Source organism: Tasmannia lanceolata, unplaced genomic scaffold (genome assembly GCF_043159265.1).
Source record: "Tasmannia lanceolata isolate RefF3 unplaced genomic scaffold, GAP_Taslan_0.1 ptg000037l, whole genome shotgun sequence".
Lineage (NCBI taxonomy): Eukaryota > Viridiplantae > Streptophyta > Magnoliopsida > Canellales > Winteraceae > Tasmannia > Tasmannia lanceolata.
Genome location: NW_027518714.1, coordinates 722,270 through 792,721, shown reverse-complemented (window position 1 = coordinate 792,721; position 70,452 = coordinate 722,270). Strand labels below are relative to the sequence as shown.

General features: G+C 38.7%; 5 protein-coding genes across 6 annotated transcripts; 2 read left to right on the top strand and 3 right to left on the bottom strand.

Moving 5' to 3' along the window:
* Positions 1-10,218: 10,218 nt before the first annotated feature.
* LOC143861164 (reticulon-like protein B17) lies at positions 10,219-13,909 on the top strand. Its single transcript, XM_077372092.1, has 8 exons — positions 10,219-10,800; positions 10,918-11,041; positions 11,214-11,288; positions 11,378-11,519; positions 11,713-11,782; positions 11,878-11,943; positions 12,079-12,201; positions 13,394-13,909. Exons 1-8 carry the CDS (start codon positions 10,296-10,298, stop codon positions 13,561-13,563), a joined length of 1,275 nt encoding a protein of 424 aa, XP_077228207.1. The 5' UTR covers positions 10,219-10,295; the 3' UTR covers positions 13,564-13,909.
* A 1,499-nt stretch (positions 13,910-15,408) lies between these two features.
* LOC143861823 (protein DEHYDRATION-INDUCED 19-like) lies at positions 15,409-24,785 on the bottom strand. The gene is made up of 5 exons (XM_077372759.1): positions 24,494-24,785; positions 24,208-24,347; positions 20,966-21,043; positions 20,527-20,810; positions 15,409-15,842 (listed from the first exon to the last, which is right to left on the bottom strand). Exons 1-5 carry the CDS (start codon positions 24,573-24,575, stop codon positions 15,734-15,736), a joined length of 693 nt encoding a protein of 230 aa, XP_077228874.1. The 5' UTR covers positions 24,576-24,785; the 3' UTR covers positions 15,409-15,733.
* Positions 24,786-32,818: 8,033 nt separating this feature from the next.
* Positions 32,819-39,765, bottom strand: LOC143862458 (protein NUCLEAR FUSION DEFECTIVE 6, mitochondrial). 2 transcript variants are annotated; one of them, XM_077373510.1, is made up of 4 exons: positions 39,533-39,765; positions 39,324-39,445; positions 37,760-37,795; positions 32,819-33,283 (listed from the first exon to the last, which is right to left on the bottom strand). In XM_077373510.1, the coding sequence occupies exons 1-3, from the start codon at positions 39,670-39,672 to the stop codon at positions 37,776-37,778; spliced, it is 282 nt and encodes a 93-aa protein (XP_077229625.1). In that variant the 5' UTR covers positions 39,673-39,765; the 3' UTR covers positions 32,819-33,283; positions 37,760-37,775. The 2 variants fall into 2 exon arrangements, with proteins under 2 accessions (XP_077229625.1, XP_077229626.1); XM_077373511.1 differs by lacking the exon at positions 32,819-33,283 and adding an exon at positions 34,557-34,856.
* Positions 39,766-41,157: 1,392 nt separating this feature from the next.
* On the top strand, positions 41,158-52,699 carry LOC143861753 (nuclear cap-binding protein subunit 2-like). Its single transcript, XM_077372650.1, has 9 exons — positions 41,158-41,320; positions 41,417-41,483; positions 45,224-45,447; positions 49,334-49,472; positions 49,557-49,590; positions 50,439-50,549; positions 51,839-51,892; positions 52,128-52,234; positions 52,326-52,699. The coding sequence occupies exons 2-9, from the start codon at positions 41,466-41,468 to the stop codon at positions 52,395-52,397; spliced, it is 759 nt and encodes a 252-aa protein (XP_077228765.1). The 5' UTR covers positions 41,158-41,320; positions 41,417-41,465; the 3' UTR covers positions 52,398-52,699.
* Positions 52,700-55,099: 2,400 nt separating this feature from the next.
* On the bottom strand, positions 55,100-68,674 carry LOC143861162 (uncharacterized). Its single transcript, XM_077372090.1, has 4 exons — positions 68,570-68,674; positions 68,445-68,490; positions 55,755-55,907; positions 55,100-55,667 (listed from the first exon to the last, which is right to left on the bottom strand). Exons 1-4 carry the CDS (start codon positions 68,614-68,616, stop codon positions 55,368-55,370), a joined length of 546 nt encoding a protein of 181 aa, XP_077228205.1. The 5' UTR covers positions 68,617-68,674; the 3' UTR covers positions 55,100-55,367.
* Between the last annotated feature and the right edge of the window lie 1,778 nt (positions 68,675-70,452).

Below are 70,452 nucleotides of genomic sequence, written 5' to 3'. Positions count from 1 at the left end.
TTGTGAACCTGTGGCTAGAAATTTTCAATCAGACTGATTTTCATGTGGACGTAGGGATCAAGACAATGCTAACATTATGTGGATGGGCAAAGGAAAGCTGCCTGATCTGAACCATTGATTTGTTGCCCCTGCATAAGATGATCCTAATCCGCCGATGTGTTGGTGTAAAATGGATGGCTAAGGTATTTAAAAACAATAATGGAATAGAAACCTCCACAAATTGAAGGGTTACGATAAAGGTTAAGGGATTAAGAACGTAGATCTAGATATTTGAATTTCGAAACTAGGATGACGGGTTTTAGATCTAAAGAAAGGTGTGGAACCTAGGCCTAGGGTTTTGAATCTAAAGGATATGAGACTTTGATCTAGGGTGATGATGCCAAAAATCTGACTGCACGAACTAGCTTCGCAGAATCTGTAATCCTGTGCTCACAGAGAAAGCGTCAGTGGGCCCGGAGTTGTGGCTCCGGACGGCCATTTCGACACTCAAGTCAGAGATGGGCAATCACAGATGATGTACGGGGAATGGGAGAGAGTTTATGTCAAGTTATCAGACCAAAGGAGAAAAGGGAGAATGTAATGCCCTTTGCTTGAGTGTGTAGCCCCTCTTTTTATAGGGGAGGAGATCCACGATCTTGGAGATATCAATCGTATCTTTGATTTAGCCCACGTGGAGCGTGATGGCTGGGGAATAAGATCGTGGAGATATCAATCATACCTTTGATTTACCCCATGTAGACCGTGATGGCTGGAGAATAAAATCGTGGAGATATGACTTCCGATGATCGTGGGTGGAGATCGGGGATGGTAATTTGGGCGGGACGTTTTGAATTCAAAAGCTTCGCGATTGTGTTTGATTTTCCTGGTAGCTCGGTACCGGTCAAAAGAGAAGTATCAAGAAGGCCCAATCAATGTTCGTTACTGAGTGTTGCTGCGGGGGTTGCATTGATCCAGTTGAATAATGGAGAAGGTATTTGAGGGTCGGTGAATGCTGATTTTTACCACAACATAGGGTTTATGGATTCCAATATAGGGTTTTGGGTTGGCAAAAGGGGAGATAACTGAAATTGCAGGAAATGAGAGAAGAAAAAAGAATAAATGAAGAATAGATCTTTATCAATCCGATTACCTCTAAGGACTAAGGTTTTGCATTAAACCTCTAGTCCCAACAACACAGTTGGTACAGAAACGTAAGGCCAGCTCGTTTTAGACTGTGACAACCGATTGTGGGTCCCAAACTAATTATTGGAATGGTTTTTTGGGCCCACAATCAGTTGCAACAATACGAAAGGGCCATGGACAACCTAAAACCGACAGCAATGTTTTTTTTGTCTTTTCCAGCTTCTGTAGAAACCAGAAGGGATGGGTGACGAAGTACCAAAAAGTGGGCTGAAAATTTAGAAAACGAGAGAGGTGATGAAACTGTAGTGTGATGCTGAAATCATATGTACGGTGGAGGAGTGTGATTGTGTCTTTGTCACAGCCTGGCGTTTCCTGATTGGCTGTCGCTTTTTGCTACACTTACTGACGCGTCTTTGTCTTGTCCAATCCAAGTCACGTCCCTTACCTTCCCATCACATGGAATTTCTCCCGTTTTGTCTTTTCCTCTAGACATTTCGAGGAAGGGGCGTTGGAATTTACACTCCACTGGTTTGATATCGGACACCCATATCACCCATTTAGATTTTAGTCCCTTCGTTGCCTTTGCCTCACCAAATTTGGTTCTGCCCACTAAGGTTTCTAAAATGAAGAAAGGGTTGAAAAATATGGCCGCCCTACTTTTCTGTAGAATAATAATGATAGGCAAAGTACGTTATGGCCCGGTTTGTTCTGGATTTCTAAAATCGATTGCGAGTCCAAAACTGATAATTGGACAAAAAATTTAAACTAGCGGTGCAACTTAGTTTACCCGACCCGAAAATAGCATGGGTCGGGTTTAGAAATCACGAGTCTAGGGTGGGGTTGGGTTTTAGCTCAAAAACCTGGCTCAATCTTCGGTAAGGTCGGGTTTAAAGAAAAAAAATTCGAAATCCGACCCGACTTATGTAGGTGTACTTAGTGGTGTAAACGGATCGAATTCGGAGCGGATATGGCTATATCCGAATTCGATTACAGTATACACTATCCGAATTCGGATTCGACAGATATTTAATATCTATTACCGAATTCGTATCCGCCGGATATTGTTCGAATTCAGATATTATCCGTATCCGTTTATTCGGTAAATTAGAACATTTTATTGCGGCACTTTATCTTTTTTCTTCTTCTTGCTCGAATGAATTTTTCAAACCCTAAAACTAGACATCTACATTCTCTTCACAAAATTAACTCTCAAACCCTAAAATATATGAGATCATCTTCTTCCTTTTAAAACAAAAGCAGAGAGAGAGAGGGAGGCGGTGGGGATGGATGATGGTGTTGGTATTGGTTTTTGGGTTTTTTTTTTTTTGTATATGATGGAATGGGTTTGGGCTATTTTGATGGAATGGGTTTGGGCCATTTTTGTTTTTGTTTTTTTTTTTTTCTAAAAAGAAAATTCACTTTTCTTTTAGAAAGAAAAGATAGTGTGTCATTACTAAAAATAAATATTAATGATATTATTAATAATAAATAAAAAGTATTTACTTCTCGGATTCGGATGTTAAACGGATCGGATATACCATTTACCAGATTCGCATCCGCTAAGAGCCGGATATCTCATAAAAGGATTCAGATAATATCCGCTTGAGACGGATTCAGATAATATTCGCTTTAAACGGATTCGGATGCGGACGGTAATCGAATTTCCGAATATCCATTTACACCCATAGGTGTACTATTTGCATTTTAATTATCTCTTGAATAGCATGGCAAATTATTTTTCAATATATTGATATAATTGTTTTCATTAAGATGATCATGTTTATGATGTGGAAATATAGTTCCCTGCATAAATTTATACACTTGATTACATAAATTTAGAGATTTTTGGTGTGAAGACTTGTTTTTTTTTCTACAACGCGTCAACGTGAAAAAACCCGACCTGACTCGACCCGACCCGACCTGAGAATTATCATGGGTAGGGCCAGATTTGAGAATCGTAGGTTTTCCGGAAAAAAAACCCAACCCGACCTTACCCGAGATATCTCTCGGGTAGGGTAGGGTTCTTCAAAACCCGACCCACCCGACCTGAGTTGCACCCCTAATTTAAACGTTAATTATGAGTCCAATAATCCATTTTAGACTCGTAATCGGTTCTCAAAATCCAAGACAAGCAGGGACTAAGGATTACATGAAGAATGACGTTGCCCTATTGGTTTTTTATTTCAAGTCCAAAACTGAATATTGGATTCAAAATTAACGTTTAAGTTTTAATCGGTTCTCAAAATGAAGAAACCTGAACATGAGCCCAAAGCAGTAACCAAATTATACTATCGTGGGTGTTCCCGGCATAAAGCTCTGTCCATGCCATGATGTCCAAAGCTATCTGTCACCAGAAATAAATTTTTCGCACGCCCAGTAGGATTATGCGGCCCCCTCTTAACGTGATTTGACGTCACACTATTTTGTCCAAAATGTGTTTCATTTACAATTGCGAGCTAAACAGAAATGTGACTTTAAAAAAATGGGCTGATGTTATCATTTTCGTTAGAATATCTCATTGAGCTTTTCCTTTTGTAGTTAGGCTGATGTTATCATTTTCATTAGAGTATCTCATTGAGCTTTTCCTTTTGTAGTTATGGTCATGCTTGGGATGCAGATTTGAACCGGACTAGGTGTTTGTGCCTGTGGAATAACTTGAATGTTGTTCACTATAGATCTTATATGGAAATCTATTTTTTATTTTTATTTTTTACAAATCGGATGGTGAGATTGTTACATGCCTAATCGGCCGTAACGGAAATAAACAAAAAGAAAAAAGAAATGAGGGGGAAAGAGGTTGATTCGAGGCAACCGGACCTCCTAATGGCTCAAATTGAGAGGAACCATGACTCTCCTACAAAGTTTCCTTTGCTGTAGAATTCTTTTCTTCTCCTCCTTTCATTCACTTACAACTAAATAAATACAAGTAAAAGAGAATACCACATCACAAGTCCATTTACCCACTTACAAGACACATCACCAATAACTAACCCAAAAACTCTAAAACACATAGCTACTACATAATAACTAGATAATAACTAACCCCATAAACAAGATTAACTTGCACCTATCATTCCACCCCGATTACAAACAACCTTATCCTCAAGGTTGAATTGTTGAGAAAATACTTATAATCCATCAGGGTCCCAAATCATAATGGCCGCCATCATTTGAATACCTCCTTCAAAATCCATTGCCAATAAAGTTGGAAAGAAATGCAATTTTTCGTGGAGGCACATCGAAACGACAGATTGATCGAAAAACTTAGCATGGTGTTCAACTAAAGTATATTCGTCCCCATCAATTCTCACTTTTTCTCCATTTGAAAATCAACATTTTCAAGATTCTGTTTTTCTTCGTCGTTGCGCATTTCCTTTTTCACCATTATGCTGATTTTTTTCAAACCTTCCACAAATCTTCATTGTCCTTCGATCATTTTCAAAACCAATGATTTAATTTCCTGTAGATCTTCAAGTACGGATTCCCAAAACTCCAACGACGCAGCCATGGCGCAAGATCGACGGCTTTGATACCACTTGTTACGTGCCTAATCGGCCGTAACGAAAATAAACAAAAAGAAAATAGAAATGAGGAGGAAAGAGGTTGATTCGAGGCAACCGGACCACCTAATGGCTCAAATTGAGAGGAACAATGACTCTCCTACAAAGTTTCCTTTGCTGTAGAATTCTTTTCTTCTTCTCCTTTCATTCACTTACAACTAAATAAATACAAGTAAAAGAGAATACCACATCACAAGTCCATTTACCCACTTACAAGACACATCACCAATAACTAACCCCAAAACTCTAAAACACATAGCTACTACATAATAACTAGATGACAACAAACCCCATAAACAAGATTAACTTGCACTTATCATTCCACCCCTATTGCAAACAACCTTGTCCTCAAGGTTGAATTGTTGAGAAAATACTTGTAATCCACCAGGGTCTTAAATCATAATGGCCGCCATCATTTGAATACCTCATTCAAAATCCATTGCGAATGAAGTTGGAAAGAAATGCAATTTTTCGTGGAGGCACATTGAAACGACAGATTGATCGAAAAACTTGGCATGGTGTTCAACTAAAGTATATTCGTCCCCATCAATTCACACTTTTTCTCCATTTGAAAATCAACATTTTCAAGATTATGTTTTTCTTCGTCGTTGAGCATTTCCTCTTTCACCATTATGCTGATTTTTTTCAAACCTTCCACAAATCTTCATTGTCCTTCGATCATTTTCAAAACCAATGCTTTAATTTCCTGTAGATCTTCACGTACGGATTCCCAAAACTCCAACGACGCAGCCATGGCGCAAGATCGACGGCTTTGATACCACTTGTTACGTGCCTAATCGGCCGTAACGGAAATAAACAAAAAGAAAATAGAAATGAGGGGGAAAGAGGTTGATTCGAGACAACCAGACCTCCTAATGGCTCAAATTGAGAGGAACCATGACTCTCCTACAAAGTTTCATTTGCTGTAGAATTCTTTTCTTCTTCTCCTTTCATTCAATTACAACTAAATAAATACAAGTAAAAGAGAATGCCACATCACAAGTCCATTTACCCACTTACAAGACACATCACCAATAACTAACCTCATAACTCTAAAACACATAGCTACTACATAATAACTAGATAATAACTAACCCCATAAACAAGATTAACTTGCACATATCAGAGACTGTGAGTGAAACTAAAATGTTTAGAAGAATTTCATTGAAATAAGATCTATGAGATTGAGAGGATTGGAGTACGTGGAGGATAGTGATTTTTGAAGTTGATCCAAGGGGTTGTGTAGAAGTAGTTTGAAAAGTGATGAGTTGTTTTGAATATGGATGTTGGAAGGGAGAGTGAAGGTGATTTGGTTCAATCCGAATGTTGGCAATGCATTGTAAAATTATGAATAGAATGCTATCCATATGCATATGCAGTCGAGGGTTGGCTTTGAGCTCGTGTAAGTGCAAGTGGAGTTTCATCGTTGACAGGTTATTTTTAGTGATTAAATCTTGAACAAATTATTCGAAAGCAACACAATTGCTTAGTAGCCATGTGTTGTATGAAAGTGACAGATTATATATCTACATCAAGGTTCTATGTTTAGGTACATTAGGCTTGATTTTTGTTGTTGGATCATATTTTAGGCCATAAAACTATGGAAGAGGTCTGAGTAATCCAGGTCAGTGTAATTAACAACATAGGCCATGCATGAAGGTGTTGGCCTATGTTGTTAATTGCATGTGATTGAGAATGCATTTTAGCGAGATGGTCAAGGATCACTGGTTTGAGGATGGTTAGGTGGTGAATTTATTTTTTACTTTTGAGAAAAGTTTTGAGTGGGGGGGTTATGTTTGAAGATATATTATGGTTTTAATGTGATGGTGGGTCAGATGCAATTAATTTAATTTGGATGTGTGGTTCAAGGATCTTAGCTGTGACTGTAAGGGCCTTAAGTTTTTTCCTCAAGAGCGGGGTCATCCTTGTTAAAGAGGTTGTCTATTAGGATGTGTGAAGTATCATTAGTGCTTATGATGTACGGGTTTGGTGTTATGAGTTGTCATGACATATTAACATTGTTAATGATTTAAATAAATGTGTTTTTTAACATTGTTAATGATTTAATGTGTTGATTTAAATAAATGCGTTTTTTTACCAATGGATGTTGGTGAAAATAGTTGCGTTGTTATTTAGTTGTATTACAATGAATAAGAGAATAATGTATACTAAGATAATGTGTGACTGTATGTACGAAAAAGGATAGTATATCCGCCTTGCCTTAAGAACCAGACAGGCGAAAACCACCACCTACGCAAACCGGAAGCTGCTATGGCAAGCCAGAGATGAGCGGAAGGTCTTGGTAAGCAAGAGATGCACCGACTCACTTGAATTGTTGTTATGGTTTAAGCATCATGAGTTCTGTAATCCAAAAGGTTCGAATCTTAAGCGAATGCATGTACCGACTGACTTGAATTGTTGTTATGGTTTAATCATCATGAGTTCTGTATCCAGAAAGTTAGCATCTTAGGCGAAGATCGGTTTTCAATTCCCACATTCAACTTTGTAAACCATTCTCGTGCAATTGGCAGGAGATCACATGGCAAGAAAGGCTAGCTGAGATGGAGATTTCTGCATCCTATGCAGTGGTTATTGTGTTGTAGGTCCAGCCCCATGTAGGCCCTAAACCCTAATATGAACCAGAAAGCGAGACCCATGGGTGTGTGGAGATAAAATGTGAAAACGTTAAAAGAGAAACAGTGAATTGAAGAAAAAAAAAAGGGAAAGAAGAGAGAAGAAGAAAAGTAAGGGTTTTTTTTTTTTTTTTTTCTTGTGGGCTCTTTTGGGGGTTTTGATTGGGATCAAACCTAGGTTTTGGAGCGTTCTACTTGGAGATTTTCACCGCGCCGTTGAATCCACTTGTTGCACGGAGATTTCGCGAGGATTTGGGTTTTTGCGACTTCAAGATCAAAGTGCATATTCGTCGGATTCGCTCCGTGGTTTTTCCCTCTTTGTTGGAGGGTTTTCCACATAAATCTTTTGTGTTCTTTTGTACGATTGCTCTCTTGATTGTTTGATTTCTTTGAGGGAAGTGATATATCTACCCCTTTTTTATCGCCGGGAACACCCCTTGTAGTGTTTGTGGCAATGAGGGGCATTGGATTCTTCTGACATAAGTACAACAACCCCTCTTTAGTCATTGACACACTAACAGGGGGTGTCCCTGGTGATCAAAAGGGGCGGATATATCATTTCCCTTTCTTTAATCCACATATTTATTTGCTTCGTAATTTGAGTGGATTTTCTTGGGCGAAAAAACCAACACATTGACCGTACCTATGAAATCTCCTCAATTTTGCTACAAGGAAGAATGTAAACTATCTCCCAAACGTTCTCTCTAAAATGGAAGGAGAAGAAAAGGGTTCATTCAATCTATCTGGATATATTGCAGAGGGTCAAAATTTTGATGTCTCATTTATAAGCCAGAAAAAGGAGCTGCTGTTATTACTTGTTTGATAAAATGCTCAGTGGATGGTACCAAGAGCGGGGTATTTTAAAAAGTGTGAACACTAGTGATATAACAGTAAAGCAAACAAAAGTTGCAATGAGATGATGAACAACCTGTTGGAGATGGTAACTTTCTCTCGGCTCTGCATTTTGTTTTATTTTATACAATTTATCATGGTCATTTCGTCTTGTTATATGTATTCTGACCATAGTTTCAGAGTACTGTTTCAGGAATAGGCAAATTTTTTGGAAAAAACTTGAAATGTTTGGAGAGTTTTGAGAAAAAGTTTGGGGGAAAAAACTCATGTGGCCTTCTCTTACGTGAACTTGATTTTCTGAATGAGACACCACAAAAAGAATGAATGCATGTGTTTGCTATATTAGAATTTGAGTTCAGATTTCACTACAATGTCTTTTTCATAAAAAAAAACTTAGCTAATCTCCATGGACCAACGCTCGATCCATGAACCCAAATAATGACATTTGAAGAATCCCTCTCTTTCGCCTATATCCCTAGGAGTGCCAACGATCTGGATCGGTTGGCTAAATCTGGGGCATTAAGGGAGACGGAACGGGGCCTGTCTCACCGTTGATGTGAATTTGTAATCTTTTTATGCTCTAAATGTAGTTATCTCTCTTCGAAAGCTACAATGTCTTTTTCAATGAATTGACAAATAACATGTGAGAAATTGATGAATTATTCTTCAAATTTATGTTTAATTCAAAAATTTTGGTTATTGCAAAAATGAGAGGACTTTGAAGTAATTCGGGATCTTTTAAAGTTCAAAACAGAACAAAAAATACCACAATTCCATAAGAACTTCTCAATAATTTAAAGATAAATGTAATCATGCATAATCCTCGATCTGTTTGGTTGCCAGTAAAATTTAAAACCTAGGAAGTTTTTAGTAAAATTTTCGTCCCATCCTATTTTTGGTTTCTCCCTCAAGACAACCGGAAAAGAAAGAAAGAGGCAAGGCAACAATAGAGGAGGTTGGGAGCTTATTCCCACTCTTCCTGTTAGTCCCATCCGACCCATCCACCCATACCCCAAGAAAAGAACCCGTGCCTTGGCCTTGGTAAACCTGAACAAACCCTCGCCTCTTCTCGCCGTTCTTTATATTGATTGGTCAAGAATCTGACTTGGGTGTCGAAGTGGTCGTCCGGGACCCACCCCGGACCCCCCTGATCCCTCTTTTTCTCTCTCTTCCCTCTCTCTCCTTCCTTCCCATATTTGGTAATGACACTCCTAAATTTTAGCGGGAATTCTAGGAATTGTAGGAAAAAAAAAAACCTAACAAATCCCATTGACTTCACTATTGGGATTAAAAAGCTCCTAGGATAAAAATTTTACTGGCAACCAAACGGAGCCTCGGTTCACATGTATACATGTGGAATAGCTAATCCTAGGGGCACGTTTGGCTGGCAGGAAACTTTTTTCATGATAAATCGGTGACTCCAAAGTGGTGAGATAGGAGCAAATTTTAAAATTTCGGTTTCGGACCCTGAAATTTTGAAATTTCGGTCAAAATTCGGTTCGAAATTTCAGTGAAATATTAAATTAATATTAAAAAAAACAGATTTTTGGGGTCAAATTTCAGAAAAACTGAAATTTCGGCCGAAATAAATGACCGTTTCGGTTTTTGGTGGTTTCGGTGTTGGTCTCCACCGAAATCCGAAATTTCGGATTTGGGTCGAAATTTAAAGCCATGGATAGGAGTACGGTGGGTGAAGTGGCTAAAATTCTGGGATAAAAAATTTGGAAGCTAGTGTGGAAGTGGCTAAAAACGAGGATCATCCAACGGATTAGATATCCGAGCAATAGTGCATCCACACTAGGCCCATCAGATAACCACTTCCAATCACCGTACACGTGTCATGAATGGCCAGGATTGAGATAAGCAGCGACACAAACGTAACTCTACTCGCAATCCATGGTGTCAAAAATCGTCAAACAAGTGGACCCCATCGAGTCCATTTTCGATTTTTACCGTTGGAATTCACGGGCCCACTAGCCCAAAGCCACTAATGTAGTAATGTCCAAAATTCAAAAAAGAACTCCCAACTTTATAACGGCTACTTATGCAACTCTCCTCTCAAGAAAAATATTACTTCCTTTCTTATACAGCAAGATCTCCTCTCGAATCTCACAAGACACCCTCCACCATGGATTCAACTCCTCCTTCTCGCCGATCTGAAGCCCGTCTCAGATTAATCAAATCCGTTTCTCGAGCAGATTATTTGGGAGAAAATCTTTCTCCCAATCTCACTCCTTCACCTAAAAAATCCCCATACCATCTCACTCCTTCACATAATTCCAACCATGCCCTTCCCCTTCAAGAACTCCTCATTCTCTCTCCTTCTCCTCTCCATAGATCCAGACATCGAACCCCAGATAGGATTGATAATATAGAAGAACCAATGGATCTTGTAAATTCTCGGAGAAAATGCAAGAGCAGAACTATTTCCTCAAATCTAATGGGTTGTTCATCTCCAAGAATCACTCGACGGGCTCGGCGACGGTCAGAACAAGAGAACAGAGAAGAGAGAGATTTGGGTTTGGGAGAAGAGAATGTGAGGCCAAGAAAGAGAAAGCAGAGTCGGACGGCCGTTGCTCGTAGAGAGAAACTGAGTTTGGTTCTTTCGGTTCCTTCTACAAACTCGTCGTCAAGTATGTTGATTTTTCTTCTTATATTCCAACCTTTTGTTTTGTTCTTAGTTTGAATTTAAGCTAATCTATATGGGTTTTTGGAACTTTGAAATGGTGTTGATGATTTGAGTGCCCTAGATTCTGTTAGGGAGCTGATTTCAGAGCTGATAATGTGGAAGGATGTTGCGAAATCCAGCCTATGGTTTGGATTTGGGTCTCTATGTTTCTCATCTTCTTGTTTTGCAACAGGGTTTAGCTTTAGGTATGACTGTATGAGTATTATCTACTTAAAAATTTAGATTAATTTTAATACTTATAATATCACAAGCAAAGTTTTAATTATGATACGCTTATGTTTCAATATTTTTTTTTTTGAAATAGAACGCTTATGTTTCAATATTGGGGTTTTAAAATTTTAATTTTCTGTCTTGCAGCATTGTCTCTACTGTTTCTCAGTTGGGTCTGCTGTTTCTGGGCATATCATTCTTTTATAATTCATTTTCTCAAAGGTAAAGTGGCATTTGCTTTTATCTTGCTTTCTTTGTATTATATTTTTTTCTTCTCTTTAAGGAGTTGCAGAGATGATGGATTTTTACAGGCAAAAGGAAGAACCAAGAGAGGATTCCATGTTGAAAGAAGAAGACATTGTTCGTGCAACTCGCGTAATTCTACCAACCGCGAATGCTGCTATAAAAAAGACAAGAGAGCTCTTCTCGGGCGAACCCTCCATGACCCTCAAAGTAAATCTTTACTTTCTTCTTCCCCAAAATGAGTCCTTATTTGCAATTAATATTATTTTAATTTAATCTTATTTGCAAACTGTTAGTTGCAAATAATCATATTTAACTTCAAAGCCATTTCCATATATGTGCAAATGGTTTTCAAAGGAATTGAAATTGAGGCACTAAACAATTAGGATTTTTGTGGCTACAGATGGCACCGATTCTTCTTTTCGCATCCGAATATGGCCACCTGATAACCCTATGGAGGCTTGCGGCTGCTGGTATGATTAACTAAACAAAAACCCCTTCTCCCAGTATCCTAGAATTTGTTCTCTCTTCCCTTTGAATATTTTTAATGTTATCGTGTAAATTGCAGGGTTTTTTATAGGCTTCACTGTTCCAAAACTCTGCTCTTACTATTCTCCTCAGATACAGAGGCAAGGTATAGAATCTGCCCATTAATCATCTCAAGTATTATTGGTTATATAATGCAACTAACCTACTATTTTTCTTTTTCTGACTTATCTGGTGCTTCCAATTCTAACACCACACCAAACAATTCTTATTGATCAATCAGTGGAATGCTTGAGAAGCCGGGTGGGCGAAGCATGGGCAGCTTGTTCTCATAAGAGAATTGTAGCAGCATCAGCGGCCACAGCTTTCTGGAATCTGTCTACTGTAAAGACACGCATTTTCGCAGGTTATATAAACTTCTTTTTTTTTTTGAATGGCACTCGCAGGTTTATATACTAAAACACACTTCAACTCTATTTCTTTAAATGTGCTTTCAAGAAGTGGCAAGCTCTGTTTTTAGATTTATTAGTACTTTAGTAGTACAATCACAACTGTCTTATTATTTATGTATGTTTATACAAATTACACGCATATTAGTGCTTAGTATGTGCATGTTTATAGTAGTGTCCAAACAATTATTGCATCTCTGTTTGTGTCCACACGCAAGAATTATATGTTTTCTGCTAAATAGATAAACAACTTATGCTAATTATATGTTTCTAGTATTGTAAGTTTGCATGTGTACTCAATGTATTTATTGTTGGAACAAGGAGCTGTAATACGTTTGTGTTATCTTTTTAGGTGATATTTGTTTGTTACCTACCGACTCAAGATTTTATTTTTGAGTTTTTCTAGGTACCATTTTAGGATTTTCTAGGTATCCATTCAAGCATATATACTTACACTCATATACACACACTTTCAAATTCACACCTTTTTAAAAATTTCCCAATTTGATTTTTTTGTTGTTGAAAAGTTTCAAATTAACACTGTCATCTATTTGCATGAAGTTATAAACACTTAAAATTTACATAGCCGGCAAATGTGAGAAATTGAACAGATTTTTATCTATGCAGCAACTATGTGTACAGACACCTCCTTTCAAATTCATCCAATTTGAAAAGGATTTTTTGAAAGTTTGGTTAAATAATGAAATTGTCTCTCTGTACATTTAATATGGAAAAATACATACTTAGAAGGTTTAAAATATTTTGGAAAGAAAAATGTTGAAGTTCTATTTTTTAAAATAACATATCTATTTACATGTATACTTAAAATTTACATATTGGCTCTGTTCCTTTTGAAAAAATGGGCGTAAAATTTGTTTTAAGCTCATTTTAGCTCTAAATAAATGGAGCCATAAGGAGGGTTAATATATGAGAACTCAACTCAACTCAACTAAGCCTTTGTCCCAACCCAAACTAGTTGGGGTAAATATGAGAAATTGAACAAATTTATCTATGTAAATATGTGCAGAGGACATTTTAGCTCTCATAAGGGTAAATATGAAAAATGAACAATATCTACGTAAATATGTACAAGAGGAGATGATATGCATACAACAGCCTAACGTTAATTGATGTGTAACTCTGGTGCAGCATTTATTGCTATCGTAATAGTCCGGTATTACCGGCAACAGCCGGGAGTAGAAGTGGAAATGGACGAGGAAGGCAGAGGGGAGGAGCAGCAGTTGGCATTGGTGGTGGTAACAAAGGAGGGGGATTCAAATGGAGAGGTTCATGCAGGGGAGAAACCAAACAAGCAGTAGTTAGTTGCTAAGTTGAACACCAGTGCAATTTGTTTACTATATGATACTGTAATGTATAATTTAGTGAGGTGGACTTGGATAAAAACTCAGCATGTAGCATAAATAAAAATGTAACAGGGTATGAAACTTGCCATTGTTCTGTTTAATGCAAGTTGGGGACTGATATCTGCACTATGCTGAGATAAAGAAGCAAATGGCAAGGTACAAGTTCCATTTCACAGCCATTGTGATGAGATATCTGAGTGAGAACCAATCCATAAAAATCTTCCATTGAAGTTTTAATTCCTTTAGGCCATGTTTGGCCGCCATGAAAGCTCTTTACATGAAATATTGGTTTAGCAAGCAGCAGGAATCAAGGAGAGAGGGGTGTGGGAGATGAAGAGAACTGTGTGAGAACCGCCATGAAATATAAAAATAAAAAAAATTCCTTTAGGCCATGTTTGGCCGCCATGAAAGTTCTTTACATGAAATATTGGTTTAGCAAGCAGCAGGAATTAAGGAGGGGTGGCAGATGAAGAGAATTGTGGGAGATGAAGAGAGGGGTGTGGGAGATGAAGAGAACTGTGTGAGAACCGCCATGAAATATAAAAATAAAAAAAATTCCTTTAGGCCATGTTTGGCCGCCATGAAAGTTCTTTACATGAAATATTGGTTTAGCAAGCAGCAGGAATCAAGGAGGGGTGGCAGATGAAGAGAATTGTGGGAGATGAAGAGAGGGGGTGTGGGAGATGAAGAGAACTGTGTGAGAACCGCCATGAAATATAAAAATAAAAAAAATTCCTTTAGGCCATGTTTGGCCGCCATGAAAGTTCTTTACATGAAATATTGGTTTAGCAAGCAGCAGGAATCAAGGAGGGGTGGCAGATGAAGAGAATTGTGTGAGAACCGCCATGAAAGTTTTTTTTCCATGGAATATTGGTTTATCAAGCAGCAGGAGAGGATCAAGGAGGTGGGAGATGAAGAGAAAAAGAAGAACCCTACAAAAAATGTAACTATATTTCCCCTATTTTTCAGCACAATCCCTACTCGTGCCCTGTCAATTCTCTCCCTCTCATGCTCTTTCTACCTCTTTCTCACCACTAGGCAAACTAATATTCCCTGAAAATATTTTCATGGTTGCCAGACATTGGCCTTAGGGATGAACATAGATGATGCAAAACTCCTAAGTTCCTAACACAGTAAATGATTTTGGATACATGAAATGAGAGGAGGTTTAACAGGCCAGATCTTGAAAATTTGTGTTTGTATGGCACAACACTGGTGGATTTTATTTATTTATTTATTTTTTAAATGGAGCATGGCACTGGTGGATTCACCATACTTCTGCATGAATTCAATGCTGCCATCTTCAACTCATATTTGAATTCATATCCTCTCTGCCCTTTTTCCAAACCAAATTTTGGGTACCTAACCAATACGCCAAAAGCCCGGAGCTCATGGAAAGCATTAGGTTAATCAAGCACTTTAAACCTGTACAACACTAGGATGGGTTTCATTTAGTCCAAAACCTAGGCAGACCCGACTCAGGACCGTAACACTGATCAACCCACGTGGCTTTAAAAAGTCGAGCAAAAACTCGTTCTCTGAGAAATTTGGAGATGTCTACAGAAATGGGCAGAAACAGCTATGCTCGTTGAACAGAAACTTTCTGATATTTCATCTTTTCTCATTCGAGAGGCAAAAATGATGATATGTGTATTTTAATAGGCTAGTTTCTCTCCCGCCCAACCTCATTCGTCTATCTTAAGCAGCTACTAGCCGCTTATATCGACACTGAGAAGTAGGAGGTATAGCTGATATTTCAAACACTGTTTGTGAAACTAAGATCAGACAGGATTCTATAAGTAGTTTAACCCAACTTCCCTTTCTAACTAGTAAAGAAATTAGGCATGGAAATGTCTTCGGTACAGAATAGATGAATTCATGATAGAGATTACAATGGTCAAAAGCCTATCCACTTCTTCAGAAGTACAACTCCTTTTATTAGAAAAGAAATGGATACTCCACCAAACTTGCCTCAAGAGAAAACATCCAATAAAGGCAAGTACCAGGTTGTCCCAAAATATACTGGGCCTAACAATCGGGACCCTCCTGGTACTTCCTTTCATAAGCAATAGGAATTTCCAAGTAGCAGATTTACCAATAATCCCCGCAGTGATGCTTCGGCCAGCTAATCACTGAATAGAGTGGACAGCAATAAATCCTGCACAAATGTCGCTCTCACTGTTGCCTGTTTCATCTTTTGTTCCCTTTCCTCATAACTCAATGAAGAGTCGATACTGCAAGAGAGCAAATCATGATTAGAACTTGGCCTGCAATGGAATAATTTAGGCGTACAACTATTAGGTTCCTAGAATTACTCGTGGTTAACATTTCAGCTGTAAGTTAATTGTTTGAATTCATCTACACTATGAATGCCAAAATACATACCAAATAGTGGAATGTAGCTAAATTATCAAAAACAATTTGCATTACAGGAAATACAGTCCGTACGACATCCCTATCTAACTGGAGATTGATATTAACCAAAGTACGTTGACTGAAAGAACAGTTCCCTATCATATGATATAAAGATAGGTTTAATGTATAGTCAATAATAGTGAAATGCATCAGACACTTGAGTACATATACTAGTAACATTCCACAGATCCTGATTATTGATCACTGACAACCTGAATGCTGTATTAGCCAATCATTATATACCTTATATCAGATTTTCTTTTGACATAGAAACATTCAAACTAAGACAAAAAGGTTATTGCTACACCCCTTGGTCATAAGAATTCTTTGATACATCCAACGGGAACAGTTCAAGCACGAGGGATGTTTTCATTGGAGGTCAATCAATCTATACCCATTGTCCCACAAAATTTCAAGCACCACCAATGCAACCCAAAGCAAGTGAAACAACAAAAATGAAAGCATAAAAGGGAAAACGGGTTGTAAACTTTGTCCAAGAATAGAAAGGTCAGCTTCCTTTTTATGAGGCAAAACAGTTGGGAGTACAACCTATCAAAAATAAACAAAGATGGGAGTACAGAATAACCCTTAAAAATGATCACAGGATCAGTACACTGCAGTCTCCCCTCCTGCACCTACAGCTTTTGAGATAATGAATGCGATTGAGGAAGTACTTGATCAATAGAGGAAGGCAAGTAAACTGACGATAATGGTGATGGTTACATCAAAGTGGTCAGCCCAATAATGATAACGCCGATGACGATCTGGGTAACTACTACAGCTTCGGTTATGTGGCATTTACATTTTCCGTGTATGATGTTTATAAATTTATCTGCCTCCGTGTATGTGTCATGTTACAAAGTTCCAACTTTGAACAATATTTGTATTTTGAAAGAAATATTAACCTTGAATTCACAGTTCTAAATCTACAACTGACACTGCATGGAAAACAATACTCAGTGTCCCATCGCAAAGGTTGCTCCCCAGAGGGTGTTGCCTTAATGTTGTCAAGGCATAAAGGCTCGATGACTTTTGAAACAAACAACCTATTTTCCTCACTTTCTCTGTCTTGAGTTCCATTACGACAAAAGCTTACAGTGTTATCACACTTACAATCCCTCAAGTTTTTCTCCCCTTCTTTTCTTCCCTCTACAACTTCTCCACTTCTCTTCCTATTTTCTTTTCTCCAAAACATGTGAGATGGAATCATAGCTACAGATCTGATCCATCCCTCATTCTGTATGTTCTCCCATCCCCTTTCCCTACTTTTTTAGTTGTCTCTTCTCTCCTTGGTGACGACTTGAAGAACCCTAGATCTAGGGTTTTTCATGTTCAGCAACCATATTGGTTGGCTGCTGTTTCAACACGTGGTTCATATTCTCCTGTTTTGAAGAACAATAATCAGTGAACATGAGGTGTTCTGTTGAAGCTGTGATATTCTCCCGGTTGGTGGTTTTAGATGTTGAATGTGAATTGAAGGGCTTCAACCAGTCCGTGTGGGCAGACTTTTAGCAATGTGGTTTAATTCTGCGATTCAAATGTACCAATCAGCAGAAAATTGTGCAGTTCCTCTTCCTGCAGTAAGTACTATTTATTTCCGTTTGCTTCCTTCCACTTTCTTTTAATGGATGGAAAACCGATGAAAAATCAACTGTGTTTGGTCACTCTGACTTCCAATAAATTGGATGGAACAAATTACCCACAGTGGTCTAAGTCTATCCATGTGTTTAATATCGCCAAGGGCAAACTGAAATATATCACAAAAACAAGCCCCCTTCCAACGTGGCCAACTGTAATGATTGGGTGGGAAAAACCCACTTAAGTAAAATGGAAATCATGAGTCATCACTCATGTATTTCTCCCCTTTTTTTCTCCCCTACAACTTCTCTCCTCCTCCTCCTCTTCTTCCTATTTTCTTTTCTCCAAAACATGTGACATCATCAAAGGAATAAAAGCAAAATGGTAGCAAGGTGTTTTGTTAGATCATAACTGTTACCACTAGATTAGTTACTTCACTATGGGACAACATTTGGAGAAAATATATGTTACGAATCACAGTTAGTGAACTTTATAAGATTGTTTGGACATATCCAACGTAGGCCTTTGGATGCTCCGGTGAGAAGAGGCGACTTGTGCCAGATTGATGGAGTAAAAAGAGGGAGGGGCAAACTGAAAACAACTTGGGTAGAAACATTGAGGAAAGACTTGATAGCTAGGAACATAACAGAGAACATGACCTTGGATAGGATAGAATGGAAGAAAATGATCCTCGTAGAAGAACGCAACTAGAACCAGGATTAGAGCCGGGAAGATTCCTTTTACCTTCTTCATAAATTTTTTTCTAAAGGATTCATTTAGCCAACCCCAACTAGTTTGGGACAAAGGCTTTGTTGAGTTGAATTGAGTTGAGTTGAGTCCCTTTGGAGAATCCAGTGAGATTCAGTAGATGAATTTCTAACAGTTTCATCTTTCATGCTTCCCCTCCAGGAGTTGTAATTTCTTCAAAAAACAATTCTTCCTCACCGCACCAGAGGTTAGGAGCTATAATATTCAGAATGAGTAACAAAACGGAACTCAAATGCGACAGGACATCAATTTCATAAAACATGATCCATAGTTACATGACTATTGACTGGAAGAATTCACTAAATATATGATATGATTATGAAGGCTTCATTTTAAGTCTTTCAATGTGATTAGATGGCTCAAGTCTCAACATTCAACAATGAACCACCCTTGGGTACAGATTAGATCTGCCACATAAGAGCTCCCAATTCCTTGATGTAGAGTGCCTAAAAGTTTACTATAATTTACTTCAAACCGAAAACAGATTCTAAAATAAGAAATTTCGAAACCGAAGCATTTAAAAATTATGGGAAAATACATGCTATATCGCATGCTTATGAAGCTTGGGGATTGTTAAGTCATAGAACAACTAGAAGTTATGAAGTTTCTATTTAACCAAAGTGAAGAGTATTTGATCAAGCTTCATTACGGTCGCAGGGGTTTACCCTTTACTTTCTAGTAAAAAAATGATTTACCATTAAAAAGAGAGTTTGATGAAGGCCAAAAGACATGATTAGGAGTGGTATAACCGTTGGGAAGAGTAGAGTGAATCAATAGGTTGTTCACTAGCGGCAGGAAGAAGCTTCAGTTGTACCATAGTCAATTATAGCTCTTCTTCTCTTGTCTAAGCTCCAAGAAGAAGGTTGTGGGAAGAGGTTTACTAATCAATCAAGGTTGACAACTGAATTAGCTTTTTGGTTTGTACCGAGGGGTATTGAATTGGCTATAAATCAACAGGACAAACAGTGCAGCCTCATGACATCATGAGGACTAACCGGCCACAAGTATAGGAGCATTAGGGTGGATATCCTCATTTATGTCCTCCCATTTTGATGACTTCCAAAATAAAATATTTCAATTGTTTCACTTATTAGAACCTTTGCATCATTTTCTTTCTCTTCATTGTATTTATGGTGCTGCTACGCAATTTTATTTTTAAGAATAATACAAGAGACTCCCTCATCTTTTTTAAAGAATAAACAGAAGATTCGCTAAATGCCTACATTTTTGTTTCCCATGCTTTAACCATTATATCTTTATGAATGCAAGGAATTCATCCGACATGTTGAGAGTCTCGAAATAACTGATTGGGGAATTGAAATTAACTTGTCTGAAAAGGACTTCTTTTCAAAAAGAAAGTAATTTTATGTGATCTAGCACTCTATTAGATCAAGAACATGAACATAAGAGATCTTAAGAGCACGGAAGTAGATAGATCTTTTATAAATATTGTCCAAACATATCATTCAATTTCAGGACAATGGTAACTTATAGTTATAATAGTGTTTAACTTTAACATAAAAGTACCAGTGCTTGCACATTCACTTGAAAATGGATCCAAGAAAAATCCTCTATCAAAAAGAGGCATAGGCATGCAGGCATTTTCACGAGCAATTAAGAACAGACAATATACGCTAGAGTGACTAAACTGAATGAACAGAAAATGGAATCTGGTGCTGTACCAAACCTCCATTTACAATTTTTATACAGTACTTTCATAGTAAGAAGATGGATCAGTAAGAACTTTATGTACAACTATGGGTCTAAGCTTTATGTATAACATATCATTATCTATAAAGAGATCGCCAGCTTTTTAGTACATGAAATTTTCCTCTCACGTATTGATCAATTATACGTTCATCTTCCTGACAGAAACTGATAGGTCACCATGATTACCAACCCTCTACAACCATAGTATTTAACGTGCATACGTTCATATTCCTGACACAAACTGATAGGTCACCAATTCACCATGATTACCAACCCTCTACAACCATAGTATTTAATGTGCATACCCTTGAGAGATGTCATACTGGGGCTAAACTAAAAAACTAATTAAGACATTGTAAACTACCAGACAATAAAGATAATAAGAAAAAATTATAAATGACCCAGGTCTGTTTCTTTGTCAAATGTGAGAAAACTTAAAACCAATACCTTGATTTCCAAGTCTGAGTGGATGTCACATTCTTTACAGAAGTGTCTTCAGCGCTGGAAACAGCAGATTTCGCAATTTCTTCTGCTTCGGATGCAGGAAAATTCAACACAAGGGATGAAAGCAATGAATCAGTGACGGCATTTGGCACATTAGTGTTGCTTGACCTATACCCACCACCTCCCAAAAGCACCTGCAAGTGGGCCTCACGAAGATCTCTACTCAGTAGAGACAGAGCCTGATTGTTGGGAATAGCAACTCTACGTAATCTTCGACGCCTCTGCAAGTGGTCTTAGTTAAAGAAAAAATAACTAGGAGATTTCTTTCAATTTAGTGTTTAAAGATAAATGATTGCCGTAAGTTCTGTTTAGGAAATATTTAATAAAAAAACAAGCAATGAAGCAAATTTCATATCCTAGAACCAATAGACCAAAAGGATATCTTGAATAGATGTCCATGTTGCAGTGTAATATGATTCAACAGGTCCCGTGTCACCCTAACAGAGCAAATTGGACAAACCTGCAAGAGAAAAATAAATATAAAACGGATACGTTGCTTGCATCAGATTCAGATGTTATTTAACAAACTCCTATCATGAAAGAAGAGTCAAAAGCGACCATTCTGTCTAATTGCATATTATCTTACATCAGGGATAGTGAAGAATCACAGGCACATATAGGGTGCATTTGGATTGCCGGAATCAGGCACACACAGGAATTAGCATCCTATTTTGATTCCACCTGATTCTGGCATTTAGTTCAAAAATTGAACGGAATAAGGGGGCAGAATTAACAACGGGGTGGAATTAAAGTGGGCGAAATGCCGGAATCTGTTTCCTGTCCCAAAAGATGGTACGTATTCTAATTCTAATGAAAAAATTATTGAATTTTTTTAATTAACTTTTTCCATTCCAGTTATAGGGGAATAAGAATATGATGCTGTTTCGATTCCTGATTCAGGCAATCCAAACGAAGCCATAAGGATTTGTTAAAGGGAAGTAGGGAACACTAAATGTATGATTTGTCAATTAATTAAAAATACCTTAATTTGGGTCAAGCAATATTAGTAAAGAAAACTGAATGGTCCCATCATAACGGCCATGCTACTTATACACACCAACAGTTTGATGGCCTATTGGTATGCAACATGGTAACTAAATGAAACAAGATATTTGATGTGCACACAAATATCACACACAGACAGTGTGATTGGCTATGGGTATGCAACATCGTGGTACCTAAATGAAACGACATATTTGATATGTACACACTTTAGAACCAAAAAACTGTTCTATACATTCTGTTCCACAGATTTACTAAAGAAGCCCAAATCCACAAAGTGTTGTGATCTGTACAATTGTAACAAAGGAGAAAGCTTATCTGCACTCCCTCCCTTCCTTCATGACCCCCACTTACCCCACCCCACCCCACCCCACCCCCCAACCCACCACACACACACCTCCTCCATCTCAGCATCATAATGCTATTTAAGTGTAATTTTAAGGGTTTTTTTCCTTCTATTGACCAGGTCTGTGGTGGTGAAGATACAGCGACGAAGCCACACACAATTCCTCCCTCTCGGCATCATAATGATATTTAAGTGTATTTTTAAGGTTTTTTTATTGGTGCGTTCTATGTTGGTGAAGACATGGTGGCCAAGCCCTTCTCTCTGAATTGTCTCTTTCTTTCAATTACTTACAGAGGCATGTCTTTTGACAAATTCTTCGCATTTTTACTGTTTTCTCCCACCTCTTCAAGCATCTTTGACAGACTTTGCATCTCTTTATGACCCCTTCTACTTGTGAGCTCTTCTATACCTTCATTGAATCATGGGCCGATTTTAAAACAAGCAGAATATCTCGTCTGAATCCCTGCACACGAACCATTTTCTCACTTCTTTAGGACCAGACATCCTCCTTAAAGTCGAGCTCAGCGACCATTATTCTTAACATTTTTTTTTTCTGGAACTCAATCACTAACTCTTCAAAAAGTTGGATTCTAAAATCCTCCCAGGGCACAAGGCAAGAGAAATGAAAAATCCACGCCTAAGTAATATCCCTTCATCAGATTATGAGACAAGAAATGCAGAAAAATGGATAAAACAAATAGTACAGACACCCGTATCAGAACTCAAAAATATTGCAAATATGATACGTACCTAGATGGGTCCCACTTAGTGGAATAGATTAATTAGATATTTTAGTGAATAAGATCATATCTTGATATATTTAGTAGTTAGGTTAGATTAGGATAGTCTCTAAGTAGCTATTTCTATTCTTATAATAAGATCTTTCTAGATCTTTTATGTTTATCATTAAGTGCTTTATATAAGCATATGTTATCATTAATGAAAATGAAAGAAGAAATTATCTTAGAATTGTGTCTTTTTGCACAAAGGAGGATTGATCCTTCCCTTGAAGTGGATCAAGAGGCTGATCTTCCCTCTAAGAAGATCAATCACGTTACGAACCGATTCGGGTTCGTAACAATTGGTATCAAAGCAGTCGATCATGCGCCATGGCTGCGTCTTCAGAGATTTTGGATTCGATGCGTGAAGATTTTCAGAAGATCAAAACACTTGTTTTGGAATTGAAGGAATGGCAACGACATGGTGATCCAGAAGTCTTGCACGATGAAAAAGAAAAGACGAAAACGAAAACGAGGAGAAAAGAACGGAGAAAGAAAGAAGAGAGAAGAAAAACCAAAGAAACCACAAAAGAAAGCCGTCATTGATTTTCAGCGTCGTCGAGTTCGTCGCCGGAAAATTCGTCATTCCTCTCGACACATCCAACACCAGCATGAAGATCCTCTCCCACAACCATCCGTGCATCAACAGCCAAACCGTTCCAAAAAACTGAAACGAAGGAGCTTTGATGAACGGTCCGATGAGACTAGTTTTAAGGTGGAGCCGCGTAAGCTCTTGATGACGACATGTGCATCGATGACTAATCATAAGACGAAGGGAGGAAGAAAGGGACGCAAGATCTCATTTTTCTCCAACCAATGCTTAATCTTCAACCTTGAGGAAAATTTCAAGGCAGGTGGAATGATACGTACCTAGATGGGTCCCACTTAGTGGAATACATTAATTAGATATTTTAGTGAATAAGATCATATCTTGAGATATTTAGTAGTTAGGTTAGATTAGGATAGTCACTAATTAGCTATTTCTATTCTTATAATAAGATCTTTCTAGATCTTTCTATGTTTATCATTAAGTGCTTTATATAAGCATATGTTATCATATAATGAAAATGAATGAAGAAATTATCTTAGAACTGTGTCTTTTTGCACAAAGGAGGATTGATCCTTCCCTCGAAGTGGATCATGAGGCTGATCTTCCCTCTAAGAAGATCAATCACATTACGAACGGATTCGGGTTGGTAACAAAATACTCCTATCTTATGCCTCTAAATATGAAGAGCACAACTAGTTCCTCAACAAGAGGACAAACCAACTGCTCAAACTAGGCCTTCATAAAGGCATCATATTTATAGCCCCTCAAAACTAACCAGATAACATCTTTCCCTTAACAGATGTCAAGGATTCTTTCAATCCAGACAAAATATATCTAAAACTGGATCGTCAAAATCACAAGAACTCCTAATTCCTAAATACCCAAATGAAACGATATGATTTCCATCTATTGAAAAAAAAAAAAAAAAGATGAGATTTTTTACTCACCGTGACTTTGGACTCGAAGGGATGTTCGTCTTCCAGATGCGAACAGAGAGACGCGATATCGTAATCCTCGTAGCAGTAAGGGCACGGGAAATCGGGGCGAACCTCCTCTTCCACCTCCAAATCGTCGATGCTCAGCCGATCTGAAACAAAAATAATTAAAATCAGAAATTCTTCCAGAAAAATTGAAAAAAAAGAAAAAGAAAAAGAAGAAGAAGAAATTGTACAGATGGGAGAAAATAAAAGTCAACATTTTTAGAAGCGATTGAGAAAGGAGATGAGGGAAAACCTAATTGGGAGTTCTGATGCTGCTGAAGCGCGTAGTGACGCTTTGCGGCTGCAATGCGAGAAGTCCAGAAATCGGAATCCATGGAATAATGGAAGGAGAAAGAGAGGATCGAAGAAATTGTGAGATTTTCGTCAGATAAAAATTCACCCGATCTTCTTCCTCTCTCTCCTTCTGAATTTTTTTTATAATTGTGATTTTTTATAATTATTTCCTTTCTGATCAGATAAGCTACAGCCTACAGCAATGGAGATTGGGGGAGAGAGGCTGGAGAGAGGCTGGAGAGATAGAAGAGGCGGCTAAAATGGGGGGTTTTTAACTTTTTATTGGGCGAGGCGAGGGATCCATTTACGCGGTGGGGTTATGTGGCCTTGGCTGGAAGCTGACGTGGCACTGTAGAGAGATGTCCGTAATACGAGATTTTATTTTGCCGGTATTTTCGTATTTTCTCGCACTATCGCGCTACGATGACACTTCAAATTTCAAAAGTAATCCCACAATTTTTTTAGAAAACTGAGAAGAAATAGTGAAAGAAGAAAGTCCTCCTGAGCTTTATCCTAGGAGAAATTATACGATGGGTGGCCGTGAAAACACGTGAAGTCTAAAAAAAGTAGGTATGACCCACTTTTTTTGATGATCCAAACCGTTCATCTGTTTGGGCACAACTTAAATAGGTTGTGCCTAAAAAATCATTTACATAGGATGATCCTAGCCCTCCGATCCGTAGAAGACTCCATAAATGATTTTTGGAAATCTCCATTTTCAGATCATTTCAGATCGGAGGGTTAGGATCATCCTATAGAAATGATTTTTGGGGTACAACCTATCTACGTTGTGCGCAAACAGATGAACGGCTTGGATTATCAAAAAAAGTGGGCCGTACCTACTTTTTTAGACTTCACGTGTTTTCACGGCCACCCATCGTATAAATTCTCATATCTTAGATAAGCTTATCTAAGCGATGGCTCAAAAACACGTGGCCCCATATTTTTTAGGATCCAAAAGCATTCATTTGGTAGGCCTTTCCATGGATAGGGTGTGTACAAAAAATCGGCCATACAGTACCATCCTAATCCTCTTCTGTTGAGGAAAAAATGGGCTTCTTCACCGGGCCACCCCACAAGCGTACTTGGTGAATTCATGAATTATGACTAGTCGTTTTAGAGTACAGGGGCTGTCCCGAGGAAGAAAAGGGGGAGAATACATCATTTCTTGGATTTTTATTCGGTGTCGAATACATTGTGGCCCACATGGTTCAATAATCCAAAAGGATGTGATAAATTCGCGGCTTCTTGTTTTACATGGGACGCCCAGCTCTAGTGTACTTGGCAATCAAGCCCTTGACACATCAAGTGTCGAAGACATTGTGGCCCACATGGTTTAATAATCCAAAAGGATGTGATAAATTCAACCGCTTCTTTTGTACATGGGACGCCCAGCTCTAGTCTACGTGGCAATCAGGCCCTTGAATCTTTCACACATGAAGTAAATCAGCCTATCTGCAATCATAGATACACTCGAGATGTCTGTCCCGATAAAAAAACAAGGGGCCGATATATTACTTCCCCAATCGAAACTATTTAATTGTGATTTGTGACCTAGGGTTAGATAATACATCAGTATTTATAAGGCCATTGCTTATTGGTGACCACCTCCCCGCAAATACCATGCTATATGGATGGGAATTGATGCGATCAAGGATAGGGGGGTTTTGTTTTCAGATATTATAAGGTTATGATATTTGCACTACCATGCTCTGACAATGAAACATACTTATCTTCTGAGATTTACAGATTTCTTCTCCAATCTTTAATTCTGTTGAACAAGAGATGGCATAAAAAGAGAAGTGCATGAATCGGAAAATTGGGTGCAATCCATAGAATTTCATGGAATAATTTATTTGTGTTTTTTACCTGTACTTGGTCACTTTAAAGAACGAAAGCTTTTATGAAAGAAGAAGATAAATAAATGGGGTGACACGCTGCAAAATAAAGTGGGAAATATCATATACCTGTAGTTTATTGCCCTTGGTTTTGGGATTTTAATTCCAGAGAAGTGCAATCTACTTGTTTATTGGCTTACTACTGGTTGCGAGTCGAGGGTTTTCTCTTATTAGATTGCAAGTGACGCTGCTTGTGTTGGCTGGATCTTAATGATAATTTCAGTTAAAGAAGAATGGCTATTTTGTTTGATTGCCGATGCTTGGAAGTTTCTTTGAATTTTTTCTTGTCTTGGGAAGCTTTCTTTGTATTGGTACCTCTTCCGCCTTGTTTTGCTGGTTTCTCATATTTGTTTGCACAGTTAACAATTAGAAAATAAAAAAGAAGAAGAGTGATCTATCCAACTATTCTTTGAAAAAAAAGAAAAAAAGAATAGTGATCTATCCAACGGACAAGGGTGCGGAGGATGAGGAGCAGAAAAAGGAAAGGAGTGTTGCACATAATAGTAATGGTATGTTTTGCTAAACTGAAATTGTTTTCTAATTTATTTTTTTAACTTTTACTTGATAACTTGGTACATTATTGAACCCAAAAATCATCTCCATAGGATGATCTTAACCATCCAAAAATCATCTCCATAGGTATATATGTGAAGACATTATATACAAACTCATTTTTAGAAAATCATTCAGTCCTTCCCAAATCTATACATAATAAATGGGAGTTGAGAAGTAGCTCCTTAGAAGCATGGTTTGAAATTTCGGTTTCGGCATATATTTCGGACCTAGCCGAAATCCTGAAATTTCAAACCATCCTTAGAAGTAGATGGTGAGAAATATATGTGTGAGAGAGCAAGGAATATGAAAGTGGGTGGTCAAAATTGGGCATCAGACTATATATCATTCGTGTTGGTCCATAATAATTCCTAGTTTTGGTGTATTATCGTAAATTGTATTATGAACTAAGAACTGGTGGCGAGTTATTTAGTTCTGCCTGTTTCGCGTGGGAGTTTTCAAGTCCGCTGTTATTCTGACTCATTAAGAACCTATCTTTTACAACAGCTGTATCGTTGGGAGATTTGATCTAGAATTCATAATGAGAGGGCTCGCTTTGACTTTTAGTTGTGGGTCACCGGTTCCCTGACTCTGTGTCTTGAATTCTTCCACGTTGCATCGCATTGGTGATATTTGAGAATCACCGTCAACATCAATACCTCGTATTGAATCACTGAAATTTGAAACACTCTAGGAATAAGCGTACAATGAATAACTACCCTTCAAAAGCTACCTCCATTCCAGTCATGCCCAATATCTCTTATCTTCTAGAAATTTTTAAGCTCCACCATGAAAAGGACGAATTATTTGTTCAACAATCTGAATCTTCCGATCATTGGCAAAATGATGGTTGTCCTGTAAAGTTTAAGGACACTCATCGCAAGGGTGGTCCACAGTGAGCACTGTACGGTGCAGGTAGATTGGAGTCCAAAAAATAATGGATCGTATGTACATTGATAGGTCACTTGGGCTGCTTTCTTCAACGCTTCACTTTCTTCGCTCTTCGTGTTGAGAAAATTGAAATAGTAGAACAAAGGAAGAGAATAGAAGAAGAGAAAGAGAGGCAGTCAAGGCAATCCGAAACTCTCTCTTTTATACTTTAATTTCCCCATAATGTAACTAAATGGAAATAAGTCCCGAGGATGCAATGCTTGCGCCAAGAACAAGGGCTGCACCCCGAGTTCAAGACAACCAGTCTACTTGTACTTACAGAAAAAGACCACGGTGAAAGAGAGAATCATATTGAAAATGAGACCTTAGATTCATAGGGAGGCATTCTAGCAAGGTACTGTATTGCTAGGCGGGAGCTAGAACTTTTTGACTTGCTCCCCCTTGAGGGTCTTGTCTATGGCTTATCATTTCTGTTTTTATTTGTTCTTCCCACTTGCTGACTTCATAGTCGGCCTTGTACTTTCTTCTGTTTTTTTTTTTAATGAATGATTTAGGGTGATGATATTTTCACCCCCCCCCCCCCCCCCTCTTCAGTACTTGCACACCCTCTTATAACACGATTTGACATAAAGTTGCCCACTTTTCAGTACTTGCACACCCCCTTATAACATGTTATAAGGGGTTGTTCACGCAATGCAGGGGTGAAATATCATCTCCCATGATTTATTGCCATTCAAAAAGATAAAAGAGAAAAATACATATACACCCCCTCAACTTTCTGACATTTTCAACTAGAACCCTGACTTTTACAAGTCACAAACTACACCCCATGAGGTTTAAATTTGTAGTAGAATGAGCCAATAGGAAAGAACACTGTTCTCCAAATTGTTTTTCCATTTTCCATTCTCCGAAATAAGAAAGATTACAGAAATGGTGCGGAAAAGAGTTGAAGAATGCCAACTTACAGCTTATTCAATTCTAAGAGTCTTCGACAAGGGCAATGATAGGGCCATGAGGTAATTAAGAGGGCAGATATTATGTCAGGAGGAGACCACCTCTGTTTAATCCAATCTTTGGGCATGATTTTCTCCTCTCGCTCTCAGAGAATAGATCCTTTATCGGGATTTCATGGGTTTTAAGTACAAGATTGCTTCTTTTATGGCTATTACCGAGCTGTAGAAAGCCATTTTTCTATCATTTTTCCAATGCCCAGTGTTGTTTAGGCCTCGTTGGAATCATTTCTAAAATTATTATACCATTATTTGCAAACAATCCTATTTAACTTCCAAATCATTTGAATATAATATTATATGTAGACCTATTAAAAAGAAGCCAATAGAAAACAAAATGTACGTTCATTTTTGCAATGATGGGTCCCATTGCTACCTATCTAGTAGTGGGCTACGTGGTATCAACTCGACTTTAAAAGGCACATTGGTCCCCACTTCTGCCCTGGTATGTTTTTGGTAAGCAAGCTGGGTGTTTAAGGACGAAGACTGGATGAGGTAGGGGCTCCATCCCATTTTTCCGTAGGTAAGCTGCTCCAACATCTAGGTTGAAGAACAAAGCCTTGACCATTGAGCTAGAGTCTCAAACCCATTCTGCCATTCTGCCCTGCTTATGTGATCAGATTCATCAATCTGTATGACAACTATAAGCATGGTCAAATGCCATTGAGAAGACCTTGATCAGATAATCCTAGACCTTTATCCATCAAGTCTCATTTAGGATGTCTATCCCCCAAAGGCCACAGTGGTCACCTCACGATTTTCTATCCGTCCTCCCCTCTCTTTTAGGACCCAAAATTGTGTCTACACTGTTGATCCTAAAAGCGGTTTTCGGTGTGCATTCTCAATAGAGTGTTGCTACAGAAACCGGATGCCTAAATTACAGTGGAACTGAACAAATCCCCGCACGCCACATGGCACAGGGAGGGGTAGTTTTGCCATTTTAAGGAAAAAATGAAAAGATTATTTTCTTTTATGGGTAAGCTGGGGTTAGGCGGGGACCCCTACCAGATTATTTGATAAATAGAAAGACGATACAATCAAAGGCACAAAAACAATCCATGACTCGGAACATGCGAGACATGGAAAACCAAGGCTTAGCCCGTATAAAAGCTCAACCCTTGTGAATTACATAATCAGCTAATTTGATAGGGGTATACCTCTTTGTGAGCGTCTTGGCCAAGAAACAGAATTAATAAAAAGCCAAATAGTTGTTAACGCTTGAAGAGACTATTTGATGCTTCCTTACTCGTTCCCAACTCGGTTACCATATCATTATTCTTTTCAATATACTTATAAAAAAGAGAAGTGTTCCAGAGCTCGAGCTCAGATAAACTTATCTAAGCTCGAGCTCAAAAATACATGTGGCCCCACATTTTTTGGGGGATCCAAAGCATTCATTCGGAAGGCCCTTCCATGGATAGGGTGCGTACCAAAAATCAACCATATATGATCATCCTAACCCAATCAAAGGTGAAGGGGGAAATGGACAGACACTGTGTGTCCATGTTTTTGCCCAGTTTTTCCCTCAACAAATGGCAGGGTTAGGATGATCCTATAAGGCTAAATGTTGGTACACACCCTATCCATGGAAGGGCATTCCGAATGAATGCTTTGGATCCCCCAAAAATGTGGGGCCACATGTCTTTTTGAGCTCGAGCTCAGGAACACTTCTCTCTATAAAAAATGCAAAAAAAAAATATAATCTATTAGACTTATTCCTAATATACTCTTATGGGCTCCACCTGTTCCACATCTATGTGATAAGATCCATTGGTCTCGACCGGCAATCACAATCCCGACCAAATGCCATTGAAAACACTTTGATCGGATGATCCTAGATCCTTGATCGATAAGTCTCCTTTTGGGTTCTACCAATAAAAGCTAAACCCTTGATTTTTGTAGTTCTTTATCTAACAGTCCTGATTGTGCATAGATCATCATCATCATTGATCCCGAAGGTAATCTCTGCTTAGTCGTTCTCTATAATTATGCTAAAGATGAAAAGTTAATGAAAAGTAATGGCCTCAGTAGAGGGTAAGTCCCAAAATGGAACCCAATGAAAATGGGCATGGGGGTCACACCCTATGGATTCATGACCAGATAATTCTAACACATTTCTACTTTGAAATCAAAATGATCGAATCACGAAGAAACATGGCTCAAGTGAGTCTCACAAATCCCTTCGAATCCATGAGGGAGATATCCATGTGAAATACAAGCGATGCAATGTCTACACAAGCTTGACTCATCCATCTACAACACATGAACGGTATACATGTAGAGGCCATTTAAGAAAACAGGACTCAAAACGGATGGAAAACTAAAACACGTAAAATATGCTAAGAGCAAGCCATGTTCGAACCATTCTATCAGTATGTAGCTTAAATGGTTCCCTGTGTTAATGTTTGACAAGTAAAATCCTATTGAAAGGAAATAGAAAGGATGGAGGCAAAAGAAATTCCCAATCCAAACCCTCTGACAATGGAAGGAGAATACAAACCTAAACAAACTAAAACAAGTCATGAATGAATGAATGGGGGCCCAGCCCCATCAGTCTTTGACCTAAATTCACTATACCAACGTATCTTATTTAACTAAGCAAGTAATACTATTCCTAGACTACCACTGCTACAGAAGTGGTGGTGGCCATCTTCAGTCAATCGGCAAGCGTGTATGTGAGTGCGTGCGTGTGTGTAAGTGTGCCAGCCTCTCTCGAGGCAAGAAAGACGGAAGCTCAATTCAAAGGGGGTCGAAGACAAACAACCTTTTTGTTCCTGTGATTGGATTTCAGGTGATTGAGAAGAGGGGAACGACACTTCTTCCATGGGCTCCTCTACCTTTGCACAGATGGAGAGGACTTTTTTAGGTGCGGTGCGCGACGCTAAAAGTAAGAAGGAAGAGGTCGGTGTCTGGATGTGTGGGGTGTCGGTGTCTGGATGTGCGGGGAGTGGGGGACACCCAGGGTCGACAGACCGTCCGACTATGGCTACATGGCAAAACTACACAAACCAGACGCTAGTGCGAGGGATGAACAAACTAAAGGGACAGACTCATCTGAGAAGATGCATTCATTGCTTCCTTAATCCGGGTACAACTACAACTACGGAAAGTGCTGGAAAGATAAAATGCTAATACATGGTTTTGGATTTGGTTTTGGGACCTCTTCCTTAGAAACAGACGCCTCCTTATATAGTTTTATTAGGGTAACCGCTCCTCATTACCCCAGGTCCTTCTTGGAGGGAAACTTTTTAGTAACTACCCATGATACCTTATTCACACGTCCTCCATAGTCAAGGTGGTTATCTTCCACTTTCCCACGATTGGCAATAACCATGCCACATCCTTGAGTCCACCAAATAGATTGCATCGTGCTGTTTAGGTCCCATTTGACTGATTATCTTTCTTAAAATGAACATGCTCCAGCGAAATTTTCAATAACTGTCCACCTCTATGGGTTCCGGTACATGCACATTCTCCTATATGTACATTAAGTGCCATCGTGGCACCTAATTCTGATTACTTAATCCATGTGGACTATGACTTGTTAGTTTCGTCGTCTATGACAGATTAAATCCCAAAAAAGGGTGTAAACACGTACCAAGAGTAGATGCTGATTTTAACCCCTCAACCTTACCCTTTCTCACAAATTGTTGAGATAGAAACGCGTAAAGTTTAGGGGCACCGACTATTCTTTGGGGATGAGGAATGCAGGACTGAAATAGATTGATAAATGGTCCATTATACTCCTAAAGAAAGCACAAGGGAACCCAAATAGAAACTCTAGGAAGCAGAAAGTTCATATGCAGCTCAAGAATTATCCTATTTAAGGCATGATGTGGAAATAAAGTTGCAAAAATTACTGCAAGAACTAGACAATTATGCAAGGACACTATGCTCGTGAATTCGGTGAATACCTAAAGCAATGGAAGTAGAGAGCATGATAACCAAGCAAAATTCCACAAGCTCTCAATTAAGTGAGTTTATGGGATGTCGTCTTCACCACGTCTTTCATAAATCAGCATGAGGTCTAGTATGTAAAGGTTTTAACTTTAAATAGCAGATGTAAAAATCTGGTGCAGAAGGCCCCTAAGAGCACTCTCAGCTGTTCAAGTTGCATGGATATCAAGATGTTACCTAATTGCTTACCCAAAAAAATCCATATTTATTGCTCCTCCGCATCATGTCATATTTGCAAATGGACCAAATCAAGACCATAGAGTCAGTTAACATTCGGTAGATCAGTGTATGTGACTTTTGTAGTCTTATCTGCTCATGTAGGTTAAAAACTCAGCCACCGTTGGAATGTATTTCCAGACTTGAAACTCCTACGCTGCATGGACATCATACCCAAACTTCTGCTAGAATCCACCAAAGATTGTCACACGTCATCGTTGACAACTGAGTGAATGAAGAAAATCAGTACGTGCATTTAGTCAAAGTAATATACATAAATACAAGGTAAACGAGACTTTAAGAAAAATGCAGGATATTTGCTTTTCTATCCATGAGAAATCCTAGCATCACTCTGCTATAGTATGCTTTATCTCCATATCAGCAAGCAATTCCAAGTTACCAGGGTTTTTCAATAAACAATGCTTTATCTCTGCAAGAGAATAATACTGGCAGTACTACTGAATCACTAAGAAATAAAAACCAAATTGAGTAAGCAGAGGTATTCCTAGTAGGATAAGAAAATAAACAAGAAACATATGTCAAAATCATATAATTTCTGGACATATCAATTCTCACCCCTGTTCTGATTAGTATAATGGTAAATATGCAGAAAACCTCAGAAGCCTATTTTCAACTAATGTCCATGAAAGTTAGTAGATCATTCTCGACTCCTACAGATCTAGCAGTGATCAACTACACTTGAAGGAGTTGGTGCCCCACTATTTTATGCAATATAAATAGCATATATATGGCCAGACAGTATTTACTATCAAGATGAAATAATTAGTCTTTGTTCTTTTTTCTAATATCATGTTTCGGTTATAATATAAATATACACATATAAAATATATACATATAAACAGATACAGCTATACAAGACGAGGAAACTCTTATCAGTTGGAAATCAGATTAACCACGGTGGAGTAGAAAAGAACCCTTAAAATGTTCCTTTCGAGCAGCAATCCAGTTGGTACTTGCAACCATGGTAATAAAAGAAAGTTTCTACTTTCTAACACCAAATTAGACTGCCCAGTTCTTGAACATGCAGGTCTCTTCCCAGAGCGTGGAAGAATGGAACCAGATAGTATATAAACTATCCTGACATAAGAAAAAGATAGATTCCTGCTTTGTGTCACTATCACGATTTTGTCTCAAAAAGTAAAAACCACACATGACTACTCTAAAAATTCATTGGGCTCATGGCTAACCTACTAAAAAAAAACCCAAATCACTGGACATGTTTCTTGGGAACAGAAGCAGAGTAACAGTTACGGCTGCCATGAATCCATGAAACGATGGTCCCCAATAATTTTCTACAAGAACAATTACAATGATGCCGTGTGAAGTGTAGGGTAGGATTAGGGGAAAAATAAGGAAATAGTGGGTGCTTTTATAACCAAAGCATTTCACTGCAAGTGTTAAGGTAAGGAAAAGAGTTTCTTGTTTCTGCACAACGGCATCCCAGATATCAAGTGCAATATACTGTGCATCATCAAAAACATGTGAATCTGCCTTCAGATTATCATCCCAAAGATTTACTATGGTTAAAGCATTCATTATGATTGCAACGCTCAATCCTCCAAAAGATAAGTTCCATAATGCAAGGCATGAAAAGTATCAAAGCAAATCAAGTCGGCTACATATAAAATGACCCATTGGGATTTCTTCCAATAATACAGCTACTGCCATTTCAAATGCTCTCCGATGTTGCTAACTCTGTTGTATATTTTGAGAGGAGCTCTGCTACTAGCCTCAGCCAGCAGGTTGCTTCTGCTACCAACTTAATATACTCACAGATCTGCATCAATTATTTAAAGCTCAATGTTAGCACATGGATCTCTTCCTACCACAGCCAACTCTCTTCTGATTTCTTATACCTGGAGAACCACATTTAAAGGGCTATTTTTAAAAAAGAATAAAAGTTAAAAGGCTACAGAAATACAGAAGGTAGGTTTTCTCTAGTCTTGAGTAAATGGCATGGTATCTATAAGTAAATAAGATAGAAAAAGACCATTCATAAGAAAACTTCATCAGCCTCCTTCTCATTGAAAAGGTCTTGCTGGACAACTGGACCACTAGAACTTCCTTGTAGTTAAAAAACATGGCAACAGGTTTTGTATATTGCAGATTGGCACACCACCTATGGAAGAGTCCCTATCAATTATCAAACTAATGACATTTGCGATCCTAAGCAAGATATCTATGATTTGATCCATGCACATTCAAATACTTCCAGCCTTTTCTGTACTTCGCAGAAATACCTTGGTAGCCCACAGCTATGCTAAAATCAAGGTTTTAAATAGCGGAAAATATCGGCTAATATATAGATAGATTCGTATCAACATACCTCTGATATCAATATATTGGACCATATCTCACGATAAATTGATGATATTTTAAGATGCCACAATACAACATGCAACATGTCGTGATATTGTAAAGGACACGTATTATAAAACTATGGCTAAAATCACCCTGATTACACAAATTTAGTCTAAAATTTACCAAAATCCCATGACTGCAGCATAAAGTAGGATTTTGAAACTTAGCTGGCAGATTACGAGTTGTCCATGCTACTAAAAATTAAGAGATTTTTTCATGCAATTGAGTAACTTGTGGTTATACCATTACCAGTACTAAGGCCATGTAATTGAATTTTTTACCAGATCCATAGTCCATACAAACTTGCAGGTAGATAAGCACATCTAAACAGCTTCAAACAATTAACCGGACGACCACCAGACTGTTTCTTCATGACCTGTCTCTGATTTTATCTGAAGTGTGTAAAGCTTCAAACATTTACCATCCACTTCTAAGCCTAGAAGTAAATGACCACTTCTACTGTGCCATTATCTACCTCTACGGAACAATCATTGGTACTTGCAACAGTACATCTCCTACCTCTCAAGCAATGTTTGAGATATTGCCTGGTTGACTTGAAACTCAGCCTACCTAACCAGGTTTTTGGTGCTTCCAGTGCTCAACCACCTTTATTCCTCACCCTTCACTTTTTTGTTCCTATCTTTTTCTCACTTTTCCTTTGTCATTCTTTTTCCTCATTTGTTCCTCCTTCCTTTATTCTTTTGTTTCTTCTTAATATTTTTCATAGGATTTCGATTAACTTGTTCAACTCAACTGATCAATGAAAAACTCAACCACGTCAACCCACCCAAGCTGCCTTAGAATGAATTTTGTTCCTAGCATTGGTTTCTAAACAATAATTCATGAATAAAAATTTGATAAATCAATCTCATTCAGCATTTGTGGCAGCTTCTTCCTATCAACAAAATTTACTACTAGCAGTGAGTCGGATGCAACGAGTAGGCATGAGTCCCCTGTTCACAGTTCAACCTTGGTGAGTTCTTATCAACTCTAAAGACATTGTGTGTTGGTAGCCCATCACAGTACCATGTCCACTTGCTACAGATCTCTTTCATTTTAGTCATTTCGATAGGGCATTAATGTTGCACAGGCACCATGATAGAACATCTTCATGATTTGCAACAAAAGATATCCAGTGCTAGGTGTATGATAAGCTTAGTGCCAGGAAGATTGGCCTTATAGTTCTGAAGAAAATAGGTGATACTGCATACACGATAGAGCTCCCATAAGATTGAAGAAGAAGAATCCAACGAAGTACGAAGATGGACTGATTAAGTCAAGAACATCCTTGACTGATGTTCGTTGACAAAAATGTCAGTTCAATCACGTATAAGTACTGAGTTCTCTGGGAATGGACGCATTTGATGAAATGAAATCTTAGAACCGAATAGGATTTTCTTGGCTTCTGCTCCTAGGGGTTGTGTGAAGAAGTCTAGTGTTTACTCATTCAAACCTCTGCTACCCTCAACGTATTTTTATTGAGATTACTGCCTTTTTTGCTTCAGGATCGCAATAGAACACTAAAAAAAGCTATAAGGAGTAGATTTTAACAGAACTGTTATGTAGCAGTATCGTATCAAAACTGATGTCATATGCTGTCGTTGACAGTAATTCTGGAAGCACTAAAACCACAATAAATCATGAGTAGATGTAAAGTTTGTGTTGTTAAAAGTTTACAAGGTTAAAAATAACATACATATATAGTCAAGGAATCCAACAAATGACTAAACAACTGTATTTATATACGTATTTTACAGCGCAGCAGGCATAACAACGCTGTCACTTGGCACCATTCCTGGACCTAGCAGTAGACAGGCAGGCTGGGTTCAGCATATGTATTTTCAACAATCAGGTAGTATGTCATTATAGCATAAATACTAGAATGTGCATCTTAGTGGATTCCAAATATAATGTTGATAGCTTAATCTTTATCTTTTTGCTCAAAATTATCTCGTCAAAATCCTCATAAATATGAGGAATCTTCAAACATAAAAGAAAAGAGCAATGAGATGCAACACACTTAAAAGGTTACTGGCCAAAATACAGATATAAAACCAACACCCCCCACGCTCTTCTTTTCCTTTAAATGGCATAAAAAGAGAACAAACTTCAAAAGCATGAAATGAACAATGAGGATGAACTTAAAGCATTCAAGTGACAGTAGTACAAACTTCACTGGATCTACAAAACGTTGTCAATACTGTATTCATTTTCTTTGCTTCTTTAAAAATATCTTCCTTTCTCACTGAATCTAACGGTGAGAAGATTCACTAAGACTCAAAAAGCTTGATAAGAAAAAAAAGAGCCAAGTTATTCCACCTTGTCTGCTTGATCTTCATCTACTTTCATCTTGGCCTACAAGAGAAAAAAAGAGTATGCACTCTTCTATCAAAACCAGAAAATGAAAGAGAAAACGGAGAACAATAGGATGACCAAGATGCCGTTAAAAAAATTAAAATGACCAAGAAGGCCTCAGAAACTCATAATAGAAAGAACTAATGGTGTGCCACTGAACTTGAATTGAGACCCAACACCTATACATCTTGAGATTACAGCAATTGTAATAACTATTTCTTGTATATTTTTTGTATATCACATGCAGGTGCTAATCTTCCCATCATATTAGGATTAATATTCATTGAGTTTTCTTTTCTAACAAGCAAAAAGCTAACTCATTCGAAAAATAAAGATTTCAGGGCAACCAATACAATCACGAGTCCTTGCAAGATTGGTAAAATTTCAAAAGCAACAAAGGGAACCCAATGGTTGCCAACCTATCACTACGGAACTTCCATCCTATGGGCTTCTGAAACCATACCATCCTCTATAAATGAGATTATAGACAACCTCAAAATTTTGAAGTGAGCCCAAAAAAATATGAAGGGAACGTTATGAGAAAGTGAGAAACACATACAATGAAATTAATTAGTTTCACAAATGAGAATCACGCTGACTATAACAATTGACACAACATTGGCTAAAGAACGATGCAATAAAGCATAAGGTTACAAATAGACCAAAATAAATTGAGAAATAAAAGAAAAGTAATGAGTAGGTGAGAAAACATATCCAACTTAGATTTGCTACATATGTTCAGTAAACAAGGCCTCTTCAGAAATGGTTAAGGGTTTACTGGTAGATGAAGGTGCATGGATAAATCACATATCAAAAGGAAACCCCTCTGATTGGGGTTATGAAAGAGACATATCTGCGACATCGGCTATCGGAAACAAGGAGATCATATTTGGTTCCATGGCACGACTGGTTTATCCAAACCAAGTCCTATTGCGATAGAAATAGATTTCAGAAAATAATTGAGGAGTTGTTCCATCGAGCCAAAAAACAAAGAGATGAACAAATAAATAAATGGATACATATATAACATTAGATAAACTTGAAAAAAAATGCCTTTCAAAAAAAAAAAAAAAACTTGAAGAAATATATTAATCATGCCTTGATAATTCTTTAGTAATAATTAGATTGTCATGAGGTGATTATATTTAGAATGTTAATTAGAATTTACTCAATCAAGTGATATTTTCATGATTTTAGGATACTAGGATGTAAGTTGCTAAGTTGTAAATTCAAGCTGGGCACGGTTGGTACGCCAACAGTTAAAGTACAACTATCGCCCTGTACATATTTACCATCATTTAGCCTCAATCATCAACTGCAATTAACTACGAAGTAGACAGCAGACACACACAGTCATAAATTAACGTAGTGACCTACAATATGCATTGTCATAGCGTTGTCTAGAAAATATGAACCACGATGAGAATCAAAGAAGCCTAAAATCCAAAGAGCATCAAGAATAATGAGAGCAATAAAGATAGAAAATCTTTTTTTTTTTTGGCAGTGAATAAGTGAAAGAAAGGAGTACCTTCGGAAAGCCAACCGTAACCCCGGGGAGAGACAGCTAGCATCGAAGTGAGAAGAGCAGAAGCAGTGGCGCTGTGCATGGGCAGCAGCGACTCCACGCAGCAACTCATCTCCACGGGAGACCTATAAATACGTAGGATTAGAGAGATTCATAAACAAAACCCTAGAAAGCAATGCACGAGGGTTAGAAATGTTGTCGTTAGCTACAACCTGAAAATTCGAGGAGAAGAAGGCTTTTTTTGTTTTGGGAGACGAAAGGGAGCGCGAGCGGCTTTGGTTTCGGTGGTGAGTCTTGTCGCAGCATTGCGGAATGAGGCTGACCGGAAAACGGATCTGGTGCAGGCGGCCATGGACGGATGAGAGATGGAAAGGAAGGCGAAGCTAGAGAAGAAGGCGAGGAGGGGTGTGGTTTTGTTTTGTGGTTTGGGGCTTTCTGTGATCACAACATAAAAAAACCCTACTATGTATAAATTCGACAGCTGCTATGAAGACTCGCCAAGGGAGCTTCGAGGCCTCCTTTTAATACAACTTACGCCACGATACATTTACGGCAGTGTCAATATTTGCAGGGGAAATTTTTCAGTTTAGTTAGGCTCCGTCGATGTAAATGGGTGTAAAAGACCAAATTTATTTTGGCTAATGGCACGACCGTGTTTTGATGACGAGGCTAATTGTGTCACACCAGCCAATTAAAACGCGTAAGACAAGGTGAGTTTTCCCATTATCAAAATAGGGTTGTGCCCATACCAATAGGTAGGGCTGCAACTCGAGCCGGGTTTTACCCGACCCGCATCGACCCGACCCGAAAATAGCCTGGGTTAGGTTCAGGTTTCATGGGTTTCGGGTCGAGCCGGGTTGAGCATTCAAAAGCCCGCATGAATCTCGGATCGAGCCGGGTTTGAAGGGGCCCGACCCGACCCGAGTTACATAAGTTATAGTATGTGTATTTTTTTCTATTGTTAGTTAAAAGTTAAAAGTGAAAACCCACGCACCCACTGTTATTATATGTGAGTGTAATTTCTACTTCTATGAGTTGAGTTGATTCAAGTGTTTGATTCAGCACTGTTTGATTGTAATTACAACATTGTTTGATTACAACATTGTTTGATTCAAGTGTAATTACATCATTGTTTGATTCAAGTGTAATGTGAGTGTAATTTCTGCTTTTATGAGTTGAGTTGCCTTGCCAAACAAGAATTTCCCTTAAAAAATTGTGTCAATGTGAAAAAACTTGACCCGACCCGATCCGACCCGAGATTTATCATGGGTAGGGCCGGGTTTGGGAATCGTGGGTTTTCCGAAAAAAACCCAAACCCGACCCGAGTTGCAGCCCTACCAATAGGATTGTAGGACGGGGGATCATTTTGGCCCGACTTCAAATATTGTTGGCAATCATACGCCTATTATTGCCCTTGATCGACCTCCAAGTGAAAGAACAAAGCCTTGACCATTTAATCTCATCAAATTAACAATCTTGATCACCAAGCGCATACCACGTGTGCATTGAGTCACTGTCTTTGTGTACACCATCAACGCCATCTTATACATTTGTGAGCATTTTTAATAAAACAAAAAACCATGCCTTATACTATACAAACGTAAGTAATGCAGTTTGATGAGATGGATCCAATTGGGGCAACCTTCCACCTTGGCCTTCAATGGTGTATTCAGAGGAGAGAGATGTGTGTATATATCCGACGCAATTAAACTGGCCGTTGATGTTGGCATTACATGTTTTAATTTAACAATTGCACTCAAAAAGCACATTAAAGAAGAAAAGACAAGCTGAGTTTGTTCAATTATTAAAAAATGCTAGGAGCCCTATTTCCCGAGGACTCTTTAACTTGCGTACGAAGAAGCAGAAGCAGAAGCGAAGCAGCTATTATCTTATTTCTTATCCGTGCAAGAAACCCTACAACTGAAGGGAACAAGGAGAAGGTACCTCGAAGGGCGGCGACCAATCTCATCCACTTCTTCTTTTCCACCCTACCATTTCATGTAAGTCGGCTTCTTGAGAACTAGAAGTTTCGGGACATGGAATTTAATGGACAGAAAAATTGACTTTTGTTTTTTTGAATGTGATATCTCTTGCAGGCAAACTATGGGTCTCATTTGAATTGGATGTGTCGATAGCTAAAGTTTAATGGCTTCTTTGTTTAAGGTGAAATTCTTATCCTAGCTTACTATTAGTTAAATTTTGGACTTTCATTCTGTAAACCAGTCATGTCTTAGTGCTCATCCAATTTGCAAATTTGGGCCATTTTATTTTGCCTCTTGCAGGGGCAATTTGGCTGTTTTTTTTGTTTTTTTTAGATTGGGGACACTTCGATTTGCACATAAACTGCAATCTAAGAGGATTTCACCCAAATGGCAATTTGGGTGTTCAGCCAAACTCACCTTTGAAACATTAAATGTTGATCTCTTTTTCATCTGCTTAGATATCAAAGTGGCAGTTGCCCACCAACTTTCAAAGACACGATTTCATCTTATGAGGGTTTTAGTCTGAGTTGGTCTGAGATTTGGTCATGTACTAGATCAAGTCTCATATTTTACTTGAAATGGTTATAAAATGGGGAAAAAAAATGGAAGGAGCACTAAACGACTAGTGCAAATGCAATAAAGTGAATAACACAATTGACTAGCGTCCGTGACTGCTGCCCAAACATGTGCAATGAACTCAGTGCTAGTGGCTTTTGTGGAAGTTTATTGTTCATGTATTCATCATGAAGGGAATTTTATAGCTGCTGGATTGGCTAATATTGGTGTTGATTGTCTGGCTTTTGATGTTTGGCGCTTAGAGGCCATTTTTTTTTTTTTTTTTTGTTGAAAGTTGACAAATTTCATTAATATTTAGATAGCATTCGGGACCAAGAGTCCCAACCTGCAATACAAGATATTAACGTGCTTAGGGGCCATTTGGATGCAGTGAAGACCTTTTTCATGAAAAATTTGTTTTCAGTTTTTTGAAGATAAAAATTTGTTTTAATTGAATGTGATTTTTAAGTGAATCATTGAAATATTTTCCCTGTTTAGATGAGAAAACCATTGAAAACAAACTTACGGAGCCACGCAAATCAGTTACCACTTACCCCAATACTATGCCACACAGTCGAGCTCGCAAAACAAACCGAGACCACCATTGGATGTTATCATCTCTATATGGTTTTTATTGGAATTGAAGGGTGGAAATGTGAAGCTCGGATCTTCCTCATTGGTGCTGCTCCCACGCTAGAACAATGAATCGGTGCTCCTTAGGAAGGGTTGACCAAAGAACGTGATCCCGAAGAGACTGAGACTGCTCCCATGACGCTCCAAACCTGCTCCTATTACTCCATCAGTCCCTCCATCACCAACTTCCTTACATCAAACTCCTCCAACTCTTCAAAGTACTTCATTAGAGTAAACACAAAGGCATCTTCAGAAGGCATGATGAAAGAGGGCATGAAAATGAAGATGGTTAGAAATTACTGCTTTTTGATGGACTTAAATTTTGAAAGATACATATAAAGATGGTTAAAAATTATTATTTTCTAATGTACTTGAATTTTAAAAGACATAAAAAGAAAATATTACATAAACGCTCCCAGGGCACTCCCAACCTTGGACTTTTCTAAACCCCATGATTCCCCGCACCCGCTCCCGCTCTCATCTCCATCCCCACACCCACACCCGCACCCGCACCCGCTCCCGCTCTCATCTCCATCCCCACACCCGCTTCGTGCTTCTAAGGGCCTTTCATCACGGCCAAAGTTTGACAAAAAAAGGATGACATGATGACAAGGGCCACCGTTGGCCCATCACTGACCAAATATGTCTGTATATTCTAAGGGCCTTCGTTCACGGCCAAAGTCCGACAAAAAAGGATGACATGATGACAAGGGCCACCATTGGCCCATCACAAACCAAATATGTCTGTATATTCTAAGGGCCTTTGATCACAGCCAAAGTCCGACCAAAAAGGATGACATGATCACAAGGGCCACCGTTGGCCCATCACTGACCAAATATGTCTGTCTACCTCCTCATCTCTCCCTCCTTGCAAAACCACCTCTCAAATTCCTCACACCTTTCGTCCTTGTCGACTACCTCCTGCCCATCCCGATATGACCCACACCGTGTCCTCCCTCACATGCCTTACCCACAATGCCTCACATAGTCACATTTCTCTTATCCCTCTCGACCAAATTCTTATTATCTCATATTTGAGAAAACACCAGTTCAAGGAGGCAATGAAGATCTTCAATTGAATGTCCATGCTTCATTCTTCTATGCTCCTGTTGTGTCAACGTTCAAAATCATCGTTATAGGGCTTTCTTGGCATGAGAATTGCTAGAGGCATAGAGACCTCTTCTCTCTATGGTTAGGGTGGGTTTCATACCAATGCTTGGTTTGTGGAAGATTGTGTATTGAAGCTTATTGAGGGGTCACTAACGAGGGAAGCACAAGAGCTGGATGATGGCTTGGGTCATATTGGAGAAGGTGGATGTGGAGTTTGATAATTTACAAAAGTTTAAGAGAGATTTGCAATTGAGATCGAGATCCAGAGATAGGAAACAAAATTTCATGTTTTAGGGCTAGTTACAAAATCCACGATTTTTGTATAAAATGCGCTAGGGGTGGTTACAAATTCAGTGCAAAATGACCTATCCAAACAATGTAAAAGGTGCATTTTGGGAACAACTCGTTGAAAACTAATTTAACGTATCCAAACAACCTCTCTGTGTATTTTCTTAGTTTTGGGTTTCCTAAGCGCTTTCTTTGGTTGTGTTTTCTTTTCGTTTAATAATTTTTCCTTACTTGGAAGTACCATTAATAATAATACTTGGAAGTAGAACAATATGAGATTTGAGAGCCAAGCTCTCATGTATAAGTTCGGGCCAATTTCACATAAAACATTACATATATGTCACAAATTGCGATATTCACGAATAATAAACTAATAATTTTATTCATAGATTACAATCCGCATGGCAAAATTACTAAATTGCAATGCTGTATAGCAGTAAAAATTTGTAAGACACCAACATATGATAGCACAAAAACAATAATGGATGGAACATGTAAATCAGACAAACCCAAATCGTCCATTCAAAAAAGACAAACCCAAATCGAAAGAAGATGGTAGTCTTCAATTGTAAGTATCATAATTATAATTGTGTTTGAGTATCTACTCACTCATTTTCTTTGCATCATATGGTTTGTGTTACACTCGACTGGAGAAATTTTAAAGTTACCTTGACCTTTGAGTTGTTTCCAATATAATTTTCTAGAGAACGACTACTATCGGGGATCAATAGTAGCATGCAATTTTTGGGTCCCATAGGGGGACAATGTGTGTGAAATCAAGAGCGTTGATTTTGTAGAACATCATTAGGCGACGACCCACATGGTCTCGGTCCCATCTTCAACGAACATCCGATGCATAAGATAAAAGGCTACAAAAATCAACCGTTTAGCTTTTTCTGCAGAACCTTAAAAGAGGCTTGGTGGATCAAGGGCCTAGGATCATCCAATTAAGGTGTTCTGAATGGCATTTGTCTGTACTTATGGTTGTCATTTGGTTTAATGGATCCGATCACGTACATGAGCCACAATGGGGCCCAATAAGTTGCTTTTAGGAAGGAGCCCGGCAGCACATCTTTTTAGCATGTTCCTTTTTTCTAGTAGGTATGATGTGATATTTTGATTTACCTTTTCATTGTTGAGTTGCTGATTAATGCTGACTCAGTTAATATGCGTTCTAGTTTTGGTTTCTCTGCCAGACTAGTGTTTAGTTCTTGTCCACAAAAACTATGATGAGTCTATTATTCTAGTTTTTTGGTTTTTTTTTTTTTTTTTTCCATCCTTTTGTGTTTGATTTTATGATTGCTATTTTGATAACTAGTGCTGTGTCAATGTAAGGATCCAAGCAAGCTTTCAGCATACCGGGATAGAAGATTTCCTGGAACGCAAGAAGAATTTGAACATGCACTTCAAACCTCAACTACTGTCTATGTTGGGAACATGTCATTTTACACCACTGAAGAGCAAATTTATGAGCTATTCTCGCGAACTGGAGAGATCAAAAAAATAATTATGGGCTTGGATAAGAATACCAAAACTCCATGCGGCTTTTGCTTTGTCTTGTAAGGTTCTTATCCTCTATTACCAATTTTGGAAACTGTGTAGAAGATTTAGATTACTTGGATCTTACTTGGAGGGTGTCTTTAAATGTTCCTGATATATAACATTTCCTTGATGCTTCTTATCTTTTTCAATCATGTATGCATGTTGAATTTTTATGGTTGCTCTAAAAAGTGCTTACCAATCATGAAAAGTGTTTGGATTATGTGGGAAATCTTAGTTTAGTTGATGTGTTTGCTTGGATTGCATCCTTGTCCTTCGAACTATACTTCCCTTGCTGATTGATGACCCTACTGCAGACTTACCAAATTAGATGTGCAAGTGAATATGTAAACTGGAGATTTTCCTTATCTTGTATTATAAAGAGAAGAAACTGGAGAATATATCTCAACTATACTTCCCTTTAGGGCAAGGTGGCACCTTTAGAAGTTGGAATGTGATTATTATGTTAAGAAAGCTCTCCATCTAATTACATGAAATCAAATTTTGATGGATGGTCATTTGGGAACCTGATTCCATCCGGTGCATAGCCACAAATATTTGCCTCGAGAATTTCTCACGAAGGGTGCATCTCAGGATATTTTATTTATATTTTATTATTTTCAGGTTTATAGCGAGGGAACCTGGAAAAATAAAATATTTCAAATAGATTAAAATATAAAATATAAGAACAAAATCAGGGAACCAATTAATATTATGAATTTATTGTGATATTGTAGGCTTGTAGCAATAAAAATAAATAAAATCTGAAGATATCTTGATGATTTTTAAAAATCTAGGGAATATTTCAGGACCATGTTACATGGATTCTTCTAAGTGGGCAAAGAATCCGTGTCAGACACGTCTCAGATTCCAATACTTCAGGATTCTTCGAGACACTTCTAGATCTCTTTTATATGTTTTTTCCTTAATGCTACTAACACAACTTTACAATTACCGCATGTTTGAGTTTTATACATCTTAAGAGTTAAGAATATGTTTCTTAACTGAAAATAAAACATTATCTATGTAACCTACTACTTTCTATAATTATATTGTTATGTAAAAATGTTAAATTTGAGAATTGATTAAAATATTTTGGCGAATCCACGAATCATTCTTTCTGAGGTTTGCCGAATCCGACACTCGATACCCGTGTCAGACCGTACTGATGCAACATAGTTTCAGGATTTTGTCATTTTATCACAAAATCATAAAATATTGCGAGATATTCTTGAAAATATCAGAGATATTTGTTACTGTGATCGGGTGTTGCTGGTGTATTCTAGAATCTTTTAGGGAGATTGAGCTATCTATCATAATTCGGGTCTATTGAAATGTCATACTCAAATGAAGTGAAAGTTCGAGCTCTCTTTACCGACCCGCATCTTTAGGGAGAAGATTCGTGGCGGTTCAAGTGTGATATCCTGGACAGGTAAGCATCGTCCGACAATTAACACCCCCGATCCCCGCCCCCACCCCCACCCCCACCCCCCCTCTTTTGTAGATTCTTCCCTTTTTCTTTAATAAATTTGTTTAAGCATCTCTAGGGGCAAGATTGTTGGCAGTTTAAGAATAGCGGTGGCTAGTGAAATGTGATTTCTTAGGCAGATAAGCATTGCCCGATCCCCCCCCCCCCCCCCCCCCCCCCGTCCGCCTTTGTAGATTCTCCCCTCATTCTTTAATTACTTTTTTAACCGTCACAGAATAAAAAAAATACTGAACTCATAAGTTTAAGCTCTCAATTCTTACTGACTCTATTTTGCCCCATAAAATATTTGTCATAAGAGATCATTTTTGCATTAATCATGTTCACATGTAGTGCGTGTTTAGAGGGATGGTACAGAACCCTATTAAGTTAGGCATGACATCCATGTCAGTTTGTCCTACATGTAAGCAAGTGAAAGTAAATCAAGACAAACTTACATTGTTGGAAATCGCTCAAGTTTATGGGTGTTACCTCTAATTCAAAGTTCAGTACCTTATTCAAACCCAACAACTGCCAAGAAATCTCTTGCCCAACCCAAACTACAATTGAAGCTCCTAATTCTTGAATTTAACTTACAAAAGTGCTCTGAGAAATCCTTTCAGACACCTTCTAAAGACCAAGGAAAATTTATTGTGCATCTCAATAATTCAAAACCGAAAAAAAAATCTTGAACTTTCTTGGCTGTTGGCTGATAGGTGGGACCTCTGCTGAAACCAGCATGGCATCATGATGATGTCTTGGTTGTGTCACCAGTATGGTCAGTATTGGCATTTTTCTTCTTTTTTTTCTTGAGAAGTGGCATTTTTTTCTGCTTTTCCTACTGTAAAGATGTAAAACATTGGGAGGAGTGGGTCCCTGTGGATCCACTGAGTTTGCATCAGATTTCCTTCAAGTTGTAACATTCTTTAGAGGAAAAATGAATGCTGGTACACATACAGACACACTGTAGTCCAGAAACTTGACTTTGCACCTAGCTGAAATTTAGAGTCTCATATTGATGCAGATATTAGGATTTATTTCCGCATTATTTAGTTTCTAGTATTTTATTTCCATGTCATTAGTTTCTAGGATTTTATTTTTAGGAATTGTTATTTTAGTAGGTTTCTATCTTTTAGGTTGTTTATTTGCCTATATATAGGCCTCTTTACAACTTATTTTGAAACTTGGAATGATTATTGAATAAAGATTGATTCTCCCCTCTTCTCTTTTCTTCTTCTCCTCTTCTGATTTCTTCTCTTCTCTCCCTAAATTCGTCTATTCTTCTCTTCTTCTTCTTCTACTTTTCCCTAAATTCATCTCTTCTTCAGGTTATTTTCGTCTCTTCTTCCCCTATTCTTCTATTTCTCTCCCCTTTCGTCTATTTTTCTTCACGATCTTGCATCACATATCTATACCAGTCCTTACATATTGTTGATCATCTAACCCTATTATTAAGAATAGTCTACAGCTCTCTATATAGTAGCTTGGGATTAAACCCAACCCTTTATATTTATTTTCAACATCGAAGTTCTGTTGTTGCCAGTCCTTGGTCCTATCACTGAAAATCTCAAGCCAATTCTTCTCTTTTGCAGCCTTGCCGTCCAAGAATCAACTACGACCATAAGCTCCAAGTCCAAGATTTACTTGGAATAGGGCATTGGAAATTAGGGTGGATGAAAAGGAGAATATGGAAAACAATAGTTCAAAGTGGTTGGTTTAACACTGATTGGTGACCTAACCCTCTCGCCCAGTCGATTATCTGAATTAATTTTCTTGTTAGTTCCACAAAACTTCAAAAGCATTTGTTGAATATCTGGTACAAACAGTGAATGTTGCTCCATGGTCTTGTACATTCTATGTTCGTGACATGTTAAATTGGGATATATACAATATTTTTCCTTAATAAATTTTTTCTTTTGACTAAAAGAAGGGAAAAATCTACTGCAAATGAACCACAGGAAAAATTCCACATTTTGATTCTCTACCTTCAAATGCCCCCAATCCATACATGTACATAGATTGAAGCTTGGAATTCTGGTGAAATAAAGAAGATTGCTCCAAGCTGTTTGAATTTTTAGTTTCTCTTATATTGCAATGTGCCACGAGATGGGCACTTTTTTTGTAGTGATTTTCGTTGCCTACAATTAGGACCTCTTCGTTTCAGATTTTGACAATAATCAGTTGGGGCACTCACCATCGGTTTGTCACAATCTGAAACGAACAGGACCTTAGCATTGATAATTATGTTTCATTGCCTTCAGTTAGATTCAATATGACCTCCTTGTTGTGGCCGTGACTTTGCAGTTACTGTAAATTGGTTGTCTGCCATTGTAAATAGGTCCACTAGTTGGACCTGTATGTCTTATCATGTCACACACATTATCCTTTAATAAATGATTGGATTTTCTTTGTTCACAATTAATTGATTTTGTGTTAATCAGGTACTATTCTAGAGAGGATGCCGGTGATTCAGTGAAGTTTACAAGTGGGACCATTCTCGATGATCGTTCAATTCGTGTGGATTTTGATTGGGGGTTCCAAGATGGGAGGCAATGGGGCCGTGGTCGAAGTGGGGGACAGGTCGGCTGCCTTTGCTTTGGCAGACATTTCTTTTCCTTTTCATAATTCTACTCACTCTGACTTTGATTTTCTATTTCTGTATAGGTGCGGGATGAGTATCGCACGGATTATGATCCAGATATCCTTTTGGAAACATTTTATCAAATTCTCCTTCGGAATTTCTTTTCTATCATATTTCAGAATGTGCCCATGCTTTCAAGCCAATCTCATTATGCTTTTCTCCGATTCTTCTCTTCCAGACATCGTCATCAGTCGTAATATTTTTCTATGAGGTGACACTTTCATGAAGTTGATCATGGGTGGACACCTGAACATCAATAGAATAGGAAATTCATGTTAAATATCTCCAAATAATCATGGGTGGACACCTGGCCAATCGTTGCTGTGTCAGATTGTCTAGCAAAGTTAATTAATGTTGAATGAATCATTGGGGTTGGTCATGCAATGATAAATGTTAAATGACAATGTGTGAACCTTTCTCATGGCATTTTGTCATTGTTAATATTCAACATGAACTATAGTTCTTAGATTCCTAACTGTGCAAATGAGACATTGAACACTCTATCCATAGGCTGTGTCCATAAAGATGCTGTATATGCGGCAATATCTGTCACTGCTGTAATTTTCTTTCCGTAAACAAGTAACATTGTACTTTCTACGAGTGGCTGTATGCTTTTAGTGTAAATAGTCAATATTGGATGCTTCTGTTAAGCACATAGCTTCCTGTTATGCACTTAAATCTTCTTCTTTTTTGGAATGATTGTACACTTAATCTTTGGGAGCTTGCTTTCTTTTCTCAGCACATTTCTTGTTCCACATCGGCTAAAATCTTAAAGCTAACTATGCATGTGTTTCTGGAGATCTCCCAGGAATGCATATGCTAATGCTTTGTTGCTAAAGTCGTCTAAAAGGATAAATATGTTTACTTTTCGCTGCTGTCACTTCAGTGTCCCTAACAAGTCACACGCAGAGGTGGTTATGGAAAATTAGTCCAGAGAGAGCTGGAAGTACAGAGGCAGCTGGTGGATTATGGTACAGGGTCTTTGGGCTCTTTCCCGACAGCAGTTCCTTCTTATTGTAAGTTCTGGAAAAGTGTTTTGCAAACCCCTAGTTTTCACTGTTCAAAACAAAAATGAAAAAGAAGGAATCAAGATTTTTACCAGAAAAATGGCTAGTGACTATTTCCATGTTAACTATGGTAGTACATTTTTCTTTGAATGATTATGGCAGATCTTAGCAGTTCTCATTTCAATGGCTATGGGCAATTTAGAATCAGAATATCTTATTCTTCTGTTTTGATTTTTTTCAATGAATTGGTACGGAGGATAAGCTTGATTTTTGTCTCATATGTTTCTTCATTTGATTGTATAAGTTACTGAAAACTCTGAAACTTAGGGCTAACCATGTTTGTACACTGCCCCATTTTGGGTGCCAGCTACTGAAAATATCTGGAACTGTTTCCATGAAGGCCATCTGAGTATACTGTTACTTGAAGTGACACTTTTAGTGCATAAATTGTTTTAGATTAAGTACATTATGTAAATTTCTGTAAATTTCTTGTTGGCCTGGTTGATTGGGTTTTGGTCTATAGTGTAGTTCACCAATAGTAACTGGAGTGTTGTCATCAAGGTGCCATTCCTGATTTGGAGCTTTGCTCCCTCTCCTGCACCTACTTGCAGCCCAATTTGCTTATATTTTAGGTTCTATTATTCTGGTGTCTAGATATTCTAAACTCTATCAGAAAATCACAAAGGGCATGTTTGGTAACCAAGAAATTTTTATCATGGAATAAGTTGAGAGGAGAATCCCTTGCCCAACAGGGAAAAAGTAAAAGCTGGTTTCTGCAGAGATTTTTTATTTCAAGATTTTTTTACTTAACCTCAGAAGATGACAAGGGGCTTGATGAATTGTCCTGTCATCAGACCTTAAAAGGTTCATTTTCCGAGGAAAAACCTTCCCAAAACTTTTACGGGCCACCACTTTCCCGCATTTGATCAACAATCTTATATAAATTCTAGCAACATTATTGCATGCGACAGTTAAAGATTTAAGGATGTTACTTAGTCCCTGTGGCCTTTCCCTTTGAAAGCTATACATAGCTCTTAAATTCCCACATTTGCCTCTAGTACTCGAAGCTAGTCCATTGTGAAAAACTACTTCTATATCTAAATAATATATTACCTGTATGTTTCCTTACATCTATCATTTAATCTTGTACCTTTTCCCCTTGGGCACTTTTTTTTCTTGTGCAAAGCCTGACGAGCTTTTTTGGGTAATTCGTCCATAGTGCTGAAGCACAGTTTCTGTTCCACACACTTTCATCTGTTTCTGCCACGTCAGTTTTAACTTCGTAAACATATCTGCAGATGGTAGACAAGGGGGAGGCCATGGACAAAGTGGTTCTTTCAGACATGGTAGAGGTACTACCTTTTTACCAGGAGTCTCAAACCCTATTTCATGATTTTTTTTTTCAACCATTTACTTTCTTGATTGAATGATAAAGATGCAAAGTTTTATTTTTCAAAATTGCAGGTGAATACTTTCCCTGTGATACCGAGATACTATTTGTCACTGTTTCTTCCTTACACATATTTTTGTGGTTCTACTTTGAAGAGATTATTTATCATGTCTGATATTTATTTAACTTTACAACAGATTACCCTCGTAAGAGGCACCGCGATGATGAGCGGTCTGCACCTGAGTTGTCCAGGAGAACTTCTGACCATGAATCAAGGAGAACCTCTGATCATGAATCCAGACCGGTATGTATTGTTGTTTAAGCTCGTTTTTCTGCATGGAATAACACAGATCTTCCTTAACTTGTCACCATTCAAAATTGTTTTTACCCTGCAGGAGAAGAATCCTCGTTTCCGTGAGAGTGGTGACTCTGATGATGACGATGATGATCGAAAACGACGACCTTAGCCCAATTGAACGTACTATATATGATTTTCCATCCTAGTATTTATTTGCAAACTTTTGTATCTTTGTGCCATTCTATGTCAGCTGAAGATTTGCCAGTGTTTTTCATCTGTGCCAACTTGACTGTGTAGTTATAACCAGACAATCTTTTGTGAAACTTAAAATGACAACTGTAACATTCCACTCACTAGATTGAAGACTGTCCCAGTCCAGAATGTTACACGGACAAAGGTTCATGAAATATTGTAACAATTCTCACATGGCCAACTCTTTTTTTTATTATATATTTGCGATGATTTAGTTCTCATGCTCATCAGCCAGATTATGAAAATGACATCGTACAGGATAATTGGACCATCATGGATTTACCATGGCTGAAAAATGTTATTGCTTCTAACATGTTTGGCGAATGATTCATTAAAGTTGAGATGATTGACCATTGGGTAACTATAGCATTTTGTCATTGATATTGTGTATCAGACAATTTATCTTTATATTGATCTTAGACTAACTAATGGCTGATTACTGAAATACGGCGATTAACACAGATGGTTTTGTCATGTATTGCTGCTATCGGTGTCTGTATGGTTGGATGATCCAGACCGTCCATATGTTGAGAATTACTACAAATTTCAAACCTATCAAATGATCTTCGCCACTCAAATAAAACTGCATATTGAATGCGGAATCAGATCAATTTATTTTTCCATAAGTGGACTGCATCTTTCATCAATCTTGACCTTCTATCCAGGAGGGGTCCCTCAAATGATCTCCGAAGCACTATAATTAATGGGACCCACTGATAAAGAAAAATATACTGGGGTCAATAGGAAAATGCACCTGATCAGATGGTTACGGGGCTGCCCAATCAGCATGGTGAATCAGCAAGAGATCCAAGGGAAAGCAAGCCAAATGGATGGTCTAGATTGATCAAAGGTGGGGTCCACTGTCATATTTTCTTCAGGCAGTTGTAAGGTCAGGGATGAGTTTCTGTGAAGGCTCGGAGAACTTCCATAGCTAGGAATTGAAGGGGGTTGTTGAGGGCATTGTGGAAAGGGGAATGATTGATGTTCCAAGTACCCGTCTTGAAATATATAGGTGACATTATGTTCCGACCTCACCTTAAAACCTTGCTCTCATAAAAGGAACCATGATCTACCTACGGAGATTGTAATAACTCTAAATTTGATCTACCAAAACTGCTAGATACAGAGGTTCAAGTTGATTGCCGGAAAAACCTTTAGCTGAAACAGAGAAGCCATATCTGGAGTACAAGGCTTTCTATGTTGAACAGAAAAGCAGAAACTCTGTACTGGTTTGAAGCCACTACTCCCTCAAATTATGAGATGTATCCCCCTTTCCACTTATTTGCAAACTCACTCGGTTTCGCCAAAAACCCAAGAGCTGATGGAAGTGGCTATGTCCTTTATGTGTCGTACCAAACTGGACTCTACCTAGTCCCGTACCTAGGTAGCCCCTGTTTAGGACCCTAACCTTCCACCATGCTTCCACATCCGCCTATACTCGGTGGCCCATTCTATGAAGGTTTTCACTCTGGCCTTTTTTCTAAGTTGCCCTTTTCATAGGTCACCCCTTACTGTCTACAATGTGATAACTTCACTTTGGTAGCTTTCACTCTAGCTTCTTCTTCTCTTTTTTTTTTACCAGGAAACCATTTCAGGATAGTTCTCTCCACAGGTTGCCCCTTCCATGACTGGAACACGTGATATGATGGCTGTTCTAACGCCAAATGTTCCGTGTTTAATCAATATGCCAAAAGCCCCATAACTTATAAATGCATTAGGCAGGCCTTTTAAGCCTATCCTAGCTAGGTCCCACCTAGTCCCATACCTAGGCAAGCCCCCACCTAGGATCGTAAAATTGGGTAGGCATGCTATCTTCCCTCTTTCGTCCTCTCCACATCGACCATGGTGCGCCTGAGTGATGTTGTCTTGTAAATTGGTTTCCCAAATCATAACATTCAACGAAAAAGTGAACAGTTCTTAAGAGAGTTAATCAAGGGTTTTCTGAAACCTGATATACAAATTACAATAGGAGTGTGTGAGAGTTGGAGAACCGATTAGGAGGGAGTAATTTGCAGCTATCAAAGTGTTGGCGTATCAAGAGAGGGTTCACTGAAAGTTGATATAGTCAACAGAGGTAACAACATGGGATCTTGTCAGCAATCCAGTGAGAAAAAGCATTGCAGGCCTTGGGTCTGGTAGGAGGACAGCCAATTTGGGGAAATATCTTTTGAGGTTCTTCAAATAAAAGGTGTCAAACGATTCCTTCATCAACTAAAGCATCAGAGTGATTTTTATGTAAATGGCCAACGTACTGATTTAATTACGGCACACTAAACACTAACTTTTTGGGAGTTGCTAGGGCATTTCATGGATGGGCTGTTAGATTTGAGGGCCCATCAGGATGGCTGCTCTCACATGCAACAGCCCATCTGCAAAATGCCTTCTGCCATGGACGCTAGCAAATCCCATCAGGCCCTACGATGCTCTCCCATTTTTTACATAGATTGCAGAGACCATTGTGCTGATTTTACAGTTCTCATCAAGTTTGGGGTAGTACTAAAATCAGTTGGGGATCTGTAATTAGCTCTTTATGTCTGAATGCCAACATCAGAATATGTGTCTAAATATCAACATCAGAGTCGGTGGAAACTGAGCTCACGTCGTAATCTAGCAAATACATTTACTTTAGACATCGTTTTGCTCTTTTTATTGTACTAATTAGAAAAAAAATGTATATGAATAGTAGACGCATGTGATGTATGTGGTCCCTTCATCAAATTATTCAGCTCTGGATATCATTCATTCCAAGAAGACATTCATCACCTTAACAGTAGTAAGAGAGAACACCCCAGATTGCCTCTTCAACTTGAATTGAAACAACATCTTCAACATCATAGACATGGAATCAGACACACATGTTTGAGATATCTCCATCAGTATTATCAGTTCAATTGCTGACTTCAAGTTCTTGAACTGTTTCTACTTGGACTGACCTTTTTTTTTTCTTTTTTGGTTGGTAACTTGGGTTGATCTTTACAAAAACACTTAGTATTATTGGTATGCATAACCCACGAGACACTGCCATTTCATGGCTCTTTGTTGCTTGTGACGTGACATTCACCATTGACGCTTGATCAAGTTCTTCAGGATGGATTGAGTTGGTGAAATACAAGTCCCCTTCTCCTGGTTTTATCCCAATTAGCCTGCCCAATGTGATGCTATGATCCGGGAAGAAGGATCTTGTTGACTGAAAATTTCATGAAAAGTATAAGGGAACCCATTTTACAATCATTACTATAATCAATAGAAGAAAGAAAGGGTGAGAAGGAATTACCGGGGTGTCGAGATCAGAAGATGTAAATGAAGAGAAGCTGGCGGAGCGCAAGCGAAAGGAGTTTGACTCCGTGACTTGTAAGGTGTCAATTACCCTTAGTCTCATGTTCATGTTCTCCAGCCCAAGTGGCCAACCAATAAGCATCTCATTAACCTGGAAAAGTTTAGTGTGGAAGGATTGTATTCAGTTGGCATCAAGGGGATAATATCTGTGCAGTTTTGTTGAATAGCAGTTGTATTTGGCCAATTTGTAACAAAAAAATCTTGCATTTGGTCAAGTTAGGGAGGAATATGTTGAAGATCATCACCAACTTCTCACTAAAGAAATAAGGAATGTTGACTGAGCCTTCAGATTCTGTTGCATGAGAAATCTTTTGCTATCTTTAGTCAGAATAAACGGAGGAAGACCAAGACTTTAGTGAAGTAGTATATGTTTGTTATGATTGTTAAAGTTGTTGCTATCATATGAAATCTTTTGCTATCTTCAATAAAAGGAGGAAGACCAAGACTTTAGTGAAGTAGTTTTAGATATTTTATATTTGTTAAAGTTGTTGCTAGTCTATTTATTTGTAATCCATTTCACTCGATTGATTAAGCAAGAAAAGCTAGTTTCAAGTCTCTGTTTTCTGCTCTGTTTTATTTACAATTGGTATCAGAGCTGAGGCAATTTTCTGGGAGAGTTGCTGAGGTTTTGGAGATTTAAAGACCTGCTGTTTGCTGCGATCGTATCTAGCTGTGATCGAAGACCTGCTGTTTGGCTGCAATCATGGATCTCACCAATTCAGTAGGTGGAATCGAGAAGCTAAATAACACGAATTATGACTACTGGAAGTCATGCCTGGAGTCGTATCTTCAGGGTCAAGATCTTTGGGAGGTTGTGAATGGAGCTGATGCCGTCCCTCCCAACTGCACACCCGATTCCCAGGATGCTTCACGTAAGTGGAAGATCAAAGCAGGGAAAGCTTTGTTTGTTCTGAAGGCCACCATTCAGAAGGATATGTTAGGCCATATTCGTGAAGTCAAGACGCCTAAGGAAGCCTGGGAGTCATTTGCTGTTTTGTTTTCTAAAACAAATGATGCAAGACTCCAGATGCTAGAGAATGAGATTGGATCAGTCTCTCAAGGGAACATGACAATATCCCAATACTTCATGAAAGTAAAAGGTATTTGTCATGATATCACCCAACTTGATGCAGAATCCAAAATCACCGATGCACGTACACGGAGGATAATTATTCGAGGTTTAAAATCCGAATACAATGGGTTCATTACAGCTATTCAAGGGTGGCCAGTTCAGCCATCTCTACTTGAATTGGAAAGTCTTCTAGCCAATCAAGAGAGTTTGGCAAAACAAATTGCAGGTATATCCTTGAAAGAAAATGAAGAGGTACTCTTCACAGGTCGGGGAAGCAAGCCCAAATCAAAATCAAAGCCTTGGCAAGGGAGCACTCAAGGAGGGGAAGCTTACAAAAATCGTGAATCAAGCTCAAGTTCAAAGAAAACATGGACATGCTACAACTGTGGCAAGCCTGGTCATTTTGCCAGGGATTGCTATGCACCAAAGAAGAAATCTGAAGAAGGAAATTCTGCTACATCGAATGATGTTCAACAGAATGATAATAGCGAGGACGAATGGAGCGCCTTTGTCTCCATTGTTGAAGACCAATCCTTGGTGGCTGAAAAGAAAAATTTTCAGGACAATGAAGAAGAATGGGCAGATTTTGTCTCCATTGTTGAAGACCAATCCTTGGTGGCTGAAAAGAAAAATTTTCAGGACAATGAAGAAGAATGGGCAGATTTTCTTGTCATTGATGAAGATCAGTTAGAAGGATGGGGAGATCTCCTTATCTCTGATGAAAAACCGTTAGAGTTAATTGAGATGGCTTTAACAGCCTCTAATCACGTGGTATCTACAAGCTCTATGGAGGAAAATGTCTCAGATCAACCAGACTATTCTAGAGACTGGATCATTGATTCAGGCTGTTCAAACCATATGACAGGAGATGGGCAAAAATTCCTCACAAAGACAGAGTACACTGGAAAGAAGATGGTAGTGACAGCAAATAATGCAAAATTGCCAATTGCTCATGTAGGAGATGCCGCTTGCATTCCAAGATCCAGCAATAAGCATATCCTGCTCAAAGATGTTTATCACGTTCCCAACATGAAGAAGAACCTGATGTCAGTATCTCAAATTACTAACTCAGGTAATTTTGTCATCTTTGGTCCAAATGATGTAAAAATCTACAAAGAATTGCAGATTTTTGGGACGCCTTGCATGGAAGGAAAGAGGGTAGAATCAATTTATGTTATGACAGCCCAAGATGCATATGTTGATAGAACTCGAAAAAATGAGACTGTTGATTTATGGCACTCTCGTCTTGCACACGTTGGATATATGAAGCTGAAAGTCATGATGAAAAAGCAATTGGTAAGAGGGCTTCCCGACCTTGAAGTTAGACCTGACATTGTCTGTTCTGGATGTCAATATGGGAAGGCACATCAGCTACCATACACCGAATCTGGGTTCCAAGCAAAACAGCCGCTTGAGCTAGTGCATTCTGACGTCCTCGGCAAAGTGAAAATTCCATCCATTGGAGGTAAAAGTTATCTATTAACATTTATAGATGATTTTTCAAGATATGTTTGGATATATTTTTTGAAAGAAAAACTTGAAGTATTCAAAATGTTTGTGGAGTTTCACAAACAAGTAGAAAATGATCTTGGCTATAAAATCAAATGTTTAAGATCTGATAATGGAGGTGAATTCTCATCAAATGAGTTTTCATCCTATCTGAAAGAGCATGGGATACGCAGACAACTTACTTGCCCCAATACACCCCAGCAAAATGGGGTAGCAGAAAGGAAAAACAGACATTTGGCTGAAGCATGTAGAAGCATGATGCATGCAAAAAATGTCCCAACCAGGTTTTGGGCTGAATGTATGAAGACCGCTGCATATGTTATTAATCGTCTTCCTCAACCAAAGCTCAATTTCATTTCACCTGTTGAAAAATTGTCTGGTGTTAAGCCCAATGTAAGTCATTTACGTGTTTTTGGTTCAGTTTGTTATGTATTTGTACCTGATCATTTACGCAGCAAATTTGAAAAGAAGGCTGTTAGATGCATTTTTACCGGTTACGATTCAGAAAGGAAAGGTTGGAGGTGTGTAGATCCATCCACTGGACGTGCTCATGTCTCGAGAAATGTTGTTTTTGATGAGGCATCTTCGTGGTGGTCACTAGAGCATGCAACCCTTCCAGACAGCAGAGAGTTCGAGGTAGAGCTACTTGAAAAGATGGGATCGGATGCTATGCTCGAACAAATAGACAAAGAACCAATTGAATCTTGTCAAAAGGAGATACACAATCGAGCAACCACATCATCTAGCCCATGGCAAACAGCTGTGCATCAAACCAGAACAGCAGAAGAGTTGAGACCATCTCAATGGAACGAACCAGAAATTGAAGAGGACAATACAGAACCTAGAAGATCATCTCGAACTCCAAAGCCGAATCCAAGGTATGCAAATTCAGCCTTAACTGCAGCATGGACAGTCACAATAGATGATGAAGTTCACATCAATGAACCAATTTCATTCGAAGAAGCTCAAGGAAAATTAGAATGGGAGAAAGCCATGGCTGAAGAAATCCAGGCTCTCAAAGAAAATGAAACCTGGGATCTTGTGCCTCGACCAACAGGAGCAACACCCATTTCATGCAAATGGGTATACAAAATCAAGACTAGAACAGATGGATCAATAGAAAGATTTAAAGCTCGGCTAGTGGCTCGAGGTTTCTCTCAACAGTTTGGTCATGACTATGATGAAACTTTCAGTCCTGTGGCAAAAATTACTACTGTTCGAGTCCTTATCGCTCTAGCTGCAAGTCAGTCATGGAAATTGTGGCAGTTGGATGTTAAGAACGCATTTTTACATGGCGAGTTGGATAGAGAAATTCTTATGGAACAGCCAAAGGGGTTTGAAGAAGACCCACGCTATGTCTGCAAACTCAGAAAAGCTTTATATGGCTTAAAACAGGCTCCACGAGCCTGGTATGGTAAGATTGCTGAATTTCTGCAAGCAAATGAGTATTCACTAGCCTCATCTGATTCTAGTTTATTTGTAAGAATCACTGATGGAAATACTTCAATCATTTCAGTTTATGTCGATGACTTGATAGTTACAGGGAATGATGTTGCAGAAATTACTAGAATCAGAAAAAATCTTGGAATTCGGTTTCAAATGAAAGAATTAGGAGAGCTCAAACACTTTCTAGGACTTGAAGTGGATCAGAGCAAGCATGGGATATTTCTCGGTCAGCAAAGTTATGCAAGAAGGTTACTTGATCGATTTGGAATGACAAGCTGCAACACCATTACAACCCCAGTTGAAATTAATGCAAAGCTTCAGGTAGATGATGGAGAGGAACTAGATGATCCAATCATGTACAGGCAACTAGTAGGGAGTTTAATCTATTTAACTCTAACTAGGCCTGACATAGCCCAAGGAGTTGGGGTTGTAAGTCGTTTCATGCAAAAACCAAGGAAGCCACATCTCGATGCAATTCGTAGAATTCTAAGGTATATTCAAGGAACATTGAATTTTGGTATACTTTATGAAGCAGGGAAGAAATGTGAAATTGTTGGGTTCTGCGATGCGGATTACGCTGGAGATCTTTCAACTCGAAGGTCTACAACAGGTTATATTTTCAGCCTAGGTTCCGGTGCTATTTCATGGTGCAGTAAGAGGCAGCCCACTGTATCGCTATCTACAACTGAAGCAGAATATCGAGCAGCAGCAATGGCAGCGCAGGAAAGCGTATGGCTAGTTCAATTGATGAAAGATTTGAATCAAATCACTTGTTGTGTGGTTAGTATTTATTGTGATAATGAAAGTGCAATTAAACTAGCTGAGAATCCCGTGTTTCATGCTAGAACAAAGCATGTAGAAATACATTATCACTTCATAAGAGAAAAGGTTCTTCGTGGAGAAATTTCCCTCATATCAGTTCATACAGATGAGCAAATAGCTGACATATTAACAAAAGGTTTGTGTTTGAAGAAATTTGTGAAATTCAGGAAGAAGTTTGGTGTCATAGAAAGAGAGTTGGTGCTGAGGGGAAGTGTTGAAGATCATCACCAACTTCTCACTAAAGAAATAAGGAATGTTGACTGAGCCTTCAGATTCTGTTGCATGAGAAATCTTTTGCTATCTTTAGTCAGAATAAACGGAGGAAGACCAAGACTTTAGTGAAGTAGTATATGTTTGTTATGATTGTTAAAGTTGTTGCTATCATATGAAATCTTTTGCTATCTTCAATAAAAGGAGGAAGACCAAGACTTTAGTGAAGTAGTTTTAGATATTTTATATTTGTTAAAGTTGTTGCTAGTCTATTTATTTGTAATCCATTTCACTCGATTGATTAAGCAAGAAAAGCTAGTTTCAAGTCTCTGTTTTCTGCTCTGTTTTATTTACAGAATATGCTTCTCCAAACATCATGGAAGTTACATGCACAAACACGCGCGCGCGTGCGTGCACACACATGTGTGTCTACACACACATACATACATATGATGAACCTGCATGCTATATATGGAAGTTGATGAGTTTGTACATGCGAGAATGTATGGAAAATAGGTTTTAGGTAAAAATTTTGTGACATATTGAACAGAGTAGGGAATTAAAGTGGGGAATTTGAGTTACTCCAAATCAAGATATATGAAGACGAGATCTACCAAAGGATTTTATGCAATGCTTTATTGCTCCTACTGACAACTTTCTAGATTCTAAATGCAGAGTGAAAGCTATTTAACTTCAATCGTTTCTAAAGCCTCTTTCTTAATCCATCAAGTGGTATTGTAGACAAGCAATTCTTTTAAATGCGAAATTAGATCATAGGGGCAAGTAGTCCAGGTTTGGAGTTGAAAAGAAACTTTTTCATGTTTTAGAGATTGAAAGTCATTCTTGGGAAGTTTTGAAAGAAGGGATGCAATTTTGATGGTTGTAATAATAGGAACTAATCCCTTCCAGGTTTTGGTGGCATCGTTCACAATGAGTAAGGTTCAATATTCAATATTGCAATCAATACCAGCTGTCTTGGAGAGATGGATGCAGTTTGGACCAAGGTTGAGGTTTTTATATAGGCATCTGATGTTACCATTTTCTGCCATTAGTGACTTTCTCTAGTCGAAGGATATGTTTACACAGTGGGAATCTTACTACATAAAGCAGTGGGTTGTGTTGTCCTATGTCTGCAGCCATTTTTGATAAAGCTATAAAATCCAGCTGTGGACATCTTGGAAAACACTAAAAATGTCAGATTGTTTTTTAAAAGGTAACGATAAATTGCATTAATAGGAAATGATACAAGGGACAAGTCGTCCCCCAAATCAACTGGAGCCCATGCATAGGGGCGATTACAAGAGTAACAATAAAACAGCTAAAGGTCCAGGGGCCCCGTGAACAATTACAAGGGTGTCCTCCCGGTCAAACCCTCCTTTGCAAGGACATTGGCCCATCCATTCGCCGTTCGACGCCTATGCTGGAGCGAGGGATGGATGGTGGAGATCAGATCCCTTACTTAGTCTATTTTGAACCCCAAACGCCACGGACCACTGATTTTGTTGGAGGCCCACGCTATCGTATTGGAAGAATCCCCTTCTACGATTAGAGGACCAAGATTGTGATTTGCATACCATCGTAATCCGAACAATAGGGCCGAGACCTCAGCTTCATTGGCGTCACAAATCCCAGCCGGCCCCGAAAAAGACATTAGAAGATTACCCTGGTGATCACGGATTACTCCGCCGATGCCCGCTCTCCTCGGATTCCCGCGTGTACTCCCATCAAAATTTAGTTTTAGCCAAACAGCAGGAGGAGGACACCATCGCGGTAATACCTCAGATTTATGCTTCCTTTCCGCTACGACTGTGATCCAATTCCTGAGTATGTCTCCAACAGCATATTGTACTCTACTCTTGGCCTTGGCCCATTTGATGATAGAGAATTTAATGTCAAGGATTACATTCGCTCGTCTCCACTCCTTTCCCTCAAAAATCCGATTGTTTCCCTCCGCCCAAATATGCCATATAATTGCGTATGGGATCCGCTCCTTTCCCTATTCAATATCTCGGATTACCTCTTGGGTATGGAATTCCTAAGGCAGCTCTATGGGATCCGGTTATCGAGAGAATCGAAAGGAAATTGGTGACGTGGAAGAAGCACTATTTATCCTTGGGGGGGCGCATAACTTTAATAAAATCAGCACTTGCAAACATGCCGGTATACTACATGTCACTCTTTAAAGTCCCTGTCAGCATCGCAAAGAAAAGCTCCAGAGAGATTTTCTGTGGGAAGGGCAAGAGAAGGGGGAAAGGCTTAAACATCTTATTGCTTGGAATAAAGTCTGCAAATCCAAAAGAAATGGCGGGCTTGGTATTGGCAAAATTAGACTCAGGAATAGGGCTTTATTAGGAAAGTGGTTCTGGCATTTGGGAACTGAGAAAGATGCATTGTGGCACTATGTAATAGGGACAAAATATGGCAAGGGGGTGGGGGGATTGGGTCTGTAATGGTCCCTCGAACCTGAGAGGTTCAGGTGTTTGGAAGTCCATCTCCTCCTCCAGGGATGATTTCATGCCCCTTGTGAGATTCAAGCCTGGAATTGGTGATTCTGTTCGTTTCTGGGTAGATGTCTGGACTGGTGATCTTCCCCTAGCAGCGAAATTCCCTGACCTCTTTCGGCTTGGTATTTTGCCATCCATTGCTGAGAATTTTACTAGGTGTACCGTCAGCGGCAAATAGTGTGGGACATCCGCCTGCGATGTAACCTTAAAGACCTTGAGATTGTTCACTTTGGGAACCTCCTTGAAATGTTATCATCTACCTATCTATCTGCGGCGGAAAAGGACCTGTGGATTTGGACTCCGGATTCTAAGGGGGGTTTCTCCGTCAAGTCTTTCTTCCGTAAACTGAATGATAACCACGGCACTCCATCCCGCTGGGCTACTGTTTGGAGACCGGTTGCCCCTCCTCACATCTTGGCTTTTGCATGGACTCTACTTCTCAAAGGCATCAACACTTCTGATAGATTAATGAGTCGGGGTTTCAGTATGGCCAGCTGGTGCGTACCATGCAAGGAGTCCGGTGAGTCGCTCAACCATCTGTTCCTACACTGCCGTTTCTCATTCCAGGTGTGGATGAGTATCTTCAGATTCTTTGGGCATTCATGGGTGTGCTCCAAAAAAGCGTAAGATCTGTAATACCAACATTGGCTGTGTTGGCGAAGCTTTGTGGCTCTCTATCCCAAAAATGTCTGATTGTTATCCTGTTGGACTTGAAAATTTATAAAAAGGGTGCATGTGTAATTTGTTGCGAACATATCCTCTGAAGGATAATGCCATGTTATTGGCTCTAGTAGCAGTGGTTGGTAGACAGCCAGTAAAAATTCAAGTTCTACCTATGTTTATTTTGCAATTAATACATGAAGGTTTACTTACAAACCGACATTATATCCACAAACTAATAAAACGATGCACATGCCACATTAAATGAAATCACCTCAATATGATGCATTAAACCAACAAAGATGCATAGAAAACGTAAGGCTGCGTACATCTAGCCCTCCGCAGACCCCGCAATGGCAGAAGCCTCGTGCACTGGGCCGCCCTTCCGAGGACTTGGTGATGTAGAAAGCTGTTGATTTGTCTTAAAGATGAGTTTGAAGAAGACATAGATGCATAGAAAACTAACCACAACACATGCCCCTTCTCCCTTAAATGCTCAAATTAGTATCCTGCAACACTTGTCTTCTCCAAACTCATCTTTAAGACAAATCACAGCTTTCTACATCACCAAGTCCTCGAAGTGCGGCCCCAGTGCAAGAGACTCCCGCGATTGCGAGGTCTGCGGAGGGCTAGATGTACGCAGCCTTACCCTTGTTTTGCAGAGAGGCTGTTTCCGTGACTCGAACCCCTGACCACCAGGTCACAATGGAGCAACCTTACCGTTGCACCAAGGCTCGCCCCCGCACCAAGTCCTCGAAGTAGCCAGAAAATAACATGGTGAAGTTTTTGAGGATGTCATACTGAAACTCACATTATCTAATGTTGGAATAACTTAGAGAAACGTTAATAGCCTGCATGATGATGTCGTCCTCCAAACATCACCAGAATTGCAGTCTTGCTTATTCGCGAAATTTTTGCTCACAAATCACAGTCCATCAAAACGAGCCCCTCTGATGTTAAACTCCAAAACAAACATCACTACACAGATTACCATTTTATGGCATAATGAACATATTTGGTAAACATATTATTTGGTTTACAAATCATCCTCTCGAAGCATATCATGTTTACATTTTTAGAATTCAGACAATACTCACAAGAGCAAAACAGAAACCTTTATGGACTTTGTGTATTATCTGAAGAACCTACAATGAAAGTGTTAAGACTTTGGGCGAGGTCTGGGCCTCACTATCTGGACCCAATATTGCAGAAATTTCACCTCGAGTGCTGAATATTGCAGAAATTTCACCTCGCCATGAAATTTTAAATGGCCATAACTCACATTGCAAACCAAGAATGTTCATGCACACGTACTACAGAAACTAAAATATAATGCGAACCTTCTTGGCAACATTAAACTGTTATGCGAACTTGCAAGCTTCAATAATCATCTGATCTTAGCTGGCACTAACCACCCCGCAGCCACATGCTTGCTCTCCTAGAGACTTACGGACACTCCAAAGAACTAAGAAACCTCTAGGCTAACATTTGGACAGCTCTACAGGCCTGGAAAACCCTGAAGACAGTCTGACTGGACACGAACTTAGATTTCACGTATCCCTTGAATAGATATGGGTCCAGAATTATGCAGAAGACATACACGTAAAATATAGTAGCCTATAACATATATGAACTTACAGTTGCTGCATGTACAAGAACCAAAGCATCAGCAATTAACAAACTTGGGAGTGGAATATGTGCACTAATATTGTGTTAGTTCATGCTCTAAGCTCAACGTCAGAGAAGACACATGATTTTTTACCATAAAATTCAAAGAAAAGGAAAGCAAAGAAATAGTGTTTACAGAAGGAGATTTAATACAAATTGAGGAGGCAGGAGGATTTCTAAATTGTTACAGTGTTTAATGAAATAAGTGTAAGCTTAGTGAAAGCCAAAAGAAGAAGATGAACCACCATAAAACAAGATATATGTATAACTAATGAACTGTAACGTACATAATTACATACAGAAGATGATCACCAGTGAGAGAGAAGGGTGGAGCCTAAATAGGTGAAGGCATCTGTACCAGAAGACTAAAATGTGCCAGAACCTAGAATCACTAGATACTTAAATTTGGAAAATTACCGGTGTAGATACAATTTGGTATAGCGAACCTGGAATCTCTAGATTCTTAAATTTGGAAAATTACCTCTGTAGATACAATTTGGTATCGACAAGTGAAACCATTTGGGTTCTGCTCTAACTATATCTTGTGTATTTTGATTATAGAAAAGTTTTCTTTGAGTCCCCTGCCATACATCCTTTCATCAAGTTTTTGGAATCACATTACTGTATCTGTCATAGTTAATGAAGCACGGATACGGGTACGGGGTGCTCGTATGACACGATATGGATACGTGGATACATGATTTAAAAAAAAAAAGGAGACGGGAACATTGGGGGTACGCTGAACATAATATATTTTTATATTTTATTATATATTTATAAAAATAAAAAAATTAAATATTTTGTTAAAGAATTCAAACAATTTAATTGGAGAGCAATCAAATAACAATAACATCATCAAAATCAAATATAACTTCACCAAAATCTAATATTACTTCTAAGTTGTTAGGTTTTTCATTGCGGGATATATATATATATATATATATATATATATATATATATGAGGAAAGTGAAGCTACACAGCCGGTGTAGCTAACTTAGCTACACCGCCGGCTTAAAATACAATGGGCCCACATTGTTTTGGTGATCCAAACCATTCATTTGATTGGCCCTAACATAGATAGGGTGTCCACCAAAAATCAGCTCCATAGGATCATCCCAACCCTATGATTTGTGGAGGCAAAAATGAACGTGTAAAAACCTTCACAAATTTGTATTTTGATATATTCAACCCCCCTTTTGTTAATTGGGACAGCACCTCTACTGTAAATCTGTAATTTTCAATTTAATTTGAACCGGGTGGGCACCCGATACGTACACAAATCCAGGTGCATACCCGGTACGCACCCAAAGAGTACCCAAGAGCACCCGTACCCGATACACACCCGACACGGGTACGTGGGCCTCCGGAGAGTACCCGTGCTTCTTAGGTCATAGCCCTGTTTTGTCTTGGCATTATAGGCTTATATCCTCACAGTGAAGGGTCTAACTTACAACTTTCCAAGAGCCATTAGGGTGACACATCCTCCTTCATCTGGCCTGGCACAAATTGAACTTTGATGGATCAACTCTTAGCAACTTAGGCCTTGCAGGTGCAGGTTGTTTGACGTAATAAAAATTTCTATTAATCTTGGATTGATTACAGAGAGCCCTTACGAGTGTTTATATAGAACAATCATGGGTTAAACCTAGAAAGATCTAGAACGTTCATAAGATAAGTATGAAAATAACTAAATAAAGATTATCCTAATCAATCCTAGTTGATTAATCTACCCTACCTACCGAATCTAACATCTAAGCAATCCAATGATCAGCTCTTAGAAGATTTGATATAATTTATCAGGTTGAAACGTTTGGTATTAGTATTACCATGTATTTTGATGGAAGCTATTTACACCTATTTGGGCATTGATCAAATGCCATGGCAGAGGCTATGAGTCTTCTTACTGGTTTGTAAAAAGGAATTCAGCAAGGAATTCATAAGACCTATATTGAAAGAGGCTCTCTTTCAACCATGGTAATGCTACTAAACAGAATTCAGATCAATCGGAAGCAGACTGCAGATATATAATGAACTTATTGGAGAGATGATGTACTCAACCCACGTCGTGAAGTGGAATCAGGTGGCTGATTGGTTCACAAAGAAAGATCCAAAATGGGTGAAGAAAAGGAACACAGATATCCAATTCTGAATGAATTGGAACTCATTTATCAACTCTACCCATCTGATGGATGGACTTTTGCAAGTTGAATGTGAACCGTTGGTCATTCTTGGTGTAACTGTCTATATGCAGGCCAATGATCGGCCGATCATAGCCATGTATACGGTAGAAATTGGGCTGTGACTTAGGTAGTCCTCGAGGACTACCAAAACTGGCTTCATCTCTATCTAAACTATTAAAAGCCAATCCCAACCATCTTTTTGTTGGGTTTCTTTTGCAAATGCATTTAAAGAAAGACCCATGAATCAGAAAACAAAATTTCCAGAAATTCAGAAGATCAGGACCAAACACAATAAAAATACTCATTCAGAAATATTAACACAGAAAGCAACAAAAAAGAATCACATTAAGCATACAAAAAACGTGGAGCTCCATTTCTTTGCTTCCATAATCTTTTTTGGTATAAGCAAAGAATTATACTTCAAGACTCAAAATAACAAAGAAAAAACAGAGTGAAAGCAAAAGCGAAAAAAAGAAAAGAAAAAAAAGAAAGAAACTGTGAACTTCAAATGACTGAAGAAATTTTGATTCATCTGTTTGCAAAAACAGTTACTGACCTCAACAGCCATGGGTGGAAGAAATCGAAGGTTTGAACTCTTTCCTCTTGGAGAAACCAGAAATGGAAAAATAAATGAACAGAAAGCTACAAAAGAAGCAAAAATGAAGGTGAAGAGTCACTTACGTGTTGAGGAGAAAGTGGGTCCCCCAAGTAAGACTGCGAATCACCATCGCTTCTTTTTATTGGCCAACTGAAAGCCATATAACACCATAAATCTTTCTACTTTTTTTCTCTGTTTCGTTTTCCATTTTTTAGCTCGTCAATAACTTATTGGGGAAGTGAACGGTCGATTTCAACCCTAAGTGTTGGGCTCTACTCAATGGGACCAATAGAGAGATAATTTTTAGGCCATGTTTTGGCCACCATGAGCCCAACTGTGTGTGATGGGCTGAGGAGAAGGGAAATGAGATAATTGAGTGGATAGGAGTGTATGCAGCATACAAAATTTCTAAAGTACCCCTCTTGTTTAGCCAAGGGTATTTGAGTGGCCGAGTACTTTTAGAAGAACTATTGGGACATTATCTGGACCATCCATTCGGATCATCCCAAAGTGGACAAGACAAGCACCAAATATGAACCGTTCAGATCATGCCAACGGTATACAGATAGGGCCCATTCTCAAAATCTCAAGGAGCTCTGTCTGAGACAAGCGCATGACATCTCATAGAGAATAAAAAAACAATTTGTTACTATATGGTAAATGATATTTCCACTCATTTTCTCACCATTTCCACTCCCCTGTCTTTTCCTGTAAATGAAGAAAAGGGCAAACAGAAGGGTGTATAAGTATGGAAAACTCATGTATACATGTGGAGATATTCTATGCACCTAAGGTCAACCTGCCATTGGAACAGGTCACTTGATGGGCTCACAATGGATCAAAATATAGCACTATACGGATGATCCTAACCGTACAATCCACCCATGGATTAGGATTATTTTAAAGGAAGATCTTCATCCCATGTCGAATATGGGTCCCACGAGCGCATTAATAACTACAAACATTGGTATGTCCGATGAATTCCAAAATGGGCCCCATGTATGGGTAGTAAGTAACTACGGTATATCATATAATTTGTGGATTTAAAGAAAGTTTGGAAGTTAGGCATTACATGTTATTATCATCACCCACCCCACCCAAAGCATTTAAGAGACTTAAAAGGAGGGATGGAAAAGGTCGGGCGTTAATGCCGATAAGGTGGGGTTTTTAAGGGGATGAAGTTAAAAAGAAAAAGATAAAAAAAAGAATAAGGGAATGGAGGCATGACACGTGGCATGAGAAGACTTGGCCAAAAGGTTAATTTTGGTGGCTTGCGTTTTGTGCATCCTACCTACGGACAAAAGTCTAGTTATTCCCATCCCAAGCACTAAGCACTTAGTTAGCAGGCGTAGACCTGGCAAATGGGTAACCCGTGCGGGTACGGGTAAGAAATACTGGTGCGGTACGGGTAGCCTTTCATGAACCCGGAACCCACCGGGCGGGTACGCCGCGGTAACCCAGCAAATTCAAAGAAGAAATTATATATATATACACCAAAAAAAATTGTATGATGAATAGGTGTATGAACACATAAAGGTGGAACGATGGATGTACAAGCCTTGATATTTAATTCGACAGCAGGTTCTTAACAAGTCAGCTGCTGTTGGATCAAATATCAAGGATGCGATGATGAGTACATATTTATACGCCCATTCATCATACAATTTTTCATTTACTTTAACAAGTGTTTGTTTTGGTACAACCAAAGATACTAGTCACATAGTCTGATTGCTTTGACTTATTTTGTTGGCCCACCCACATAGTCTATTTTTTACTGTTTAGTGTTTAGGCCTTAAGAATAAAAAGTTGAAAACCGAATGGCGGGTAACCCACGGGTACCAACGCCCGACCCAGACCCCTACTCCTTCCCCTCTGCGGGGAATTCCCCCCCCCCTCCTCCCCTTCCCCTCCCCACTGCGGGGATGGTGGGGAATGCCCCTCCCCACGGGGAATATCTAATCTCCAT

Bases quoted from the DNA above. Each gene is read 5' to 3' on its own strand.
- LOC143861164 (XM_077372092.1), top strand. From the start codon at position 10,296: ATGGATTCAACTCCTCCTTCTCGCCGATCTGAAGCCCGTCTCAGATTA. The intron at 11,783-11,877 runs GTATGATTAACT...TGTAAATTGCAG, and splicing joins ATGGAGGCTTGCGGCTGCTG to GGTTTTTTATAGGCTTCACT. The intron at 12,202-13,393 runs GTTATATAAACT...ACTCTGGTGCAG, and splicing joins AAAGACACGCATTTTCGCAG to CATTTATTGCTATCGTAATA.
- LOC143861823 (XM_077372759.1), bottom strand. From the start codon at position 24,575: ATGGATTCCGATTTCTGGACTTCTCGCATTGCAGCCGCAAAGCGTCAC. The intron at 21,044-24,207 runs GTGAGTAAAAAA...TTTCTCTTGCAG, and splicing joins CCTTCGAGTCCAAAGTCACG to GTTTGTCCAATTTGCTCTGT. The intron at 20,811-20,965 runs ATATCCTTTTGG...AACTAAGACCAC, and splicing joins AACATGGACATCTATTCAAG to TTGCAGAGGCGTCGAAGATT.
- LOC143862458 (XM_077373510.1), bottom strand. From the start codon at position 39,672: ATGGCCGCCTGCACCAGATCCGTTTTCCGGTCAGCCTCATTCCGCAAT. The intron at 39,446-39,532 runs GTTGTAGCTAAC...ACGTATTTATAG, and splicing joins TCTTCTCCTCGAATTTTCAG to GTCTCCCGTGGAGATGAGTT. The intron at 37,796-39,323 runs GTACTCCTTTCT...TTTCTCTTGTAG, and splicing joins TTACGGTTGGCTTTCCGAAG to GCCAAGATGAAAGTAGATGA.
- LOC143861753 (XM_077372650.1), top strand. The intron at 50,550-51,838 runs GTAAGTTCTGGA...ACATATCTGCAG, and splicing joins GACAGCAGTTCCTTCTTATT to ATGGTAGACAAGGGGGAGGC. The intron at 51,893-52,127 runs GTACTACCTTTT...ACTTTACAACAG, and splicing joins TTCTTTCAGACATGGTAGAG to ATTACCCTCGTAAGAGGCAC.
- LOC143861162 (XM_077372090.1), bottom strand. From the start codon at position 68,616: ATGGTGATTCGCAGTCTTACTTGGGGGACCCACTTTCTCCTCAACAC. The intron at 55,908-68,444 runs GTCAGTAACTGT...AAACTTTTCCAG, and splicing joins TTCCACCCATGGCTGTTGAG to GTTAATGAGATGCTTATTGG. The intron at 55,668-55,754 runs GTAATTCCTTCT...TGAAATTTTCAG, and splicing joins CTTCTGATCTCGACACCCCG to TCAACAAGATCCTTCTTCCC.